This window comes from Heterocephalus glaber, unplaced genomic scaffold, assembly GCF_053883595.1.
Source record: "Heterocephalus glaber isolate CG9 unplaced genomic scaffold, H.glaber_assembly_v1.0 deba00001523, whole genome shotgun sequence".
In the NCBI taxonomy this organism is placed as follows: domain Eukaryota; kingdom Metazoa; phylum Chordata; class Mammalia; order Rodentia; family Bathyergidae; genus Heterocephalus; species Heterocephalus glaber.
In genome coordinates this window covers 1858835-1930923 of record NW_028258327.1, presented here as the reverse complement: position 1 = coordinate 1930923, position 72089 = coordinate 1858835, and the positions used below count along the sequence as shown (strand labels likewise).

Sequence of the window (72089 nt, the reverse complement as noted above, 5' to 3'; positions counted from 1 at the left end):
GTGTGGTGGAACAGAGATGCTAGATCATGGCGGCTGGGACGCAGTGCCAGAGAGAAAGGGATGACGGAGCAGACACAGAGCCCAAACCCACACCTCCAAGACCCAGCAGACACACCTAGAAGTGCACTCCACTAGTTGCCTAGATGGATCCCAAAGCCAAGCAGGTTGAAACTCCTCCCTAACCGCCACAGACAAGATTCAGTGGATTCAGGATCTGCTTCAGTAAGGAAGAAAGAATCCTTTCACTAGTGGCCAACACATTGGCGTCCTTCTTTCCAAGACCCTGCTCGTGTCATTGTAGGTCAGACTTGGGCATCATTCATGCCGTCTAACAAGGACAGGTTCCCTCCATTTGTTGGACTTCTGGCCAGGAATTAGGGCTTCTCATGAGCTTAGTTAGTGTGAGGTGCCCACCTTGTCTCATAGATTCCCCTCTGGGTCCATTGTACTCTTTTAGGCTGTTTGATCCAAACAGATGACTATGGACTATGTTAATCTGGGATGGGAGAAAGAAACCAAGACTCTCTTCTAGTGCTGAAAAAGAAATATTGAATTCCAAAAGTTTGATATCATAGACTTTTGCTCATAGATATTTTTGAAAACAGAACAATGTAATGTTTTCTCTAATGTGAGAAACCCAAAGTGTAAATAATATAAAGAACAAAATACAAGAAGAGAGGAAACAGGAAGTAACCTTTTGCAGATGGGAAGGTAATCCAGGGAGGGAGAGGGGAAGGAGAAGGGGAAAAAGGGAAGTATAAAGGACTAAGATGTGATATGCTGAGTGTTATTAGTAGATTCACCATCATAATAAAAGCTAAAGAAAGCTGAAGTCATTTTCAAAAAATGACTTAACCACTTAACCGTGTCAGTTTAATATAGAAATTCTTTTCCAGTTTAATTTACCCGCTGGATACCTGGGGTTGGTCTTCCTGGGACTGGCACTGTCCTATACCATTTCTTCACCGCTGTTTGGCCTGCTAAGTGACAAAATGCCAGTAAGTGCACCTCATTTTTCCTTTTACGCATTTAGATCAGTGATTTTCCAACTATTTCTCTAAAACACTTAAGGTCCATTGGTTTTCACTGACAAAGACAATTTGATTGAAGGAGAGATTCCAGAGTTTTCCAAACTCAGCCATCACCCTGAGCAAGCTCACCTTTAACTGCTTCTTGGGGGATGAGAAGAGTGCTTTGCTACAACTGTTGAAAATGATTGGTTTAGAGTTTCTAAAGGGAAAGGCTTCCTGATGAAAAATAAAATGGATTGAGCTTAACAACTGGGTGCAGTTGTAGAGGTTATTATGGGACTGTGTCAAGTGAGAGATTTGCTTTAGGAGGAGACAGCTTGTCCTGGGAGAGAGGGAAGACTGGTGAGGTAGATGTGTGTGGAATACTCCATCCCCATCTTATCAGAAAATCCCTTCTCTTCTCTTTCAGTGAGATAAAATCCATTCAGTGTAGCTAACTGATATACAGAACTAGCGATGTTATGAAATCTCAAATTTCTGTGGCTTCTTTTGTAGCTTTTGTGGTTATTTTTGCATTTTTCCCTTTTCTTTAGACAGACTCCCATATGTATCAAGATGCTGCTGTGTATGTGGGATTACTTACTACCTCGAGTGCCAAAATGGTATTGGCTTGAACAACTTTTGAGCTGGGTTTTTAAGACATAGTCTTAAATAACTGAACAGATACTGTAACGCTGTAACTTTTCACCTGAAATAGTTTATAAGGTATAATTTTATCGAATACTATCTCAGGCTGCTCAAACTTCCATAACAAAACATCATAAATAAGAATAGAAAGTTATTTGTTACAACTCTAAAGCATTGGAGGTCCAAGATCAGACACTAGTGATTTGTTTTCTGGTAAAGGCTCATTTCTTGATTGATTTTTTTATTATTATTATTATTAATTATTTTGGGTTTTTTGAGACAGTGTCTCACTATGTAGCCCAGACTGGCCTCGAACTTGCTGCTATCCACCTGCCTCAGCCTCCTGAGTGCTGGGATTAGAGGTGTGTGCCACCATGCCCGGCTGATTTCCTGATTTATAGGAGGTGGCCCTTTCCCTGTAACTCATGGAAGAAGGGGCAAGGAGGCTCCCTGGGGCCCCCATTGGTGAGGGCCCCACCTTCATGACCCAATTGCATTCCACAGCCCCACACCCAGTACCGTCACACCGGGTGTTAGGGTTTAACACATCCATGGCGAGGAGGCGTAGGCATTCAGTACTTTTTCAGAGTATGATTTTTCTAGGTATTGTATCTGCTTTGTAAGTTGTTAGCCATTCGAAATAGTTCATCATGTACAATAATCTGCAGTGTGTTTCCTTTCTAAGGAATCCTGTTCCTTGCTCACTCCCAGCCTGTGGTGGATTGTCCTTGCTTTTGAGTTCATTATCCACTTATTTCCTCTTAAATGTAGAATGTCGTTTTCTTGAACGTGTTTTGATTTTTGGATATCATGACTTCTATGCTTTAATGGTTTTTCATACTGTTGGAACAAGGAGGCTTCTTACCTCTGAGAGTGTCTCAGGTGTTTTCTCTTCTCTAGTACCTGAGGAAGTGGCTTCTGGTTTTTGGCAACTTAATCACAGCAGTGTGCTTCATGCTCTTAGGACCTACCCCAATCGTGCACATTAAAAGGTAATCGTTTCCCTTTTATGCTTTTGGTTAAATAGCAGGAGGAATTAATTTTAAATGTTTTGCTATAATGCCGGCATAGCTTAGTGTTTTAACCATAATAAGTAATTGAATAATTACTTTGATTTAGGCCTATTTTGAATGGTTAGACTATCATTGGCTGAAACAAATAAGAATGCATAAAATCTTCACTGCACAAGGAAAATGCTTGTTGTCTCTTTGTATTTCCATCACATACTTATTTGTACTTATTCTTAAAACAGCATTTGTTGCTACCCATCTTTGATTGATAGTTCTTAGAATAAATTTTTGTTTTTTCTACTGTTCTTTTGAGACAGGAACCAAATCATGTTTGTTTTTTGTCATCTTTAGCATGTAGTAGCTGCTTATGAAAGCTTGCTTGACATACTTTATTTGTTAAAATGAGTTTCCGGGGCCTTTTCACAAAATTCTAGGATGAAACATGATATGGAAAAAGAGGGATTTCAGAGCCTTTCAGTCTTGGGTTTGAACTTTGGCTTTGCCACTACTATTATTGCGAACTTGAGCAAATCCCTTAACTTCCAAGAGCCTCAATTTTCTTATCCATAGCACTGATAGAGCACAAGGACTAAATGAGATCAGATATATGAGTAACTGGCATCGTGCTCACCCTGATACACATGTTAGCTTTGTCTCTGCCTTTCACCTTTCCCTTCTTTGGCTTATTCAGTTAATTGAATTTCAGAGCCCAGTTACTGAATGAACAGTGTTAGTATTGATCTTTCAACCCATCTTGAGAGGCTTCTGTATGGTGAGAAGACAGATTGACTGCTAGCATGTGACTGGTGGGATAGGTGTGATGGGTGATGGTATCTCAGGGATGAGCTGGGTTCTCCCCGCTCCCCACAGATAGAAGGAGCTGAAGGTGATCTTGCCCAGTGGAATGGGCTGGACAAGAATGAGACTGAGGCTGGTCACCTAATCTGTGAAACCAGCTTCGCTGGGACCCTGGCTTCCCCAGTGTGAAGTTTTGTGCCTCTTAAAGGCTAAAGGTTTTTTTCTTTTCCAAAATTGTTTCACAGTCAGATGTGGCTGCTGGTGCTGATATTGGTAGTCAATGGCGTCGCTGCTGGGATGAGCACAATTCCGACCTTCCTGGAGGTCCTCAGCTGTGCATAGTAAGTGATGCCTGCTCCCTGAAGAGCTTCGCTGTGAAGAGCAGTGAGTGTCACGGGCTGTTTGAATCTTTCAGTTTCTTAGGATGTAGAGACTTTCCCCCAAACCATCGTGTGTTTAAAGAATATAAATATTGCAACAGAAATCCTATAAATAATAATATGATCATACAAATGTTAATATACAGGAATATTATTCCACTAATGGTCAAAATAAGTTGAAGATGGATACTTTGCTTGGTTTGTACCTTGGTGTAGAAGCAGTTTGTAAAAGCTGAAGTGGAGTGGAGAACCTTTGAATTTTCCTTCTTGTGTGGAGCAGATGCACTGACAGCGCAGGGTGGCTGGGCTTCTGTCGCCTGCCCAGGGTCCCTCTGTTAAGTGGCAGGTGATGCAAGCCCCCATTGTCCTTTGACATCTTCATCTCAACGTAAGGAGCAGATAATTATATGTTTTATAAGCATTTAATACAAATGATTATGGTGTTACTATATCTAATTGATTTAATAGAAGCGTATTTTAGAAAAATTATTTTACAAGTCATGAAACATCTCTTTGACTTCGATTTGTTTCTTTGTTTTGGGGGTGGTTTGTTTTTAAGTGCAGGGATCCAAGCCCGGACCTTCTGCATGCTAAGCACACGCTCTGCCACTGAGCTACATCCCCAGCCCTAGTGTGCTACGCTGTGTAGAGTGATTTTCTTTGGTTTATCTTAAAATCTCTGTCATAAAATCTTTCCTTTTCATAATGGATACTCTCATGTCTCTCTTTACAGTGAAAATGGGTTTGAAGAGGGATTAAGTACACTGGGACTTGTATCAGGCCTCACTAGTGCAATGTGGTCTGCAGGGTGAGTACTCACTGAGTGTCGTCCCCACCTGCAAGACGGAAAACACTGTTTCCATTTTACACCCAGAATGGGGATGTTAGAATGCCACAGATGGCCAATAAATACATGAAAAATGTTCACCAGCTCTGGCCATTAAAAAATGCAAGTTAAAACCACTCTAAGATGTCATCTTACTCCGGAGAGAATGGCCATGATCAAATCAAATAATAGCACATGCTGGCGTCTTAGGTACTGTCTTGTCGCTGAGACCCAATACCCGATACCCGTCATTCAGAGAAGGAAAGGTTTATTTTTGCTGGCAGTCTGTCCTGGTTCCAGTATATAGTGGGCTGGCTCCAGGGCAGGTGCCTAGTGGAGGGCGTGGCAGAGGGTGTGGTAGGGGCGTGGCAGAGGAGGTTGCTTATGGCGGGGCAGCAGGAAGCAGAGATCAAAGTGGGAGGGGAATAGACCCTTCCAAGCCACGCCCCCAGCGACCCCCTCCTCCAATCAGCCCTCACCTTCCAACATTGCCTTTAGCTATAAACTCATCAAGGACGAATCCACTGCTGACTATCACGCCCCCATGATCCAATCACTTCCGGAAAGCCCCACTTTTGAGTCATCATATTACATGCATACCCATGTTTATAGCAGCACAATTCATGATGGCTAAATCTTGGAAGCAGCCTCTATGTTCATCAGTAGATGAATGGATAAAGAAAATGTGCTACTTGTATATGATAGAGTACTGTTCTGCCAGAAAGAAGGATAGATTTGAGTCATTTGTAGGAGAATGAATGCACCTGGAGACCACAATGTTAAGTGGACTAAATCAGACACATAAACTTAAATATCACATAGTTTCTCTTATATGAGGAACACAAAATATAAATACAGAGCAAAATAAGGATTGATAATAAGAAGTAGGAAGATCCTTCTCATGGGGAAGAGGATTAATAGATGAAGGGAGGGGGAGAGAGAGGGTAAGGGGTTGAAAAACAGAAATAAGATGTTTCATATACACCACCAACACCCCACAAGGAACATAGTCTTTATGTACTGGAACATGGACTAATAAAAAATAAAAACTAGAGAAAAAAGAAAAGCAAAAGAAAAAAGTTACATGAGATTCTTAAAAACAGGGCAGATCAAGAATTCTAATCCACACCTTCTGACTCCAAAATGTAGCTTTAACAGCCAATTTAATACCTAAGCAAGCTGGGCATGGTGGTGCACACCTGTGATCCCAGCACTTGGGAGGCTGAGGCAGGAGAATTGCTGCAAGTTCCAGGTTTAGCTTAGGCTACATAGTAAATTTAAGGCCAGCCTGAGCTACATAGCGGGAACTTGTCTCAAAAACAAAACAAAACATAGTCGTGGATTTAGCTCACTGGTGCCACGGCCTGCCTCGAAAGCGCAAGGTCCTGAGTTCAATCCCCGGTACAAAAAACAAAACAAAAACAAAAACTTAAGCAAAATGGTTTCATATACACTGTCTTATTTATGTTACTTGTAAGATCCTTTAAAAAGTATGTCTTAGATTTAAAATTTATTCATGTATTTATTAGTTTTTACCTTTCATTATACCAGAAGGGTAAATATGTTTGAGCAATGCAATGCTGTGTATAGGGAATTAATATATATTCAATTGAGTTATATTATATGCAAATACTGAGAAAAAAGATACATAGTTTTGAACATTTGTCATCCTTTTATTTCTCTGTAAGCCACCAACTTTTCCAATGAAGTTCTTGTTGAGAACTGTTTAAAATTTTAAAACATCGTCATTATTGAGTAGACTTTTTTTCTTTCTATTCTTTGCTTTCTTATTTTTATTTATTTATTTTTGTAGTGTTAGGGATTGAACCTAGGGCGTCATGCATGGTAGACAAGCACTGTACCACTGAGTTACAGCCTCAGTCCTAGAATTATTGTCTTATAAGTATTGCTAAGCCAGAATTGACCTTTAAAATATTTTTTTATTCATTAAGTTTATTGGTACATTTTAGGTATACATTGTGATCACATTCATCATTGGGAATTTGTACCTGTACATGACACATCTTGGTTCTTATTTTTCCCATTCCCCTTCCCTCCATTCCACTCCTCCACCTGTCTCTATTTGCGTAAGATTTGTTTCCATTTTTTCATTTTTTTCTTTCCCTTCCTTCCTTTCCCTAGCTGCCCCTCCCTAGTTCCCGTTCCCCTTTGAACATTTTCTTCTTATTTCACAATAGCTATTATACATTGTGGTCCTCATTTACACTTTTAGTTTCTCACATTCAGAATTGACTTTTTTGTTTTTGTTTTGTTTTGTTTTCCATACTGGGGATCAAACTCAGGACCTTGTGCTTGTGAGGCAGGTGCAGCACCCCTGAGCTAAATCCCTGGCCCCAAAGTTGACTTTTAAATTCAGTACTTAAAGTAACAATTAAAGAAGACCTGTGACTGTGGGATCATGCAACTTCAATTCAGTAATTATTTTTTCTGCTGTTTAATACTCATTTAGCTTTCTTTCCACTGCTAGTACCTTCATAGGACCAATGCTGGGTGGATTTCTGTATGAGAAAATTGGATTTGAGTGGGCAGCAGCTTGTGGAGGCTTGTGGCCTCTGACTAGTGTGAGTAACGTATCGATTTTTTTTCCACTTTTGTTACATTTTGGAGAAACTGAACTTGAGGATTTACACTAACCAGTGTCTTTCATTGCATCAAAGGGATTAGCGATGGGCTTGTTTTACTTCCTGGAAGACTCTAGAAGAAGGTACGCCCAGCATTTGGACTGTTTTCTGTCTTTCCAGGTTATCTTGTGGAAACTGAAATGAAATACTGTTCCGCATCCATTCTCCCACTTAGCAGAGTTCTGGGCACCTGGAGGCTCGTTACTTGTAGACACTTTTTAAGATGCTAACTTGTTAGAGATGGAGGCACTGGGTGATTTTTAAAGACTAGAAGGAAAGAAGGGGAAAAATAGGAGAAAAGAAGGAAAAAACAGAAACAAAGTTTTTTGTAAATAGGGAGGGGTGGAGGGATGGAAGGGAGGGAAGGGGAATGGGGAAAAAGTACTAAGATATACCATGTACAGGTACAAATTCCCAGTGATGAATGTGATCGTAATGTGTACCTAAAAAGACTAGAGATACTAAGATTCTCCTCTCTCCCCCTCCTTGTAGATCTAAACCCCAGAGCTTTGATGGCACAGAGGAGGAGGAAGCTACTCTCCTGCCCCTCAGAGTTTAGCTGGATGAGCTGAGTGACCTGGGCTGGGGGCAGGAAGCGTGGCCGGAAGTCACTTTTGGGAGATTTCCTGTTTTATCACAGAGCTCCATGGACTCCACACTAACATGCTGGAAGCGTCAACAAAATTTGGGATGATTTCTTTCAGACTGCACTTACTGTTGTCCTGAAAAGCTGGCCTACTGAACCAATCATATTTACAACATTTATTATGAGAAAGATTGTTGAAAAGCAATAAAAGTTTGTGTCTTTTTTTTGTTTTGTTTCTGTTTTTTGAGACAGGGTCTCAGTATGTAGTTGAGGCTGGCCTTGAACTCACTATAGAGCCCAGGCTGGCCTCAAACTCATGCCAACCCTCCTGCCTCAACCTCGCAAGTGCCATCACACCCAGAAAAGTTTGTGTTTTTAAATGGCAAACCTTTTCTTGAAGATATTGTTGACTCTTTTTAGGCTTCTTGTTACCTCTGTTTATTTTTTATTGTTAAATTCACTGATTATATAAATATACCTTTTTATTAAGAAGGAAAAAATAAATTGGTATGTTACATACCAATTACATAAAGATGACTCAAAATATATTAATAAGTAATATATTTAATATTGAGTGTAATTAATACTCAATAAGTAATGACTTAAAATCTGCTTTTAAGAGATGTGCTTTCTTTGGTGTCCTGAGATTTTTGTCCTTGTTCAAAGACAAAATTCCTTCAGTTTTTCTAAAAAAATTTTATGTGTGAAAAGTACAAGAATAAAATACAACTACCATTTGTGTGCTATATTTTCAATTATGATCTGGATTTGTAAACATTCCTAGTACAACATTATTCATTTCCTCCAGTGTCTTCCTGTTTCGTTCCACCAGCTGTGGGTGTGTGTTGTTTCTACTCCAGGCGGTGTGTTCGGTCCCTAGAGCAGGTCCCAGCCCCCTCCTGCCCCTGCCATGAGTGTATGCTTCATATGAGTGAAGTGCTCCCTCCAACTTCATATGAAGTCCGTGCTGGTCTTTGAAGTGAGAGAATGTCAACTCGTACATCTTCTAGTTTTCATGCTGGAGTGACCTATTTACTTTTTTATTTTTTAAGGATGAAAGGTTTAAATCTATTCATTCAAAACTGCCTTTGAATTGTTTTCTGGACTGACACTGTGCTGTGTGCTTGGGACTTGGCTGGGATCACAAGAAGCATCATCTCTACCCTCTCAGTGGAAAGGACAGACAAATCTGTAATCTTGAATTATCTCACCAAAAGGCTCTGGGAAGAAAACTCGGTGTGATAGAGCAGCTGGCTAATGTTGATTAGGTCTCGGGCTTTACTGTGGGCAAGGTCTCTCCATGGCAGGGAGACTCTTGGTCTGAGATCTGCAGAATGAAAATGAGATCGCTAGTCCTTCATTCTAAGGAGAGAAGAGTCCCAGCTTGTGCAGTAGGCTTGATGAGGCCAAAGATGAAACTCTCCCACTGACTGGAGTCTGAGAAACAGGAGGCGGGGAAGTGGGAATTAGCCAGCCCCCCATTTTGGTGTGTGTGGTAGAACCCAGGACCTTCACACTGAGCCCATCCCCAGCCCTTTTGATTTTGTTTTTTATTTGGGGACAGGTTCTCACAGGTCATTAAGTTGCCCAGGCTTGGCTCAAGCTTATGATTTTCCTGCCTGAGCCCCCCAGAATGCTGGAATTGTAGGTGTGCACCATCACATCTAGCCAGTAGCCAGCCTTTAAATGGGATGCCAGAGTTTATTTCACGTCTGTGAATGTTCATTGCATGTGGACAGTGAGTGGGGATATTGTAAGCCAGGATGGTGATGGAGAACTTTGGAAGATGTGAGAGAGATGACGATGGTTTGGACCAGAAAGAGAGAGAGAGGTGGGGCCTGGGAAATTGCTGCTGTGGAGAGAGGAGAGAGCATTCTAGGCTGCCTTGGTTTTGGCCTGGCAGTATGGGTAGATGGTGATGCCACTTAGCGAGATGGGGAAGAATAGAAAAACAAAAAAATAGGTCCTGGCAACTACTGAAGACACAGTACCACCACCACCTGAAATGCAGCTGCTTTGTGCTCACGTGGAAACTCTACGCTTCACTGCTACAGAAATCGTCACATGTGATACATTTACCACTACCTGAGCTTTCTGAGGAGGCAAACCATGTTTACTCTTCCTTAACATACTTCTAATGTATGGCCCCGTTCCTGGAGCAAATGTGCTGAAGGAACTGAGAAAATTACTAAAAATAGGGAGGGGTGTGCCCAGAATGAGCGATGCTTCTGTATTTGGAACACAGTAATGCTGAGGCTCCTACAAGACAAAATAAAAACTGTTCATCACCAAGATCATACTTCCAATATGACCATATATGAATTGCATTCGTACTTAAGGGTTTTAGTGGTGCACAGGGCATTATCAGTGAGTTAGTGAGAGTACCATTGTTTGCAGATGACATGTAAGAAATTGCTTGTAATCACTCCTGCTGGGAGACATCTGATATGAATATATTCCTGACCATATGTAAATGGATGCAGGAAGTGTGTAGTTGGAGAGCAGATGCATGTCTCACTCTCCTAGTTCATGATCATGGTTAGGAACTGGTTCATTGGATAAAGGTGTAACTGATTTGAAAGAAATCTATGTCAAGAGATATGACAAAGTGAGAGCAGCAGCATTTACGTAGAATAAAAAAACTAAGAAGGAATGAAAAAGTACAGGTGGAATAGGTGTCAAAGAGCTCAAATTATTTTCAGAAGTACAAGTTTTTCTGCTTTCACTGAGTCAATTTGTCTGGAAAGAGAAGAACAGAATGACCAAGGGAGTCCAGGATTATCCTAAAAACTTCTATAGCTTCATGTAGTGAATGTCTATGATTCTCTCTGCCAGGCTTCCCTTTTCCCTTCTTTCTTGTCCTGTTTCAAGTCTTGCTAGGTTTTCCAGGCTGGCCTTGACCTAAATTTTCTGCCTCAGCCTCCCTTGTGCTGGGATAACAAGTGTGCGCCACCACACCCTGCCCTTCTCCCTTCTTTCTTACAGGGAACTGATCACTGTATTTGCGTTTGTATCATCGTCCTTGGGTCCAAGGTGTCTGGAATATTGGTCAAGCCCAGCCAATCACAGACCAGACCCACTGGGCTCAGAGATTCATGAAAGGCTAAGTACACATGTGAAGCGAGGCCAGTGAGGATCTTACCTAGGATTTTTGATTTAACAGTTGGAAAAGGAGTCTTCTGTCATCAGAGACAAAAGGAACAATTGAATCTAGAGACCCGGAAGCTATCTTCACTGCAAATTGGGAAAAGCCTATGTCCAGGATGACAACAAAGGGGAACCAAGAGAGAGAGAGCTCTGAAAATGTTTAGCTTCCTGGATCCAGTTATGTGAAACCAGAATCTCACTAGACTTCCAGTTCTGTGAGCCAAGAAGCGTCATTTTTGGTTCTATTCACCTTGTTTGGAGTTGGATGACCATCACTTACCCTACCTCATTTTTGTTACCCTTTCTAATTCTGCATAGTGAATTGTACAAAATGTTAAAATGCAAAGACATTTTGTGCTTTTATAAGCCCTGTTACCACTCTTGGGTCAGTCTTGGGCATAACAACCTCAGAAACAAACAAACAAACAAACAAACACAGAAAGTCCAGCGGAAGCTCCATAAAGGATGGAGCATGGCCCTCGTCATGTGGAGGAAGACAGGACGGGGCCACCCTTAAAGAAAGCTGCTGGGGCATAGACACACCAACGCCCTGTTCGGCTTCCTTATGGAAAGGTGCTTCTTAAAACAAAAGAAGATGCCAAATTATTGTAACTTTTTATGAAAATGCTTCTGAGCCACAGAAACGTATGTATAATTAACTACAATGCATAACAGCTCCCCATGAAGCCCTGGCCAGCTTTTGGCAAGAACAAATTGGGAACAGAGCAGAGGCCGTGTGTGTTCTTCCCTCACAGCATCTTCCTCCTTTGCTTGTCCCGTTCTCTGGAGGAAAACACTGTCTTAAGGTTTTCATGGATCATTCCGACTTCTCGGGAGTTTCTTCTGTATGAGCATATCCCTCTTTAGTGCAATTATTGCATCTTTTTTGACATTCATATATATTGTAAATTATACATATTTTGCATATTTCATTTTACACCCAACATAGTGAACGTAGGCCATGTGACTAAGTATTAAGTTATTTCCTCCACTGTCCCTGTTCTGCAGTGTACAATCACGCAGACAAGCTGATTATTAAGCTGCTGTCTCTCAGCTCCAAACCCACCTTTCTGCATTCTTTGTGGTACATTGGTGCCACCTAGGTGAATGTATTTTTCTCTTGCTGGCTGGATCCCTGAATTCTGCCAATAGGGGGTGCTAGCGGAGGACCAATGTTAGAAGGGGACTAGATCTTGCATGCTCACTGGCCAAGGTCTTCCCATCAGCAGTTGTAATTACACTTGGCAATGACAGCTCCTTGTTTCAGTAGCAGTTTTTCGTTTCCGGTTTTTCCCTACACTCTCAGAACCAGCAGGACCGCCCTTCTCCGAAGCTGCCAGCCCCGGCCAGTGCCCCCTCTGCCAGCCTCAACGAGCTGGTAGCTGACTCCTCAAGGCCAACTCCGAGGCCCTCCTTACAGGGCAGGTCCCCTGGCAATGTTCTGGTTCCTGACACCCTTTTGTCCTGGCTCACTTAAGGAAGTGGCTTCCTGTAATTACTATATCTAAATTACTAAGTGTTCCTCATTTGTCCTTCACTCATCAAATTCTTATTTAGCCAAATTTATATATTAAATTTTCTTAAAATAACTAGTGTGGATTCTGTTTTCCTGGCTGCATCTTGCCTGATACAATGAATACAGCTTTATAGTTGGGACTCAGAGAACAGCGTCCTCCCAATATAGCAATTTGTGGCACACTGAGAAATTTGATCTAAAGGAAATTAAAGGCCTTAAAAGCATGTTCAGAATCATGGCCCTTCTAGGACTGCATCAATTGCTCCCATCCAAGTGCAGGAAGAGGCTCTTCCTGGAATACCTTCATCTGCATTAAGTCTGGATGGCAAAAGGGAGTTCTATTGCCTTCCCCACCCCAAAATCTCATTACTAGCATCTCAGAAAAGAAAACTGAAGGCTATTACCAAGTCTGGATGGATGTCGGCTATAATGTCCCTCCCTTAAACTCATTCAGATTCCGAGAATTGAGCTCCAGGACACACCAATATGAGGAGGTCAGGACAGATGATAAGAAACAGAAAAGATCCTATGGAAATAAAACAAATACAAAAATGCAAAAAGCAAGAAAGAGGAAAACTTGAAGACTGTGGGGGAGAAAACGGCATCAAGAACGGGATAGTGGCAGCTGTGTCAAACACTGCCGAGACATCAAGTGACCTGGGGCTGAGAACTGATTACTGAATTCAGCAATGTGGAAATCAGTGGTGACCTTGACAAGGCAGTGAAGTCATGGGGTAAAACCCTGCTGGGAGGAAAGGAATTGAGACAAGGAGTACATATTACCCTGTGAAGAACTTTTGTTAAAAAGAAGAACTGAGAAATGGGACAGGAACCCATAGAGGGTGTTTCTGTTGCTGTTGTTTTGAGACAGGATCTCATCATGTGGTTCAGACTGGCCTTGAACTCACTATGTAATCCAGACTGGCCTTGAACTTGCAGCGATCCTCCTGCCTCAGCCTTCTGAGTGCTGGGGTTACAGGCATGGGCCGCCACACCCAGCAGTTTTTATTTTAAAGATAGGAGGATTAGCAGAATACTTGTAGGAGATACAACAGCATATTTGTATTTTCTCTATTGCATCTAATAGAGGAAGAAAATTTAAAGGTAAGTAGTAAGAGAGAAATTTGAGAACAGTGTCCTTGGGGTGCAGTATGAAGGAATGGGGATAGACCTCCACAGGTACATGAGCAGCCTTTTATCCTATGAAAATGAGAGGCTGGCAGGTGGATTGAAGCTTCGAGGGAACTGTTGGAAGGTCTCTCTCCAGTTCAAAGGACAGGCCTGGAGTTCAGTATCGAAGCTTGAGCAAAAGATAGAGACAGTAGTTACTAGTTAGTAAAAGGTAGTTGAAGATAGGAAGTGGAATTGGACCTGCTAATGAGGAAGAGTGAGAAGAACAGGACTTAAGAGGCATGACCAACAATGTCACTACTGACTGTAGTGCTTTAAGAGTTGAGAGAAAGGAGTGGCAGCAAGAACTGGAGAGCTAGAAAGGCAGGATTTGGTGAAGAATCATTCTAGCATCAGAGCAGCGCTGTTTCTGTTAGCTTTCTGTTAACAAAGTACCTGAGACAATCAGCTTAAAGGGAGAAAAGGTTCATTTGGATTCATAGTTTTGGTAGTTTCAGTCCATAGTTGGTCCCCTTGCTTTTGGGCCGGCAGTGAGGCAGCACATCATGGTGGGAATACACTGTGCTGCAAGCTTCTCACCTCATGGAAGCTGGGAAGCAAGAGACAAACAGGAGGAGCTGGAACCCCAATACTCCCCTCTCAAAAGCATGGCCCCAGTGACCTACGACTGGCTACCACGCACCATCGCTTCAAGGTTCCACCACCTCCCAAGGCTGCTACTCTGAGGACCAAGTCTTTACACATGGGCTTTTGAAGGACACCCAAGATCCATACTATAGCACAGATCATGTTAAGGTATAGTAAGAAGACCGGTTTTAGTCGACGACAGGGAAGATAAAATGTCACCAAATGAAACAAGGCCCTGATTGTCTGTCTTTATTGGACATCCAAACGGGAAGCATCTTAACTAACGAAAGCAATGGTGAAGGGAACATAGATGGTTTACAGTATTGGTGAGGGGTAAGGCAGAAGGAGTGGGGTCAGAGAAGCCTGTAAAAGTCATTCTTGTTTATGGAGATAGGGTCTTGATAATGGGAATGGAGAGGAGGTAGCACGATGGATGTTAGAAATAAAGATTTGGCGGGGGCCAATATCCTATTAGAGCTTTTGTTATAAAGACTCTCCTCCCCTTTAGAAAATTTCCTTACACACACATGCACACGCACATATGCACACACACGCACACACACACATACATTTTTTGGTGGTGCTGGGTATTGGAGGCAACACTTCATGCCTGAGAAGCAGGCTCTTCACATCTCCATTCCTCCCTTATAAGTGTAAATGAAGAATTATATTTATGTTCATACAGCACTTCAGACTCTCAATTTACTAATCCCCCAAGAATTTGGAACTGTCATTCTGATTATATAGAAAGTCTTGTTGCAAATAACCTGTTTCTGCAATCTGATTAATTATAGGAGCAGGAAGTGAAAGTGTTACTATTCACACTTGTTAACAAAACATTTGTTTCTAGCTCCTATTGATTTCAACATAATAAAAGTTAGTTCATTTCCTGGAACTAGGGACTGGCAGAATGCAGGGAAATTCCCACATTGTTCCTTTTTATGCTATGTAGAAAGTCAGGTGAACCAAGAAAAGGTAGAATGTCAACCTGAAATAGGAGAATAATTTTTTTCTTATCATAAAGCAATGCACATCCCTTATAAAGTTTCTTTCTTCCCAGATACTCTTTTCTGGGATGAATTTATGCCTGATGGTTGCTTTTCAGACACAAGGACACAGGAAACACTGGGGAGACTTTGGGAACACAAAGCAGGACAAATGCAAGTTGGAGTCCAGCCTGAACAACTTAGCGAGGTCCTGTCTCAAAATAGAGAAGAAGCCTGGAGTCAGAGCTCAGTGTGAAGACCCAGGGTTCCTAGTGCAGTAGGTGAAAAACAACAAGCAAGCAAGCACCACAAATCTCCCAAACCTGTAAGGTACCCTAGACCAGATGTGGATTTGAAAGAATCCCAAGAAAAAGAACCAATTCCTTCCACCAAGGGGAGACACAGCAAGTAGATGGCTATCTGTGAGCCAGAATGCAGGCGCTCACCTGAAACTGAGTCTGCCAGCACTTTAACAGTGGACACCTCAGCCTCCAGAATGGTGAGAAGTAAGCTTCTGTGGATTACAACCTTCCCCACCTCTGGTATTTTGTTACAGCAGTCTGAATGGATTAAAACATGCTACTGGGGAATTAGCATTTTAAGTAGCAGAGAACCACTGATTTTTAAGCCAGTGATATTTTGAAGTCCAAGGAACATAAAAGGCAAACTTTGAAAAGAAATTTTTTTGGTGATTATGTGCAGAAATGAGCAGGAAAATTTTTTGGTAATGATGTGCAGAAATAAGTAGTTTTCTCCACTGTGAGAGATAGGGAGATAAACTGAAAAATCATCAGCTGGATTAGAAGATATTTGAAATCTTATAATGAACTGTACATGGGAACAGGAAGAGAAAGGAAAATGGCAAGAAATTCAAGTTAATTAGAGAACATGAAGATGTTACCAATCTAGGTCTAATACTTAAGAATGTTTAGCTTATTTAAAGACAAAAACCCAACCTCCTGAAAATGAAATTTTGGGTAATGTAATAATAAAATATTTAGGGAAAATGGTTTCACTGAAATAAATATGGGCAGATTCTATGAAGATGAAGACACTGCGTGTCTCTGAAGCCATGGCTCTGCAGTACCTGCCAGGTCCCGGGGTCCTAGAGACCCCATCCAGAGGGCCCTTGCCACCAATGACCTCAATATAATGTATGTTTTATGACATTTTCAGCCAAACTTTCCAACATTTCAGACTAGTGGGCAGTCTCTCCAGTATAAACCAGGAAACATTACTTTTGCTGATATCCTCTAATGATGCAAATCTGAGGTCATTCTTAGCATGTGTCTATCTGTTCTCCCTCAGCTATTTTGTGAACTCGGTTAAAACTAGGACTTAGCTTAAACTCTGTGCTTTGGGTCTGTCACAGTCATATAAATAAATTCTCAACAGGGGGCCAGGAATTTAGCTCAGTGGCACAGTGCCTGCCTCACAAGTACAAGGTCCTGAGTTCAACCCCCAGTACTGGGGTGGGGGTGGGGGGGTGGGGAGAGCGAGGAATAAATTGTCAACAAATTGCTGCCATGGAGTCTGAGGGTCCTATTGTGGAAATACTGGTTTACCAGAAAGATATATTACATTGAAAGGTCAGGGCTCACCTGCAGTGTGTTTTGGGCCAATGTGGACCATCTCGTTGGTGGAGTAGTTCCACTTTTAGAGATGGGCGGACTCTCAGCAGCGCCAACACAGCACTGCACATTTGATTTAGTGCAATTGTTACTTCTGCATGTCAGTTTTCTTGCACAACATCCTTTCTCAGAGCCGTATTGCATAATATATTCATGAGAAAATAAAAGCAGCTGGTCATCCCGCAGAGAATTAACTTACATGTTTTTCTACTGATACAGAGTATAAGAATCTGAGCTTGTTTTGGAAACTTTTAGTGATGATTACATTATATTTTCCAAAACAAGTAGTGATTTTTGGCCTCTTCATCCTGAATGTCAGGGCACTGGAAACTTTTATTGCTGCAGTATATGAGCATGCTGTCATATTGCAGAACAGAACAGAAAAGGCTGTTTCTAATGAAGAAGGTTTGCTCCTGATGAACAAGAACATAGATGTTTTGGAAAAAGCTGTCAAGCTAGCAGCCCAGCATGTAGTGCCCTTTCTGTCCTGGCTGGGACATTGTGAAGGAGATTTGCAACTTGGTAAGAGTGTGGGTATTTGGAATTCACAAGAAACTCTTTTGCCCTCACTTGCTTTGAGCAGGGTGCACATATCATTGTGACCCCAGAAGATGGAATCTATGGTTGGGTCTTCACCAGGGAGACCATTTATCCCTATCTGGAAGACATACTAGCCCCGGAAGTGAACTGGATTCCCTGTAGAGGCCGCAAGCGGTAAATCTATGTCATTACCTTTTGATTTTGGGGGGAAAAATTTGCGACCATGGAGAATGTCAACACCAAATTCACTAAGTTTGCCTAATAATTTTTCTGGCAAATAGCCAGTCCATGAGAACAGATTTCTAATGTTTAATAATGTGTACCATCTGGCATGTCTCTTGTTTGGAACTAACTTAAGATAATGATATTTGATTAGTTATTTGTTGGAGTTTTATTTAAAGAACAGTATAAATACATATGCAATTTTTGTAATATGTGTTTAATTGGGTTTCATCAAAATGAAAACGTCATAATATCTAGGATCTATGTTCTCAAGTACAGTGAAGGGTTCATCCGTGAACATCTACTCCATTCATACAAAGGGAAAAAACATGAATGAGTCTATTTTCCAAAGAGTTTTGTATCACGATGATTTTTCACTGTGATCAGTGGGTGAATGAAGATGAAACAGGGAGCACTGTTTTTCAGACTACCTCTTACTGCCCCCTAGCTAAGTGATGTAGGACATGCAACCTAGATGCTTGGCATTTCTGTTCCTTTATCTGTAAAACAGGGTGATAAAGGTTCTTCTCTACCTTCCTATGGAGTAGACAAGAGTGCCAAATGAGGTAATAGATGTGGAACCGGTGTACTGCACTGCTTTTCTCTGCTGTTAGCTGTTACTATTGCTTTTTTTTTTTTTTGGTACCAGGGATCGAACTCAGGACCTTGCGCTTGCGAGGCAGGCAGTGGCACCACTGAGCTAAAATCCCCGGCCCCATTATCACTTATTTTTAACAGAAAGAACTCAGTCTGACTTCTTTGCATTCTTATCCTTAGATTTTAGTAATTATTAATAGCTGTGGCTTAGGCATAACTTTCTTGAAGAAAATATGTACAACAAATTAGACTACAAAATAGGTTTCTTTAGGTCTATTTACTTTGAAAATAATTTGTATCTAATTCCTTTAAATAGCAAACTTTAACAAGTAGTTAATTTACTAATTTTATATTTACTTACACCTGTTCAGAGTTACAACTATTGCACAGGAGAGGAACTTCCTTAATAATTGTGACCACAAGATATCAAGCAATGTCAAGCTCAGTGCTATCATAGTAAGTTCTGGTCTGTGAGTCAAGTCTCTCCCTGAGATTCTCACCTTTGGAAAAATATTCTTTTAATGTTGCATGGTCAATGAATCCATGTTGCTATGACTCAACACTTATGAGGCTGTCCTAGAACAGATAGCAATCATCATTTGCTGTAATTCATGAGGCAAATATTACAATAAGTCACTCTATTTGACTAGACTGATAAAACTGACTCTCCTAAGGAAAAGTTGTTCATAAAATGTAATTAGCCTAGGATGTATCCTGTTAAGTTGAGAAGGTAAATCACAGGTAAAAATTAACATCGTCGAGTCCTGCAGACACTTATCCAAATGGCACACTTTTAGCTCTGTGTTATAAAGAGGAGAAATCTGGTTATTTAATATGATCACAGTTATTGGAAATGAAATCCATAGTTTCTTCCCTACTTACATTTGTCTCTGAAAGGGATCATAGAGAGCCACGTGACCATTCCTGTGTATCTAAACACTACTACTTGGAATGCTGACCTGTCAAACACTCCCTTGAGAATTTCTCCCCCACTGAGAAACTAATACTTAACCAAGAAAAGAAAATTACACAAAATACAAGACTGACTTGTTAAACATCTTCATGAATATTGGTAATACTTCCTCGTTTATCCTGAAGGAAAAAAAGTAAATATCTAAAGGAATGAGCTATTAATTTTTCCTTTTTATTCCAAGATTAGCTCACCACCAGCTGCAGAGTGATTGTGGGGAGATCACAAACAGCTTCCAAAAGCAATTCAGCCATCAGGGCTGGAGGTGCCCGCTTGGCAGCCATTTCTTATTTATTGAGCATTTACACTTACTTGGTCCCAGGGACTGTATCTGTTGTGCATGTTCAGTTTATCACTAGTGATGGCAGCTATCACTATTTGCATTGTAACTATGAGAAGAAATGGAGGCATATGTCCTCCTAATTGGTAATTAGATTAGCTGCAATTAAAACACAGCTGTTTGCATTAGGCCTTGATACCTGAGTGGGGGCCTGGAGGGACTATATTACGTGGACATTTTCAGTAACTAGAGAATCCACTTATTCACTGAGAGGGATCTGGCTGCTAAGCCTTGGATATCCTATTTTCTGCTGAAATCATCCTCCTTCTAGCTACCCTTGGTCTTTCTTCTGCCTTGTGTAACCCATTCGTTCACACAGTCTGCGTCTCTCAAATGACAACCCCTCAAATATTTGAAGCCAGCTGTCACCTCGCCTTCTTGTTTGTAGGGTAAATATCCGCAAATGTAGATGAGGTTTAATATTATTCTGAAAAGCAATTTCACGGTCCATATTTTCCTCAGGATTTCTCATGGGGGCCCTTTAAAATAGAAAGGAATCTGCACGTTACATGTAGGGGAAGAGAAGACTAAGCCAGCAGTGTGAAGTGTCTGTTTACATTTTCACTGCACAGTGCTGCAGTTGTTCATGGAGGATGAACTACATGGGACCCGTCGTGTCCTGCCATCTGCTAATTGTGCTTCCCACAGCACCACATATCTGCAGAAGGGCAGGATTATGGCTTGGATGACAGATTAGGTATTTCTCATAGAAGAATCGGCTAGATTTCAAGCCCTTCATTGACTTTGCAGGGAGCACTTCATAAGAAAAAGTGCTAGGCAGGTGTGCATGCCTATAATCCTAGCACTTAGGGAGGCTGAGGTAGGAGAATTGCAAATTTGAGGCCAGCCTAGAAAATTTAGCAATGCTGCAAGAGCCTATCTCAAAACAAAACAAAATAAAACAAAACAATCAAAGAAGGGCAAAGGATGGAGCTCACTGTGAAGGCCCTAGATTCAGTCCCCAAGACTGCAAAAACCAGAAAAGACAGACAGAAAGAGTAAGTGTTGCTCTTTCTCCTCCTCCTCGCCCTCCCTTTGTATTTCCTGTGCACCACTCCTGCACTGAAGTCTGGCACTTTCCAAGAGGTTCACTTTCATGACAACAAAGACAATAGAGCATGTGATGCTTTCAATCTTTTCTCTTGATTCTCTTCCCCGGGCTCTAGTGTTACAGGAAACGAGCGAATAGCATCACTCTGGCATTTTGGAAAGCACTAAAGTAGAGTCAGTGTTCTGGCGATATCTACTGCGCAGATTTGGCAACACCCCAGTGCAAGAGCGACTGAGCTGCCTGGCTAAGGACAACTCCATCTACATCATGGCAAACATAAGGGACAGGAAGCCGTGCAATACCAGCGAGCCTCAGCGCCCCCGACGGCCGTTACCAGTACAACACCGACGTGGCGTTTGCCGCTGAGGAGGGGAAGCTGGTGGCCGCTACCAACAGGTGAGAGTCACCTCTGCCTCCGTTTCACTTGGCTTCTTTTTTGTGTGATATGTGTGTCTGCTCCTCTGCTGAATGCTGGGGAGGTGACTGCTGCGGACACACCTCGTAGGACGCCTAAGGAGCCGGAGTGGAGCCCCTTTGCCTGTCTTAGTTATGGCGCTGTATGGAAGAGTGTTTGAGAAGGACCTTCCACGCCTAGGGCAGGGACCTGGGAATTTGCAATGACCTCCAGCACCAGAGCCTTTTCGGGTGACCCTGGCAAAGCAGGGGGTGGGGGTGCTGGAGACAGAGAGACAGAGACAGACAGAGGCAGAGAAAGAGGAGGGCCTTTAGTGTTTGCCTGGAAGAGATGCCAGAAACTCACTGTAACAACAACTCAACATCAAATTTAAAAAGCAAGGAGTGTTCAATGGTTTGAATATGATTTATCTTGTCACTTTGCAATGCCCCACACCACCTTGGGACTCTGCCAGGCATTGTCTGATGTGAACCATGGGGCTTGGACTAGAACCATGAGCCCCAAAAGCCCAAATGAACCTTCTTTTTATCTTTATAGTTTACCCAGCCTGTGGTATTATGTTATTAGCACAGATGGAAAAGGATCTGAGGATGGGGTGAGACCAGAGAGCAGAGAGGGGAAGGAGAAATAAAAACGATCAAGGTCCAGTATGTCTATGTACCAGTTCCTTAGGATGGATGTATTTATTATGCATAGCAAACATGTAATGAAGACTTTTTAAAAATTAAAAAATGAAATAAAAAAGACAGGATGTGTGCATATTTGGTGTGGCTCATTTACAGGTGCTGCATTGGCCTCCCATATATGTGTGTAGTGTGTGTAAGTGTGGATATATATAGGGGAATGTATATAGAAATGTGTGGCGAACCTGGAAAGACCCTCTGCAGTAACTGCTCCCACGTATGCAAATGTCACCCCCACCAGGTGATGGTTAATGGTCGTGTTAGTTTGATTGGGCGTGGGTGTCCAGCTAGGTGAGGGTTATTTCTGCGTGTGTCTCTAAGGGCTTTAGAACTGGGGGATGGAATGATGCCTCCCTGTTATGGGCGGGCATCATTTAGTTCCCCCAAAGGCCTGAATAGTGCAAAAAGGCGGAGGAAGGTTGTGTTCATTTCTTGCCTGTTTGAGCTGGGACCTGGGTCTTCTCCTGCCTTTGGATGCTTGGGCCATCAGGTGTGGATGGGAACTGAGCTCATCTGTCAGTTCACCTGTCAGCCCTTCACACTGCACCCTGGCTGTCTTGTGGCTCCAGCTTGCAGGTGCAGTGCAGAGCACAGGACTCATCAGCCTCTCCATAGCTGGAGACTCTGCACCTTATAATAAATGTCTTACAGGGCCGGGGATTTAGCTCAGTGGTTCAGCCTCCTGCCTTTCAAGTGCAGGGTCCCGAATTTGATCCCCGGTACCAAACAAAACAACCCCAAAACAAAATGTGTTACATCAATGTGTGCCCTGTCAGTTCCGTTGCTCTGGTAAATCCTGACTAGTGCACATTGTGTGTGTATACACAGGCTGAACTTTGAATATCCAGAGGGTATTTGACTGCAGTCAAGTGATATAGACATTTGTGAACAGGGGCATCTTTTCAAGTAATTATGAATGATTTGTAGCTAATTTAAATTGTTCCATTAACTTTTTATCGTAATCTACTTAACTTGAAGGGTCAATTACTATGGAAATTAGATGCTCAGAATGGAAATAATAAAGAAATAAATAACTTTCTTGAGATCACATTGTCCCCTTCTGAATTAATTCCATCTTAAATTCTGTCCCGTTCTGGTTAAAGCCCCACGCAGTACGCAGGTGTTGGCTGCAAACTGTGCCTCTTCCTTAGAAAGGGCCCCGTCACTTTCCCCTAGCAACCTCTGGCCCACTTACCCTGGCTCTCAGTCCGCCTGTTGGTGACTGATTAACTCTTGGAAGAGACTTGCAGGAGGACAGGTGAGTTCTCCCGGGTGTCGTGGGGAGGCTGAGGATCACTGAATTCAGAATTCAGCGTGCACTTGTCCCCACAGAAAGTGGTGACTGCATTTGTAGGCCTTTTCTAGGTGTTTATTCCTGGCCGATATAATTTAATCCAGTATTGCAAAGCCACAGACCTTCTGGGTAGCAGAAAATGCCTTTGGTCTCCCCACTCCCATCTCCCTTAGATTCTCTCTTCAGGAACTGCAGCCCGAGGATCCTAGGGAGGTAACAGAGCGTGGTCTGGGTGTTCTGGCCATGCATGCCATGGGCAGCTTCCCTCTTTGTGGCCTGACATCGGCTCCTCTGAGGCTTTTTCCTTGTGCCCTAGACAGCTGACTGGGGGTTGGTGTGCACGTTGGCCTTGGTCTCCTCATCTGCCTTCACTGTGTGCACTCTTAGCCAACCAGACTTCTGGCCTCTCTTCAAAATCAGATCTCACGGTCATTCCTCAGCTGTTATTCTCCAAGGGGGAATGTCTGTCCTAACCGCATTGAAGCTGTTTTACCCCTTATCTTTGTTTGTTTGTCTGTTTGTTTATGTTTTAGAGACAGGGCCTCAGTTATATACTCCAGGCTGGCCTTAAACTCCCAGCAATCCTCCTGCCTGAGCCTCCCGAGTGCTGGGATTACAGGAGTGCACCACCACGACTGCCCTCCTATCTTTTAATACTCACATTTTTAATTTTCTTTACTGCCTGGCCTTTCTCGCTTCTCTCACCTCACTTCTCATTTTGTTGAGAATGAACTTATAAATGAGGAGCTTTGCTAGACTCAGCTCCCACAGCTGTGTCCTCCTCATCTAGACTATTTCTTTGGAGAACTTCAACCAAGTATTTTCTGATATGCAGAGTAGAACTCACAGGTTAGTAAAAATAAAAAAAATGAGAGCCAGTCTAGGCTGCAAAATAAAACAAACACTATAAAGTAGGTGTGGTAGTGCATATTTGTAATCCTGGCACTCTGTGGAAGGCTGAGACAAGAAGATCCAAGTTTGAATCCAGCTGGGGCAACTTAGTGACTTAGGGAGACTCTGTCTCACAATTAAAATTAAAAAAGACTCAATGTGGAGGCCCTGGCTTTAATCCCTAGTACCACAATAAAAATAAACAACTCTAGGAGTTTATTGTTTTGGAATCAGCTCCTGGCCTGGACCCCAACCAACCAAGCTAAACATCCAAATGGAATCACAGTAAACTTGCACATCACCAAGTGGAAACTATGCTGCTTATCTGACCCTCTGAGAAATCAGGACCAGAGAGATGACAATTCAAATTTCAAGTTTCAGTTGGCTTGATAACAGACATCTTTCTAATCTGTATACGTAGGAAGTAAGGATACAATCTGATGTTATCAAATAGTTTTTTATTGTTCTGTCTCCCAGTCTCCACCTTGCAAGAAAAGTCACTTGAAAGTGATCAAGCCAGTTTTTGTTCTTTTGTTTCTGCTTTCATCAGCCTTTCCCTGTCTATAGAAACAATATTTTTCTGCTCAGCCCATTGTAACACTTACTTTGTTTTATGGAATTTTCCTTACCCATTTGTAGAATTAAAAATTAAGCTCTTGAAATTAAATTGTAATTTTTTTCTTGGGAAGAGGTCGTGGGCCAATGTTTAGAGGTTACACTCAAAGAGTAAAAACCCTTTTATTATGTCTTACAGCCAAAATATATACTTTCAATGTGAACAACTTCATCAACTGGATTAAGGTCAAGGAAAGCGTTGGCACTGAGTCCTGGCCACTGAACATTAGTCCTCACCTCATGTGTTTAGCGGTGATACAGAGCTGCTGTCTCACATTTCATCTCACACACAGGTGCACATGCACACTTGGCTCTTCAGAGTCCACCAGGGGATAGACAGGAGACAGTGCGAACCCCACTGAGTCCTGGTTCTTGGCTCCATGTCTCTGGTTTCAGATTCTGTCTGCTTGAATGGGACAAGATTTACTGCTTTGTTTCTTTTGGAGCTTGCTGCCGGGACTGGAGTCATGGCTACTCTGGCAGCAGGGGCACACTGTGGGTCAGGCTAGTGTGGGCCCTGCCCCGTCCCTTCTCTTGGCAGGGAGATGTCCCTTTTCTACTCCAGAGGCACTTCTGTCCTTAGGGCCGGGACAAGGCAGAGGGAGTTAAAGCTGGGGTTTACCTTCCCCTTTGTCAAGTTAGAGGAGTTAGCACTGAAGTTTCCCTAGCTCCTGTCCAATAGGCTCAGGTAAAACGCCTTCCCTCAAGGGCAGGTTCTGCCTTTGGCACAGTTCAAGATGAGCTCACTTCCCCTCTGCCTGCAAGAAACACAAGGGGATTTACAGCCTGATTTGAGTCCATTTGGCCTGAGAACGTGGTGGTACAGCAGGAGGGAAAACTCACAAGAGTGTGAGGGTGCCCTTACCTTAATGGAGTTTTAAGTCTCAAGATTGTTCACCTGAGCTTCCAGCAGTTCATCAAGCGCTGGTCAGGTGGTCCTTACCGGGGTCCTGGTTTCAGTGTGAGGCTCGGCTCCTGTGAGTTTTATCCTCTGTATTTGCCTGTCTTCTACTCAGAGAACAACAGCTTCTGTGATTTCGAATTGATACATGGGAAATATAACTCCCAACCTGTCAGATGTCAAGTGTGCTGAGGCTGTGGTCCCACAACATCAAGGAATGAAATCGGGAACCAAAAGAAGTTAGGAGAGTTTTACTGAACATAGGGAGAGAAGAACAGCTCCTGGATTTCCAGGAGGGATCCCGAATGGGGTGGCCACCAAGGCCCTTTGGCAAGGATAATTTATACAGCAAAGTCACAACGTGGGTACAACATGGGTCAAACTACAGTAAACCTATAGGATGACAAGTATAGCCACTTAGCTAGTATTGGTCCGTTAGGGAAATAAGTTACATAGCAAGGATACATAGAAAAACAAAGACATTTTGGGGAAGGGATGGGACCGGATGCTCTGGTCACTCACCTGGACCACTGATGCCTATCTGGACTTACTGGACCAGGTGGTGCTAATTACAGAATAAATTCAGGTTACTGTTTATCCCTTGGGGAAGCATGTAGACCCGGCCATTGCATCTTTATCTTGAGTCCTGGTGAGGGTCAGTAACAGTTTTGGACGGTATATATGTATCGGGGCATCCAAGATCTTTGGTTACAATTAGAATCCAACTTTCTACTCACACTGTTAGAGCAAGGACACTGGTCTGCTGCCCTAACAATGAGAACAAGGCTAAGAGAAGAACATTCTGGTTAGCACTGAGAAGCAGCAGAACTTTGAGGAACTCGCTGTCAACTCAGCATTGCTGGGAGGGTGGGGACCCATGGGGCAGGGACCCGGCGTTGTTCTTGGAGTTGTAGTGGCCTGGTGTACTCTTGGCCTCCTAAGAGTTTGTAGGTTTTCAGGTAAATTTACAAGTTGGTAACTATTACATCCAAGTTGCAAGTTACTTACTAGTGTGTATTATATACTTCATATTTGTTTCTAATTACAAGATAAAAGTGTATACGTTAATTTATGGTAAGTCCTTGAGTTGAATGATCAAGTTTAAAGCAAATCATACAGTGTAGCTGTGTGGTTTGGACAGCTATTATTTAAATAACAGTTGTAGATCAGGGATGAAACAGGGATGTAGAAGTGTGACAAAACTCATAGGTAGGTATGTGTGTCTGTATACATGTATGTATTTATTTATTTATGGTACTGAGGCTTGCAGGATTGAGCCCAGGAAGCATGGAGCTATATCCTAGCCCTTTTTAAAATTTTACTTTGTGACAAAGTCTCATCTAACTTGCAACCCTCATGCCTCGGCCTCCTTAGTAGCTGGAGTTACAAGTGTGCACAGCCATACACAATGAATATTTAATATATTGTCGTACATATTAAAATTTAAAAGGTTACCAGTAGTTCTGAAGTTCTTTTTCATGTTTTGTCCAACTGTTTGCTTAAAGGCTACAGCAGCTTGTCAAGGTGACTCTTCCAATCCGGAAGTACTTCTAGGTCAGGCAACCCATGAGACGCCCTCCTTGTGAGGAGCAGGAATCATGTTTTCAGGGTACACGGGCAGGGAGACTGGGGTAGAAGAAGAAGCTAATAGAGCACTTGAGTTACAAATCAATTCTGACACAGGCAGGCACAATGACTGGTCAAAGTTCAAGAACAGGACGGGTCTGGGGAAGAGCTGGGCACACAGTTAATGATTGCAATGGCTGCCGGAGCCGTGAGTGTCCTGGAAAACTGTCCATATCTACGAAAGAATGGAAGAGTCATATAGAAACTACAGTGGCAGGATTAGACACTTAAAGTGTTTGGGAAAGGACAGGAAGTTGTAAAAATACAGAAAACAAATGGTTAGAATTGTCGGCACCCCACTTCTTCCTGTAGCACCCACCTCCTTTGAATTTTGTGTATTTGAGAAAAGTTTTCATTAGCTATGTTTTTGACAGGGTGCATATATTATTGTGACTCCAGAAGATGGTATTTATGGCATCAATTTTACCAGGGAAGTGTTCTATCCATACTTGGAGGACATCCCAGACCCTCAAGTGAATTGGATCCCCTGTGAAAATCCTAATAGGTAAAGAAATGAAACACGAAAATTTCTATCATCATCATCATCGTCTTATTTTATCTGGGAAAATGTTGTTGATGGCCATTGTGCAGGTCCTGTGTTAGCTTTCTATCACTGAAATTTAAAGATAAGGAGGGGCTTCCTTGTGTCATTTTACCATTTGCTTTCTATGTGCCTTGTACCTTTTTGTCTCTCATTCTCTGCATTACTGTTTGCTTTTGTATTTAGTTGATTTGTTTTGTAGTGAGGTATTTCGATTTCCCTTCTCATTGCATTTCTGTATATTTTTTACTTTATGAATGCAATAACTTTATTTACTTTTTCTATGTACATTAATTAGATTTTGAAATTTTATTTTTTTCAGAATTCTAAATATATTTTAAATTTAACGGCGCATTCTAGATATGCATAATGATCACATTTATCTAGGGAATTTGTACCTGTGTGTGAAATATCTTGCTGCTTCTTTTTCCTCATTCCCTTCCCCTCCTTTCACCCCTTTTCCCTCCTTCTTTACAGAAGCTTTGTTTCCATTTTTCTTTCTATTCTCTTTTTTTCTCGTCCCTTGCCTATCTTTTTTTCCTTGTCATCCTCCTCCCCTCCCCCTCCTTTGTTCCCCTTTCTATTTGAACATATTCTTCCCATTTCCCAATATCTATTATACATTTTGGTCTTCATTTACACTTTTGGTTTCTTGCGCCAGAGAAACAATGTATATTTAAACATATGAGTACGATGTATTCCACTTAGGAGTATGGTCTCAAGGTGCATCCATTTCACTAGAAATGTCTCAAGCTTATTCTTCTTTATGGCAGAGTAGTACTTCATTGTATTAAAAAACTGCATCTTCTTTATGCATTTATCATCCGTTGATGGGCATTTGGGCTGTTTCCAAGATTTAGCTATTACAAACTGTGCTGCTATAAACATGGGTGTGCATATATCGCTGTGGTATGATGCTTTTAATTCTTTTGGGAAGATAATAGAAAGGAAACAGCTGGGTCAAATCAAACCTCTAGTTTTAGGACTTTCTAGTTTGAGGGCTTTCCACATTGATTTTCACAGTGATTGCACCAGGCTGCTACCAACAGTGAAGTAGGGTTCCTTTTCTCCCCATAGCTCCTCTGGCATTTGTTATTTGTTGATTTCTTTCTTTCTTTTTTTTTTAAATTGGTGCTGGGGATCAAACTCGGGTCCTTGCACTTGCGAGGCAAGCAGCAGAACCACTGAGCTAAATCCCCGGCCCCATTTGTTGATTTCTTGATAGCAGCTATTCTTTCTGGAGAGAGGTGGAATCTCAGCATTGTTTTCATTTGCATCTCTAAAACGACTAGTGATGTTGAACATTTTTTCATATGTTTATTTGTCATTTCTACTTCTTCATCTGAGAAATGTCTATTCATTTCAGATGCCCATTTTTGGATTGGGTCTTTAAATTTGGGGGTTCTGATTTTTTTGAATTGTATATACTTTATATATTAGTCCTTTGTCTGAGGAACAGCTGGCAAACATTTCTTCCACAATGTGGGTTGTTTCTTCACTTGGTGCTTTCTTTTGCTGTGCAGAAGCTTTTTAATAAGATGAGGTCCTACTTGTTGATTCTTTGTAATAGTTCCTGTGCAATCGAGGTTTTATTCATAAAGCCTCTGCTTACACCAATGTCTTTAAGAGTTCTACCTATTCTATCTTTCTGCAGATTTAGTGTTTCTGTTTTAATATTTAGCTCTTTGATCCATTTTGATTTTAGTTTAGTGCATGGTGAAAGATATGGGTCTAGTTTTAGTCTTCAGCATGTGGAAAGCCAGTTTTTCCAGCACCATTTATTAAAGAGGCTATCTTTCCTCCAGTGAAGGTGTTTGGCTCCTTTGTCAAAGATAAAGTGGCTGAGTGTGTCTGGCGTTGTTTCTGCATCCTCTAGTCTGTTCCATTGATCCTTGGGTCTGTTTTGTTTTGTTGCTGTTTTTTTAATCACAGTAGCTTTGTAGTATAATTTCAAGTCAGGGATTGTGATGTCCCCTACCTTGCCTTTGTTGCCCAGAATTGTCTTTGCTATTCTAGGTCCCTTCTGATTCCAAGTGAATTTTAGGATTGTTTTCTCTAATTCTGTGATATATGCTATTGGTATTTTGATTGGGATTGCATTAAGTCTGTATAACAATTTTGGAAGTATGGCCATTTTCACTATTTTGGTTCTTCCTACCCAAGAACAAGTGATATCTTTCCATTTTCTGTTATCTTCTTAGATGCCCCTTTTCAGAATACTATAGTTTTCAATGTAGAGATCTTTTACTTTCTTTGTTAGATTGATTCCTAAGCATTTCATTTTGGGGGATGGTATTGTGAAAGGTGTTGTTTGTCTAATTTCTCTCTCAGTTTGTTATTTGTGTACAGTAATGCTACTGATTTTTTTTATGTGGGTTATTTACTATACTAGAACTTGAAAATGAGTTGGCAAATGTCTGTAATCCCAGCATCCTGGGAGCCTGAGGCAGGAGGATTGAAAGTTGGGGCCCAGCCTGGACAACTTAAGGAGAACCTGCCTCAAAAACTAAAAAGGGCGGATGGCCTAGCTCGGTGTGCAGCCCTGTAGTTCCTGCACCCAGGAAGCTAACCTGGGCTACCTGGTGAGACTCTGTCTTGAAAAATCGAAAGGAGAAATTTACAACACGAAAAATGCACACAATGCACTCCTTAGGAGCGCCTTGGTGTCAGTTTCCAGTGTATCTTCAGGAAAACTCCACCGGGGTTCTTAAGAGAATTACAATCACAAAGGCAAATCCTACCTTGTTAGAAAAGCCTGGATCTCAAGTCCTCCCTGGCACGGTCTTGGGGCAGATACCAGGCTTGGAGAACCGCTCTAGGCCGGGATCCAAGCTTGCCCGGCCTGGTCCCTGGTGCTGGACCCTGCCTACCTCTCCAGCCCGGCCGCCGACCGGGCCGTGTCCTTCCTCTCCCGTGCCTCGCCCTCCCCGAGCCGCAGAAGGAGCGGGCCTCGCCTCTCCCGTGTCTGCCACGCGTCCTCCTGCGCTCACCATAGTCTCATTTAAGGGATCCTGTGCCATGCAGTCAAATGCTCCTCTCCCCTCCCGCCCGCGCTCTGAGCGGAACGTTCCGCTCCAGGTCAAGGCAGCGCCCGCCGGAGGGCGCCATTTACTCGCGGGGCGCAGCCGGAAGCAGCTGGTCGTGAGGGAATAAAGTTGTGGTCCAGTGCTTCCAAGCGGGTCTCTCTCTCATTCTGTCTCTTCCTAAGCACAACGAATCTCCGGTCGTCTCTGCTCCCTTCCCGTTACCCGTCTCCCACAGGCCTCAGGGACATCGAGTCCCGTCGGAGCATCCCGCAGAGAGAGAGACCAATGCTATTGATTTTTGAGTGCTGTCTTTGTATCCAGCTTCGCCACTGAATTTGGTTATCAAATCTAGCAGACTTTTGCTGGAGTTTTGGGGGTCTTCTATGTAGAGTATCATGTCATCTGCAAATAATGACAATTTAACTTCTTCCTTTTCTGTCCTTGTTTTTTTTTATTTCTTTCCTTCTCTTATCTAATTGCTCTGCCTAATGTTTGCAGAACTATATTGAATAAGAGTGGTGATAGTGGGCATCCTTGTCTTGGTCCAGATTTTAGAGTGAAAGCCTTCAGTTTTTGTCTGTTTAGTATGATATTGGCGGTTGGTTTGTCACAGATGGCTTTTATCGGATTGAGATAAAGACCACCTATTCCAATTTTCTATAAGTTTTTTTTTTTTATCATGAATGGGTGTTGGACTTTTTCAATGCTTTTTCTGCATCTATGAGATGATCACATGGTTTTTGTCTTTGGCTCTGTTAATATAGTGTATTACATTTATTGATTTGCATATGCTGAACCGTCCCTGCATCCCTGGGATGAATTCTACTTGGTCATGCTATATAATCTTGATGATTTGGTGCGTTCTTTTTACCAGTATCTTATGGAGGATTTTCGCATCTATGTTCATTAGGGAGATTGGCCTGGTAGTTCTCTTCTTTGGCTGAATCCTTCTCTGGTTTTGTTATTAGGGTAATGCTTGCTTTCAGGAATGAATTTGGGAGCATTGCTTCCCTTTCAATTTCATTAAGAGTTTGAGGAGTAGTGGTAACAAGTCTCTAAATTTCTTGTAGAATTCAGCAGTGAGTTCGTCAGGACCTGGGCTTTTCTTTGTTGGAAGGTTAATTACATCTTCTATTTCATTAACTGACATTAATTTATTTAGAATTTTTATATCTTCTTGATTTAGCTTTGATAATTCATATGTATCTAGAAACTGTCCATTTCTTCTGTGTTTTCCATCTTATTGGAATACAGGTTCTCACAGTAGGTATTGATGATCCTCTGGATTTCTGCAGGATCTGTTTTGATTTCACCTTTTTCATTCCTAATTGCATGGATTTGAGTCTTTTCTTCCCTCTTTGTGATAATGTTGGCTAAGGGTTTGTCAATTTTATTTAGTCTTTCAAAGAACCAACTCTTTGATTCATTGATTCTTTGTATTGTTTTCTTAGTCTCCATTGCATTAATTTCTGTTCTGATTTTTATAATTTCCTCCCTGGTATGAACTTTGGGCTTGACTTGCTCTTCTTTTTCTAGAAAATTGAGGTTCAACATTAGGTTGTTTATTTGAGCTTGCTCTGTTTTTCCAATATGGAAATTTGCTGCTATATATTTCCCTCATAAGGCTGCTTTCATTTTATCCCATAAATTCCAGTATGTCGTATTGGCATTATCATTTAATTGTAGAAACTGTCTAGTTTCTTCTTTACTTTCATCTGTGACCCACTGGTCGTTCAGGAGGGTGTTATTTAATTTCCATGTGTTTATGAAGTTTTTGTGGTTTCTTTTGCCATTGATTTTGAATTTCATTGCACTATAGTCTGATAATAGGCATGGGATAATTTCAATTCCTTGCTTTTCTGTACATTCTATATCTATTTTCACCACAGTTCTTTTGACCATCTAAGTGGGTTAAAGGATTAGTAAAACAGTTCTGGGTGTGTCTAGGTAAATCATTGAAGTGTGACCATGGGTTAGGGCTAGGATCAGGTTTAGGTTTTAACTTTAATAACATAAATTGTTTATATATGTCTCCTTTCAGTTATTAATTTCAGTTATTAGTTTACATCTTCATTCATTATATGCCCAAAAATATATTAATAATTTTTAATGAACTGATCTCTTAAATTATATAGGAAACAAATTGTGGGGTACAATATTAGTTGTAAGCTAATCATTTTTTTCTGAAGATAGTATACTCTGTAAAAAACAAAAGTTAGAGTTACAATTGGAAGTTACAAATGTACTTGCCTGTGTATTTGCTTATGTATACACCTTTATTTAGATTGTTATTTCCTTAAACAGCTTTACTATCTAATCTCCTTTCATTTTACCCCGAAGAATTCCATTGCCCATTTCTTATAGAACAGGTTTAGTGGTAACAAATTCCCTCAGTTTTTCTTTATCTGGAAATGTCTTAATGCCTCCCTCACTTTTTTTTTTTTTTTGGTACCAGGTATCGAACTCAGGACCTTGCGCTTGTGCAGCAGGCGGCGAAACCACTGAGCTAAATCCCCGACCCTCCCTCACTTTTAAAAGACAGATTTTCTGGATATAGGATTCTTGGTTGGCAGTTATTTTTTTCCTTCAGCACACTATGTATAACTTTACATATAAGTTTGCTGCTTTCTCCAAAAGTTTCCAAAGTTTCTGATGAGAAATTTCCAGTAATCTTATTGGAGATTATGAGCATGTTAGGAGTCACTTTTTTCTTGCTGCTTTTGATATTCTCATTGTGTCTTTGGCTTTCAGTTGAGTATGGTACATTTCAGTGTGGATCCTTTGCGCTCATCCTGCTTGGAGTGTTGTAAGCTTGTTGGACTGTTCATGTCCTCTTCAAATTGGGGAAGTTTTTGAGCATTATCTTTTCAAAGAATTCCTTTTGTTTCTAGAACTCCCACCATGGATATTTTTGGTTCACTTGGTGTTCTGCAGGTCACTAAGGCTCCATTTACATTTCTTCAATTTTTTTTGTTGTAGTTATTTCTTAGACTTAATAACTGTACTTATATTGTCTTCATGACCATTGATTCTTCTGTCTGCGAAATCTTTGAATTCCTCTTATTTTTGAATTCAGTGGTAGTGATTTTTCAGCTCCAAAATTTCCTTTCAGTTTTCTTAGGCTTTTCTTTTTGTTTTTTTTTTTAATATATATATTTATTGGTACATTTTAGGTATAAAATACATTTACATTTATCACTGGGTGTTTGTACCAGAACATGATACATCTTAGTTTTTATTTTTTCTCCCATTACCTGTGCACCCTTCACCCCCTCCACCCTTCCCTATCTACACAGAGTTTGATTCCATTTTTTTTCTCATAATTTTTTTCTTTCCCTTCTTCCCTTTCCCCTTTCCCTTCCACCATCCCCAAACCCTTGGACCTTTTCTTATTTCAAATTATCAGTTATTCATTTTAATCACTTTCATCCTTATTTACACTTTCAATTTCTCACGCTAGAGAAACTATTCAGTATTTACACATGTGTGTCCTATTTATTTCACTTAAGAGTATGCCCTCAATATGCATCCATTTAGCTATAAATGTCTCTAGTTTCTCATTCTTTATGGCTAAGTGGTACTCCATTTTATAAAAAAACCACATCTTCTTTATCCAGTTTCCAGTCAATGGACATTTGGGCTGTTTCCAAGCTTTAGCTATTACAAATTGTCCTGCTATAAACACAGGTGCACATATATCGCTGTGGTATGATTCTTTTAATTCTTTGGGGAAGATTCCCAGTAGGGGAATAGCTGGGTCAAATAGGACCTGTAGTCCTAGTTCTTTGAGTTATTACCATACTGATTTCCCCAGTGGTTGCACCAATCTACATTCCCACCAACAATGGAGAAGGGTTCTTTTCTCTTCACACCCCTGCCAGCATTTGTTATTGGTTGATTTCTTGATAGCAGCCATTCTTTGTGGGATGAGGTAGAATCTCAGTGTTGTTTTCATCTGCATCTCTCGAATGACCAGTGATGTTGAACATTTTTTCATATAATTACTTGCTGTTTTTACTTCTTTGTCTGAGAAATGTCTGTTCATTTTGGTTGCCCATTTTTGAATTGGGTCTTTGAATTTGAGAGGTCTGATTTTTTTCAGTTCTTTATATATTCTTGATAGTAGACCTTCGTCTGAGTTACAGCTGCTAAATATTTCTTCCCACATTGTAGGTTATCTCTTAGCTCTGTTGGTAGTTTCTCTTGCAGTGCAGAAGCTTTTTAATATGATGAGATCCCAGTTGTTGATTTTTTGTGCTAGCTCCTGTGCTACTGAAGATTTGTTCATAAAGTTGTTTCCTATGGCAATGTCATCAAGAGTTCTACCTAACTTATCTTCCAGCAAGTTTAGTGTTTCTTACTTAATATTTAGATTTATCCACTTCCATCTTAGTTTAGTGCGTGGTGATAGGTATGGGTCAAGTTTTAATTTCTGACAGGTTGAAATCCAGTTTTTCCAACACCATTTATTAAATACGCTATCTTTCCTCCAATGAGGATGGTTGGCTCCTTTGTCAAAGATGAGGTGACTGAGTATGTCTGGAGTTGTTTCTGCATCTTCTAATCTATTCCACTGATCTTCGGGTCTGTTTCTTTGCCAGTACCATGCTGTTTTTATCACAATAGCTTTGTAGTATAGTTTCAAGTTGGGGATTGTGATGCCCCCAGCCATGTCTCTGTTGCCTAGAATTGCTTTTGCTATTCTAGGTGTCTTCTGTTTCCAAATGAATTTTTGGATTGTTTTCTCTAGTTCTGTGAAGTATAGTGTTGGAATTTCAATTGGCATTGCACTGAATCTATATAGTAGTTTTGGAAGTATGGTCATTTTCACTATATTGGTTCTTCCTACCCAGGAACAAGGGATATCTTTCCATTTTCTTATATCCTCTTCAATCTCCTTCTTCAGAGTGCTGTAGTTTTCAGTGTAGAGGTCTTTTGCTTCCTTTGTTAGGTTGATTCCTAGCTATTTCATTTTTTTAGATGCTATTATAAAAGGAATTATTTCCTGAATTTCTCTCTCAAAGGGTCTGCTATTTGCATATAAAAAGGCTATTGTTTTTTGAGTGTTAACCTTGTATCCAGCTACTTTACTGAGTCTGTCAATTAGGTCTAGAAGACTTTTGACTGAGTTTTTTGGGTCTTCTATGTAAAGTATCATATCATCAGCAAATAATGACAGTTTCACTTCTTCCTTTCCTATCTTTATTCCTTTTATTTCTTTCTCTTGTCTAATTGCTATGGTTAATGTTTCCAGAACAATACTGAACAGGAGTGGTGATAGTGGGCATCCTTGTCTTGTTCCTGATTTTAGTGTGAAAGTTTTAAGTTTTTGATTATTTAGTATGATGTTGGCTGTTGGCTTTTCTTAGATAGCCTTAATCAGGTTGAGATAAAGACCTCCTATTTCAATTTTCTGTAGCGTTTTTATCATGAATGGGTGTTGGATTTTGTCAAATGCTTTTTCTATATCTATTAAGATGATCATGTGGTTTTTGTCCTTGACTCTGTTAATATAGTGTATTACATTTATTGATTTACAAATGTTGAACCATTCTTGCATCCCTGGGATAAATCCGACTTGGTTGGGTGTATGATCTTCTTGATGACACTCTGTACTCTGTTTGTCAGTATCTTGTTGAGGATTTTTGCATCTATGTTCATTAGGGAGATTGATCTGTAGTTCTCTTTTTGGGTTGGGTCTTTCCCTGGTTTTGGAATCAAAGTAACACTTGCTTCCAGGAATGAATTTGGAAGCCTTGCTTCCCTTTCAATTTTCTTGATGAGTTTAAATAGTAGTGGCAATAGTTCTTCTTTAAATGTCTTGTAGAATTCAGCAGTGAAGCCATCAGGACCTTTTTTTTGTTGGTAAGTTTTTAATTACATTTTCAATTTCACTCATTGTACTTGGGGTGTTTAGAATTTCTATATCTTCTTCATTTAATTTTGGCAATTCATATGTATTTAGGAATCTGTCCATTTCTTCTGTGTTTTCCATTTTATTAGAGTATAGGTCCTCAAAGTAGGTATTGATGATTCTCTGGATTTCTGCTGGATTTGTTATGGCTTCGCCTTTTTCATTCTTAATTGCATGTATTTGAGCCTTTTCTTTCCTTTTTTTGATAAGGTTGGCTAAAGGTTTATCAATTTTATTTATTCTTTCAAAAAACCAACTCTTTGATTCATTGATTTTTTTGTATCATTCTCTTAGTCTCCATTGCATTGATTTCTGCTTGGATCTTTATCATTTCCTTTCTTGTACAAGCTTTTGGTTTCTTATGCTCTTCTTTTTCTAGGAGCTTGAGGTTCTGCATTAAGTTATTTAACTGAGTTCTCTCTGTTGTCCTAATATGGGCATTCACTGCTATGAATTTCCCGTGTAGAACTGCTTTCATTGTGTCCCACAGATTCCTGTATGTTGTACTGGCATTTTCATTTACTTGTAGAAACTGTCTAATTTCTTCTTTAATTTCCTCTGTGACCCATTGGTTGTTCAGGAGGGCGTTGTTCAATTTCCATGTGTTTGTGGGTGTTTTGCAGTTTCTTATGTTATTGATCTCCAATTGTATTGCACTATGGTCTGATAATATACAGGGGATAACTTCGATTCTTTTACATTTACTTAGATATGTCCCATGAGCTAGCATGTTATCTATTTTGGAGAATGACCCATGTGCAGCTGAAAAGAATGTGTATTCTGATTTTGTGGGGTGGAATACTCTGTAAACATCTATTAAGTCCATTTGTTCAATAGCTTGGTTCAGTTCTAGAATTTCATTGTTAATTTCTTTTCTAGATGATCTGTCTATTTGTGATAGAGGGGTGTTGAGGTCCCCCGCTACAATTATGTTATTGTTTATTTGGTTTTTCATGTCCATTAATATTTGTTTTGTATAGTTGGGAGCATTTGTATTTGGTGCATATATATTTAGGATTGTCATCTCTTCTTCTTGGATTGTTTCTTTCACAAGGATGTAGTGACCATCTTTGTCTCTCTTAATTAGTTTTGGTTTGAAATCTACTTTGTCTGCAAATGAGATTGCTATGCCTGCTTTTTTCTGGGTTCCTGTTGTGTGAAGAACTGTTTTCCATCCTTTTACTTTCAGTCTATGGATTTCCTTTTGAGTTAGGTGTGTTTCTTGTATACAGCATATTGCTGGGTTTTGCTTCTTTTTTTGTTTTGTTTTGTTTTGTTTTTGGTGCTGGGGATCAAACTTGGGTCCTTGTGCTTGAGCAGCAGGCGGTGAAACCACTGAGCTAAATCCCCGGCCCTGGGTTTTGCTTGCTAATCCATTCTGCCAGTCTATTTATTTTGATTGGTGAATTGAGGCCATTAACATTGATAGTTATAATTGACAGATATTGACTCATCCTTGTCATGATGTTTTACTGTTGTTGGCTCTTTTCTTATTTTCCCCCCTTTTGCTTTAGTGTCTTACCTTGCATGGTGCCTTGTCTCTGCTGGGCCTCATGGAGTTGTGACCTTCATTGTCTTTTTCTAGGATATTGCTTAAAATTGTTTGGAGTGCTGGTTTGGTGTTCATGAAATTTCTCAGGTGTTCTTTGTTATGGAAGTATCTGACTTCTGCATCGATTTTGAAAGATAATTTTGCTGGATACAGCAGTCTAGGTTGGAAGTTATTTTCTTTTAGGGCTTGGAATACTTCACTCCAGGTTCTCCTTGATTTGAGGGTTTGTGTTAAGAAATCTGCCATGATTCTGTTGGGCTTTCCTTTGTAGGTGATTTGTTTCTTTTCTCTAACTGCCTGTAGAATTTTGTTCTTCTGTTGAGTTTCTGGGATCTTGACTATTATATGTCTAGGGGTAGCTTTTTTTTTTTTATCGTGGCTGGGTGGAGTTCTATACACCTCACTTATCTGTGTGTCCAGTTTTTCACCTCTGTCTGGGAAGTTTTCTACTATTACTTCTGTGAACAGTTTTTTTATGTCAATTGTACTTTCTCCTGTTTTTTCATGGACACCTATCAGTCTTATATTATTCTTCTTTGCATCATCTAGCAGCTGTTGGATTGATTTCTCATGGTCCCCTACTATCTTTAAGAAATCTCTATTTTCCTGTCCTTAACCGTGATCCTGTCTTCTATATCTGATATTCTGTCTTCAGATTCTCTTAGTCTGCTCTGCATGCTTTCAATGGAGTTTTTAATCGCCTGAATATCTGTTTGAATCTGTTTCATGGATTCCATTTCTTTCTTATGCTGGGCATTCATGGCTTCCAGCATGTTTCTGATCTCATCTATTTTCTTATCTGTTTCTGCTCTAGAGCCTCTAATCATGTCTTTTACTCTGCTCACCATCTCTGTATTTATCTGGGAGATTATTTCTGCTTTGAATTTTTCTAGAGCCTCATACATCTGCTTTGTTACTTCCTGTGCTATCAGTTCAGGGTGTCCAGGTGGTTAATTATCAGACTTTTCCACTTCATTTCCCCCAGAATTTCCTTTTTGTGGCATGGAAGCCTGCATTTGTGCCTTGCTTAAATGTCTTCTCATTTTTGTTTTTGGTATTGTCCTTGGTTTAATTACTGGGTTGATATTTCAAAATTGCTTAATGCAGGTATCTTTGTTGCTTGTGTTTGAAATCCTTGTGGAATGATTGATTTTCAGAGATGTTTTCCAGATATGGCTTGTGTTTAGGTTTTGAGGCTCTAATCACTTTGAGGCTATTTTATTTTGCTTATACCAGGAAGGAAAACTGATTAGATCAATCACAACATGTTAGACCAAATGATACAATCAGCAATGCCATAGCATCAAGCTCAGCTTAGAAAATGACAATTTGTGGTAGTTATTAATCTATCACATTTAACTATGTGAAGTATAATCCCCTGTGCCTCTGCAGTGTGAGACCAGGTAGCAGAAGAGCAGGAGGGCGGGGCGGGGGGTGGGGTGGTGGAACTGGGCCTTGCAGGCGCCCACGCAGCTAAGCAGAGCGCCAGATGGGGGCAGGACTCTGAGCCACTCCTGGGACCTCCCCATGGCGTGGGCAGGAACCAGGATGCAGCCGAGGAGCTTCATGCTGCTTGGCTGACCCGCAGAGTATACATGTCTGTATCTACTATGTAATTTTAAAAGATGCAGTTCTTTCCCCTTTTCTTTTTGCTATGCACAGTATATCTCAAAATATACTAACATTTGTATCCTAAAAGTACTATGCCAAAGAACTTTCTGGGATTACATTATATAATTAAATTCGATAATTAATGATCTGTACTTTTGACCCATAGTAAAATTTAAATTCCAGAATCAATTCCTAAAATGTTATCACTGGAGAAAAGGGCCTTCAAAACCTTATCATATTTACTGAATTAGCTGAGGTTTTTTTTAAAGTAAGATTTTTTTCAGTAACAATCAATAAAATAAATGTTTTTTAAAATGAAAAAATGACTCAATTGATTGCAGTGTTCTGAATATCAGAAAGAGTCCTGAAAAAAGTCAATTAAAAACTCATATCAATGCCAAAAGCTGCCCTAAAATACTTCTCTTGGTGCTTATATGAAGACTCACAGCTCATCCTTCACATTTCATCTGCTTCTGTAATCTGTGGATGTTCTGGGCATGTTCCTTATTCTCTGCCTCACTTTCATTTGTGTTTCTGGAAAGACTGTAAAATTCTTAGATGAGGAATATATCCTGCATCTATTACTAATTCTGAGGCAGCATGCACTAGTGTACAATAGGATTATTGCTTGGAGTACTGAGAGTGCAAAAATAAATCTGTGTCTAATATTCATACCTGTATGTAATTGGTATAATTAAATTGAAATCAAGAAAAATAGTAAGTGTAGGACATGGTAAATCTAAAGAGCATTTATATATGGTGACAAATATCACTGGAACTTAAAATACGAGGAAGGCAACCTATAAATTAATAGCAGTGAAATGCAATTATTACATACACCATTTTTATCATGGTAATTTATAGATTAAAACTAACCCAAACCTTATAATCTGGAAAATTGAGACTATTTATACAAAATCTTATAAGCTTTAAAAGCAAGATCTACTATTTTACTGCAGTTTTTGGTGAATCTAAGGAGAGGAACATAGGAAAGCAAATGAGGCTTAACAGGAATCAATGCTGAAAAGTAAAGTGTAAAGAAAAAATGCAGGGGAAGAAGCCTATGAGTACACTCTTTAATCCAGTAAAACATGGCGTCTGTTTAAAGGCTAAGAGACAAAGTTTCTTAAAATGGTAATGCACAAGATGTGTGCTTCCTGACACACATGCACACACATGCACGTTTATACCCTGGTGACCACACGCACAGGCCAAAGCACAAGTGGGGAGACACACTTGGACACAGATACAGGTGAAAACAGCTGTGCTTATACTTTTAGAAGTGTTTGTGATAGAAAGTTTGCTTGGGTGTGGTTCTGTGGGACAGGAAACAAACCATAGATCATTTCAAAAGGCCCCTCAGAAAGACCTCTGATGGGGAAATGGGCCTGTCTGGTATGTGAAGGTCAGGCAGGGTTCTCCTGAGCAACAGGGAGCCAGCAGTACCTCACTCTCCTCCAGCCTCCTGCATCTTGGGAGCAGTTGGCCATGGTGTTCTTTCTAAGGTCGCTCGGTATGGTCAGATTTCAATGGCTGGTTATGAAGACTGGGAGAGATTTCCTAATCTCTTACTCTGGTTTCCGTTTAACCTTAGACGGTGTGGCTTTACCAGAGTTGAACACTTCCTGAGCTTGGGATTCTGGACAGCAAGGTCTCTCTGGTCTGCTTCCTACCCCACAGTGACTGGAGTGCTGTCAGGATCATGGGGCTTGTGTCTGGACTTGACAGCCAGCCCATCAGCGCCTAGCTCAGTGCACCCTGCTATATGTGTATGGCCCTACAAGGATTATTCTGTCTATTTTAAGCTATTTCAAATGCATTTTGTTACTTCTGAGTTATAATAAGCACTTCAGGAACCTATGGCAGCCAGGCACTTTCTCAAACAAAGCTCTTTCTCAAGTAAGTACTGTTTATTGTATTTTAAAAGGATAATGCTAAGGCTTAGAGAGGTTAAGTAATGTATTCCAGGTCAACCACTTCCTAATGGTTGACCTGGAATAAAATCCTCAGCTCCTTCTCCCTCAGTTGCATATATTCTTTCATTATGCCATACTTTATAATGTGTATTTGTTAGCATAGGATAGGTTATGATGCAATAACAAGTAATACCAAATATCTTGTGGTTTCCTACAACAAACATGTTTTTGCTTATGCAGAGTCCTCCTCAGGATAGCTAGGTCCTATGCCATAGTTGAGGATCATAGGCTTTTTTTGTTGTCTGACCCTTTCATCCTGTAGTTCCAGGACTGGGGGTGTATGTAGCTCAGTGGAAGAGTGCATGCTTAGCCCAAGGCCCTGGGCTTAATTCTCAGTACCACAAAAACAAAAACATCCTGTGCTTCCATAGTTTCTAGAGCATGAGAAAAGAATATAGAGCAATTGTACATGGCCTCTTAAATATTTTCATATGGAATGACACATTTCACTTCCACTCATATTTTATTGGCCAAAGCAAATCAGAGCCAGGACAAATTTAAATGGGGTAGAAGATATAATTCCCTCATGAGTTTTGGGAGGGAAAGACATTCATACATATTGGCAAGCACTAGTGGTATCTATCACTGGATGTAAGTTCTTCAAAGCTATGTGTCTTGCATTCTTCCTCAATTTTATCATACAGAAATCATTCAATAAACAATTAATGTCTGCCGTGAGTCATGAGGCTATTGTTTTTCATCCATTTATTCTCCAGCCTGTAATTACATTGCACTCCTTACCTTCTGCTGCATTACTTTGTCGCCAGCCCCACTACATGCCAATTGTAAGCCAATACCACCTTTTCTCCAGGGATGAGGCTAGCATCAGGTCTGTACATTTCCTGCCCTTTCCATGGATCTGAAGGCAGTTTTAGCCATATGTTCTTGTTCATGGAGTGCAAAGGCATCATTGATGTTTTGTGTAAAAGCTTTATAGTTTATAACATATTTTTGCATGTTTTTTCTTATATTTCACAAAGTAGTACATTTTTCTCCATTTTGCATTTAAAACCAAATCTTCTAACGTGTATCAAAATTTGAAACCAGAATCTTTTAACTTCACATCCAATACTTTCTCTACAACTCTAGGTTGCTACTATTTTCTTCTATAGTCATGAACTGTGGCTTCTTGAAGGGTTCAGTATTAATCCTGTTTGATTCAAGTGTTCAAAACTGGTGGGTTTTCAGGCTGAGCCTTGCTTCCACCACTTGGAGCTATGCAATGCACGCTCACTCTGGTGACCAGTGCCAGCTCTTCCAAGAGCTGAATTTGGATGCTTTCCTTGGAATGAAGAATCCTCCCAAGCTGGAGGCCGATGCCTTGGAAGGCTCAGCTGGTATCACTCATAAATTTCCCGTCCACAGCCTCTGTGATGCGGACAATGTCCTGAAACAGAAGATTACCAAAAGAAAACTATCCAAGTGGAAAATGGGTTGCAGATTCCCAAGCCTCAGGCTTACGATGCACAGGTACTAAGGATTGCCGGAAGGAAGAAAAGACGTTGCTGATGAAGAGAACCAAAACATTCCACATAGTTTTTCCATTTCTTTCAAAGTAGAAACCAGAAAACCACTTTAAACTCTGAAGAGAACACTGGAGCAATTTTTTGTGATCACTGAATTTCAAAACCACCAATTACTCTTGCCTATTTTCACTTGAAAAGGCTGGTTGTATTGGAGATGTTACTGTTCCTCGCCTCTGATTTTGTTAACACCTAGGAAGACCAAGGCCTAAATCTACAGATACAATGGAGAGAGCTTACTTCTGGTCCTCTTAATTCCCACCCTGCCTGAGAACCAGGGCAGGCGCAGCAGGAAGAGGACAGCAAGCTGACATGGGCCCTGCCTCCCTTTGGGACGCACTCAGAGCAGACAGTAAGAGCAATGTGGTGTTTTCCTGAGGTGTTCAACCAGAGTCTAACCCAAGGAAATTGTCAGACAAATGCACAGTGTAGACCTATGAATAGAACTGATGGGTTTTCTTTAGTCAGTGTCACCACAAAATAGATGACAAAATGAAGAGGAAACATTTGTGTTTGAAAAGTATTCATAACACATGCATGTACAGTGGTACCTGGGTTCAGAAACTTAATTCTTTCCATGATTCTGGTCTCAAACTGAATTGGATGAGAAGGGAATCAAAGTCAGTGTTTAGGTTCAGTGTTGATCCTGGGGAAATTTTATTCGGTTCTCATCCAACTTGGTGTGTGACCAAGAATCATGGAAAGGATTGAGTTTGTGAACCAAAAGTACCCGTGTATATCTTCTTTCCCTGAAAGTAAAACCTAGCCAGAGGATGGTTAGCCTTAAAAGCTAGAGATCCCAAAGCAGCTCCAATCCACCTGTCCTTGCCTCACCCGCCATCTCTGTTCTCTTGCTCTATGGCTACTAAGGGAAGGAGTAGCTGATTGGACTGGCAGTTGTGGTCTCTAGTTTTCAATGCTGATTATTTTCTGAGTAGGTCTTACTTTTGGGGAACAAAGGTATGTTAGTGCTTCTAAAACCTAATGTGTAGGAGACATTGACTTGTTTGTAGAGCACAGCTCAGTCAGCTGTTATCTGGCCCCTGGCCTACATTTTGTTGCTGTGTGACTATTTCTTTGGGATTAAACTCAGTCTAGTTGCATAGTCAAGAACACCACATAGTTAGAACCATGTGCTCCATGCCATTTCTGCCTGCAGGCAGTGTCTGCTTCGTACATTGCTCATTCCTTCCTGTTGGCTCTGGTCAACTTGTAGAGGAGGCGTCCTCTGGAACTGTCCATGAGGCAGACACATTGAGGCCTTTATAATTTTAAAGTAGATTCTAGGCAGCTACTTTGAGAAGATGTAAACATCTTATTCTCCAGTGTTTTTTCTGTAAAAATTTTACCAGCTTGTGCCATCAGTACTGCGTAAAATTATTAAACCGAGACACATCCTGGCCATTCTTTAATTCAACATTTTCTATTTATCTGTTTTCTGGTATTCTAATGAACAAAAAGCACTATCTCCTTGAGTTTATTTTTTTAGTTTAATTTCAGTCCAAAGCTAATATTGACCTCAATGATTAAAACATTTTTGTTTCTCAATAAAAAAAACCCCAAAAAACAAAAGAAACAAAACTGGTGGGTTTTTTCCCCCAATGAGTTTAATGCCAGATTTCAATTGTGTCCTTATCTTTGTTTTGTTTTTGTTTTTGTTTTTGGTATTAGGGATTGAACTCAGGACCTTTAGCTTGCAAGGCAGGAGCAGTGCCACTGAGCTAAATCCCCGGCCCTGCATCCTTATCTTTATAAGAGATATATGTCACATTCCTCAGTCAGTTTTGTAACTTTAATAGTCACAGACTTCAGAAGAATAGAGGGCGAGGCCTGAGGTGAAAATACATGATTAATATTAAAACACATATGTGTCCTGCAAGAAAGATCAAAGTTAGTCAATCATTTCTGTTGACATGGTACAGAAGAGAAAATGTCTCGGGAGACACTGGGAGAATACTGTTAGCATAAAGAATGACATCAGATTTGGGAGTAAGTTTAAAATCAATGAACAGAAGAGCAAGCTCTTTTAATTTTCTGTTTTGTAATCATTCCCAGTGGTGATCCAGCCACAGAAATTCAGCAAAAGCTTTTTGTCAGTGTGAACAGCTGTATAGCTATCAACAGTTTCTAGAAACTTTGGCATGATGTCAAAGGAAATAGGACCTGCCTGTCACTCTGGTGGTAAATTACCTGATACATAGTTATTGTTTGGGCAACATGCTTTGTAGAGGTGTTAACTGGAAAAATTTTGAATTGAGTTATAGAAATATTATTATCACAAAATACTATTTTAACAGTTTATGATGTTGACTTTTGCCAATTAATTATGGACCAGATGACTTTTTTCTTCCTGCCTATGGTAATATTCCATCTTACTCTATCAAACACAATAAAGATTTGTTTGCTGTCACAATGTGTCACAATATGTCACAATATAAAACTAATTGAAAAGCCTGATGTCAGTTGTACCTAGAGGTAGGAAATTAGTTGGTATAGAGATTGCTCATAAAAGCACTGTAGCAAGAAGATAAAATCTGATAGCCTGAAAATAGCTCAGTACACACATGACTTAACATTAACAGGTGAAAATTATCTTCAGAGTCTACTGATAATATAAAATACTTTTAGTGAATAAGATTATTACAAATATTATTTTGAAAATTACAATCAGTAACATTATTTCAATCTGCCTAGCATGTCATTAATGAGATTCTTCTGCCCGCTTGCCTATAAATGGGTGCTATGTAAAGTTCTCATTAATGCAGTCACCTCCGTTTTCCCTGCCTAGATATTTGGAGAATCTATGGGAGAAATCAACTGTAGATAAGTGAATTCCTTCGTTTGATTTTTCCCAAATCTTTGGTGTCTTGAATTCAGACAAATAAGGGATCAAACTCCAATGCCATCCCTTAGTTTATTTAATTTTCAGTTCCTTCTTCTGTAAAACAATAGTAAAAACAAAGGAACTATTATTTAGGATTTTTGTGGGAACAAGCTTGGGATTTCATAGAAGGCACTTAGCCGTGAGTGGTACAGGGTGAGTAAACGTTCTCCATGGCCTGCTTTCCCCCTTCTTCTCTTTCTCCTCCTCCTTCTGTTTCCTCTTCCTCCTCCCCCTCTACTTTATTCCTTCTTATCTTCCTGCTCCTGCTCTTCTTGCCTTTTATTTCTCTCTATTGTTACTGGCAGTAGTCATACACAGGCTTTATATCTAGTTCTGCTTTCAAGAGCTCCTATGACACAAGAGAAAGACCTGAAGGACATGCTGTGGGAAATCTGATAGCACCAATTTTGGCCCTGGTTTCTCTCAACCTTTTCTGTCCCACAGGGTGGTGTTGGGGAATGTGAGAGGGATAAATCCTGGGGCTTTTGCAGGAGAAAGGGTGAATCCAGTAGAAAAACTCATCGGATGAAAATGTGTAGCAGGCTGCCCTCTATAGGTCTGTGGAAATACAATATCTGGGTTGGAGATTATGTCCAAGTAGTAGTTCTTCAGGGATGGCTCAGAAAGCTAAAACACACTTCCTGAAATGCATAAACAGAGCATCTTATGAGCATGCCATCTCTATTTTAATGACTGAAGAATCAAAATACAGACAATCCAGTGCTGGAGATTTAGCTCAGTGGTTTCGCCACCTGCTGCGCAAGCTCAAGGACCCAAGTTCGATCCCCAGTACAAAAAAGAAAAAGAAAAAAAAATACAGACAATTCTCTAAAGCTGCACCCTGGATTGTTCATGAAAAGGTTCAGAGTTGGTAGCATCAGGATGATTTTCATCAGTGAACCTGTTTTCTGAAAGGAGTTTAAGGAGAATTATGAGAATGGCTAATATTTGGTCTGCTATCAGGGCTCTGAACTGAACAGACTCGTTGGTGTATCACTTTGCTTTTCAGCCTCTATATTATTACAAATTTCCATAACTATTATTTACTGAGTTTCTACTAAGTTCTAGGGGCAGTGCTAGGTCCTATAAACATAAAGATTCCAAATACAGTTTAAGATATTTAAATACAAATGCTCTAGAAATGCTAAGGCATTTAGATATAAGTGCCCATGATATAATATCAAGGATTGACATGAAGTTTACCACACAGTGAACCAGGCCTGGAGCTGAAGCAGCCCAGTCCCATGCATAGCTTCATGTCTTTTACAGGTCTAGAACAGGCATGGTTTCATGGTCCACACTTCCTCACTCTCCAGTAATCACAATGGTTATTTGTGCTAAACTGCATTGTAGCATAATCCTTAAGGAAGTAGATAACCTATTATCCTTTGTATTAAAAAAAGTACATAGATCACACAAAATTGGCTTATATCGAGGATCTAGTCCCTTTCTTGTTTTCTATATTGCTCTCAATTCCATTAGAAGTAATCATACCTTTTGAAATTGAGCCACTGTAACTCAATTCAGTAAAGATGATGTATAAGCTAGAATGGGACTAGTCACATTTACAAATGGGGGAAATAAAATGGCAGCACAAAGGGTACAAAGTTTGGTAGGAAGTTAGGCCTGCCTTAAATTCCTGGATTTCCAACTTGTGATGAGACCAAATTCTTTAACAGCTTTAGCACCAGACTCTTTAATGAAACTGAGCACACTCTTTCCATACTCTCAGGGGTGGTGTAAAGACTAAATGTAACAATAAAATGTATGGCATCCAACACACTATATGTACTCCAAAAGTTTTGGACAATGCAATATCAGAGGCCTGAAAGCCACATCCTTTATATCAAGACCTTTCTTGAACCAGCCCAAAAATGTGCCCATGGAAACATCTTTTTGTGTATTGAAGACCTTATGGTTTGTTTACGTGCTTTAATGGCAAATATCTCTGGGCATGATTATATTAATTTTGCTGTCAAAAACTTGGGCTCTTTGCCCATCCTTCATCTTGTGTCCTGAAAAGAAGGGCTCTCAAATGAAAAGAAGTGGAAGAGTATCTGAAGAAAAGGAGAGGTGGAAAGATGTCAGACAAAAGGCTTGCTAGCTCTACTGCAAGAAATTTAGGGGTGGGTAGTAAAGGGGAAGGGCCCTCATTTCAGGGAATTCTCCTGAATCCTCTGAGGCATTACTGGAACAGAACCAAGAAATAACCAACCATATACATGACTAGTTTACAAAGATGTTTATATATAGTTCATTGCTGAGCAAAAAGTTGTTTTTAAGTCAGCAGGAAAAAAGCTAAGCCCAAATGATTCAGGCAAACAGAACTTATGTTCACAAAAATAATGACATTTTCAATGAACTGTTAACAGAATTGAACTTGGGTATTATTTCTTGAACCAATCTATAGCATCTAACACTTTCTTTAGAAGTTACATTCACTTAGTAAAATTTAATTTCACTTGTGCTTTTTGTTTGTTTGGTTGTTTTTGCTATGATTGCTTTTAATAGTGGCTATTTAGGTCACAAATGGCCCCTTGTGGAGTATCAGTGTTTCTTTGGTGATTCCAATCCAGGAGAATGGGACAAAAGATTGCAGTGGTTTCTTGCCAGAATACAACTGACCTAGTTAGTTATGGCCATGGTGATGCTGTGTAACAAATCACCCCAAAACTCGGTAGCTCAACATGATGGCAACTTGTGCCCATGCACCTGTGCAGTGGGCCAGAATGGCACTGCCACATTCCACACATCTTCATGTCCAGTCCCTTCCAGGTGTGTGTCATCCTCCTTGGACAGGTGAGCTGGTAGAGATGTGTTCTTTTCATGGTGATGGCACAGAAGATATTCATAGACACAGGAGTCCTGCAAAGACTAGATTTGGAAATGACACTTTTTTTTCTTTTGAGATAGGGTCTTGGTATGTAGTTCAGGCTGGCCTTGAGCTCACTGTTTAGCTCAGGCTGGCCTCTAACTCATGACAGACCTCCTCCCTCAGCCTCCTGAGTGCTGGGATTACAAGCATGTACCACCATGCCCAGTTCAACATATTTTTATTCTTGTTTGCATTCTTTTGGCCAAAACAAGTAAAACAGCAAAATTTAAATTCCATAGACAGAGACTGTGTTCCATCACCAATGAAACAAGACAAATGTGTGGACATTAGGAGGGTGAAGAATTGTGATTTCTTGTTGCAGAAAAACAGATACAAATAAATAAGAAAGTGCACTTCCAGCTATTCTTTGTGTTGTATCAAAGGCACTGGCTCCAATATATAAAGGGTCATTTTTGGTAGTTTTACAAGTAGGAATTTTAAAACTAATGGAATACTATGGGAATACTAATGGGATCATACGACCTCTATGGCAAGGTTTTCTAATAGTGATTAGTAACATTATTGATGTATAAATCCCGCTAGAGAAAATATAAGATAAAATAAATTAAAAAATAGCAGTGACTTGGAGTAGGGATTTTTTTTTTACTATTTTTGCTATTGTTGCAGATGCACACCTATATATGTACTGAGATAGGATACAACATGTTTTTCTCTATATATGCTATGGTTTAAAAGAAGTTTGAAATCTATTGCTTTAAAGCAGTTTTTAAAAACATTTTTTTCTTCGCAGTATTGGAGATTAAACCTAGACCCTCAAGCATAGTAGGCAATTACTCTACTAAAATTTTTCATTTTTATTGATACGTGGTAATTGCACATATTTGTAGTAAAATATTATCTAATTTATAAAATGTTATTAGGTTTAGGTGCATTCTGATTTTTTAAAACATTCATTTTGCCGGGCGTGGTGGCACATACATATAATCCCAGCACGTGGGAGGCTGGGCCAGGAGGATTGCAGCAAACTTGAGACCAGCCTGGATGACGTAGTGAGTTCCAAGGCCAGCCTGAACTACATAGACCTTGTCTCAAAAAATAAAAATGTTCATTTGGTGGGTGCATGCCATCTCCTTTGAAAGTGAATTGCTTTTTAAGTGCTCCTTATTTCCTTTGTATGGATGTGTAGTAGAGGAGCATTTTCTTTAAAATCAATCAATGATAACATCAGGTTTAATGGACATGTGTTTTCATTTATACACCAGTAACACTCATGGCTGTAATGATGGGTGAACCACGCTTGGATTTATTTTGACAATAACGGTAATATTTACTTTCTCTATTTAGTTTGCTCATGGCTAGTTTCCAGATGATGGTTTAGAATAAAAGCACCTCCTGGTTATATTTTTTGAAAACGTACTGTTAGATTACTTCAGAAACATTTATTATCAGGTTATCTTTTTCAGATTTTAATGCTTGTGTTACTCTGTTTACGTTAACCATGGCCCGTTGGAGCTGCGGTGGGCCCTCGCCAGGAGCAGATGTGCAGGAGACAGATGCAGACGGCCTGGGCCACAGGCGGTGTCTCGGATGTGGCTCTCCCCCGCGGCTGTGCCTGCTGTCTCTCCGGGAAGGTAGGTCTGTGCGCGTCACTGCCAAGCAGCCTGCAGACAAACCCAAAGGCCTGGGTAGCTTCTCTTTACGGAAGGACGCTAAAAACCGTGAAACGTAGTGGTCTGGTGCTCACCGGTGAATTAGAATTTAGGATTATTTAGTGCAAAGATAAGCAAGGCTTCTGTAATTTACCTGCTTTAGTAAGAGAAACTTTAAAAAAGTAATTTTTTAAATAACTTGCTTCACATATAATTTTTTAAAAGGGGAAACATTTATGCGATCTGAAGAGAAACCAGAGTATGATATAAATATATTTTTTAAATGTTTCTCATTAAAAATTCATCTATTCAAAAACCAGGATATTTTTAAAATTTGAAATATATTTTTCCTTATCCCCTTTTTTTGGTAAGCAAAGAAGAAAATTCCGTCTACGTTTGTTGGCTAGTTTTAACTTTAATTAGGTGGCTTCATAAATATTTGTAGAAGTTTTGAAATTAAAATATATTTTATTGTTACTATATCCTAATCCACAGAACTAAAGTCTTATTTGTATAAATATTGTCTGGTGAAAAAAGCGCTGGTATATTTTCAAAAGACATCATGTTTGTGTCTGTGTGTGAGCATGCTATATATAGCATCAGTTAACTTGAGACACTTTTAATTACCTAAATAATTAATTACATCTGATTCATATTACCTCATACATTTAAAAATAGCAGAAACTCTTTTATGGATAGTCTATTTGCCATAATTTACTGGAGATTATTTTTCATTTTTACCTGTTGGCCTATGTTGATTGTAAGCAAACAAACGGATTTTTCCCCATTTCCTGTTTCTTTGGAATAAGAATTGTTTGTTTCTAATAATGTTTTACCTCAAGAAACATGATTTAAACATTTGGAAATCCTGTTCTCTTGTCTTTTGTCTCTTTTCCTCTTTAAAAATAAGTAGTAGAGGAGCAGCAAAAATATTTCTGGGATAAAATTGTTACGAAGTCTGTTTCCAATTGTTTCCAAGTTGGTGTAGTAGAACAAAAACAGGAAATGGGTGGGTGCAGTTCAGAAATTTAGCAAACTGGCTTTACGATGAGAGTAAAATTGATAAATCAGTCATGCAAAGAATTATATAAGCAAAATAAACACAAATAAAATAAATGTATTAATAATTGGTCACCAGTGGTTTTGTAAGAAATAAAACTTTATTCATGGAAAAGACATTTAATTTATTAAATAATTATTTTTCTGGTTTTGAGAAACGTGAAATAGGTAGAAAAGAATAAAGTAAAACTGACCTAATATTACACTACCCAGGAAAAGCTGTTGTAAAAATTTAGTTTAGTTTCCTTTTTTTTGTCATTCTTCTGTAAATATTTTTGTTTCAATCTCACCATCTCTTAGTGAACAATATCAAGAACTTAGAGTACATCACAGAATCACTGTTAGTGTTGCATATAGGGTTGGTGAATTGCCATCCTATTTCCTTCTGAATTTCTAAACTCGATCTCTGGCCTCTGGCTTCCAGAATGACAGATGAGTAGTTCTGTAGATTCTCTTTTTCTCTGCTGAGGAGCTATTGATCACAGATCAAATTTAGGGCCTTGCACAATCTAGGCAAGCTCTCCCTGGAGCCGCCCCCGAAGCACACTTCTTTTTAACCAGTGTTTTTCTGTTAGTACCGGTAATCGAACCCAGGGCCTTGCGCTTGCCAGGCAGGCACTGTGCCGCTGAGCTACAACCCCAGCCTTTTCAATCAGTTCGTTCTATCTATCTGGATACTTATGAGAATATGTCCTTTATCTTTGGAATTCAGAACCAGGCTAGATGTATGTGCATTTGCTTTTATTGGCCCCAGGGTACACAGCCAAGAATAAACTCCTTAGTTTGGCCTCACCTTGCACAGGTCCTTGCCTTTGTGATAATGGAAATCAAAATGAAGACAAGAGCAACAATGGGGAAGGAAAGCTGAAGTGAGCACAGCTCTGATGGACATGACCAGGCTGGCCTGTTAACAAGGAAAGTGGCCAGTTTTATGGTGTCGAGAGGTGAGACAGGGCGGGCTTGGTCATGGTCTCAGTGCTGGTCTTGAAATCTCTGGAAAGTCCTTGTAGCTTGAGGGACAGTTCAGTTTCCATGAAATGATCGCTCTTGCTGAGAGGGGCGGTCTCAGTTCCTAGGAGGCTCTGCTGGAATCCAAGGTGACTGCAGGATCAGGACAGTGCCTGGTGTCTGCTAGGTGCCCATGTCTGGGGTGAGAGCAGACATTGAATGTCCTGCGAATCTCTTATCTGGTGTCCTCAGTCTTGAGGGAGAATGAGATGAGTTAGGTGAATTTAGTGCTGAAAAACCTCATATTACCACTTTTCAGACGGACATTCCCTACACAATTAACCTGCATCCCTGTAGAGCTAAGCAGGGATCTGATCCAGAGTTTTGAGGGAATAAACAAGATGGATACAAAATGAAGGCAGAGACCCCAGGCTTTGCCCTGTTTTTATTAGCTACTGGCTATCTGTTGGTCCGAGTAAAGAGTCACTGTTTTTTAAGCAAAAACAGTTTGTTAGTCCCTGACTGTTTCAGAAGAAAACATAAATCATGCTTTTAATGAGAAACAACTTAAGTGTTTGGGAGTTTGTTGATTGTCTTTTTGTGTTGCTTCTAACAATTTTATTTTTCATTTAGTTTATTCTTTGGATGTTATGGTGAATGTGTTCTGGATTTAATATATATTTTTTTGAGACAGAATCTCACTATGTTGTTCAGGCTGTCTTGGACTCACTATGTAGCCTAGCCTGGCCTTGAACTCATGGTGATCCTCCTGCCTCAGCTTCCCAAGTGCTGAGATTCTAGGCGTCCACCACCACAACCAGCTATTAATGTACCTGGTTTTTGAGGTCACTAAAGTCACTGAGGATGGTAGCAAAGAAAAATACTCTGCTTTCAAAAACTAGCAGGTCCCGAGTTAAGTGCCCAGGAGTGTGCCTGCCTCTTGTCCACATGGTGGTCTGCAGGCCAGATTAATTTGTTTCTTCCTTTAATCTTTTACTCCTGTCTCCTGCTCAGTACATGTTCTAGGTACTTTCCAGATCGTTTATTCATCCCTCCCCTCTCCTCCTTCCCCTTCCTCTCTCCTTCTTTCCTCTCTTCTGTCTCGTTTCCTCTCTCCTCTCCCCTTCACATCACTCCCTTTCCTCCTCCTCCTTCCCCCCTTGCCCCATATACTACTGTAGTAATAGGCCCAGAATGACAGCATCATACAGAAACAACAGGGGCATTTTCAAACTAATGGTTTCTCATGGAGCTTTGGGCTTTTTCTGTGAGGCATGAGAAAGGGAGGTTTAGTAGAAGGTGACATCTCTGTTTGTTTTTTTTTAACAAACATTTGATTTTTAATTTTTTATTATATTTTTAATCCTTTTATTGGTACATTTTAGGTTACAATATAATGACATTCATCATTGGAAATTTGCACCTTCACATAATCTCTCTTGGTTCTTATTTTTTTCCCCCTTCCCCTGCCCTCCCTTCAACTCCTCCATTCCTCCCTATTTACAAAGACTGTTTCCTTTTTTTCATTTTCTCATATTAATTCCATTCCCTTCCTTCATTTCCCCTACCTCTCACACTTCCCCTTCCCCTTTGCCCCTTTTCTTCCTATTTCACATTATCTGTTATACCTTTTAGTCCTTATTTACACTTTCAGTTTCTCATGCTAGAGAAGCTATTCGGTATTTATACATATGTGTCCTGTTTATTTCACTTAAAGAGTATCACCTCAATGTGCATCCATTTAGCAATAAATGTCTCTAATTTCTCGTTTTTGATGGCTGAGTAGTACTCCATTTCATAATAAACCACATTTTCTTGATCCAGTCTCCAGTTGATGGGCATTTGGGATGTTTCCAAGTTTTAGCTATCGCAAACTGTGTTGCTATGAACATGGGTGCACATATATCACTGTGGTATGATTCTTTTAATTCTTTGGGAACATACCCAGCAGTGGAATAGCGGGGTCAAATGGGACTTCCAGTCCTAGTTCTTTGAGGTATCTCCATAGTGATTTCCACAGTGCTTGCACCAGTCTACACTCCCACCAGCAGTGGAGCAGGGTTCCTCTTTCCCCACAGCCCCGAAAGCATTTGTTGTTGGTTATTTCATGATAGCAGCCATTCTTTCTGGGGGGAGGTGGAATCTCAGCATTGTTTTCATTTGCATCTCTCGAATGACCAGTGATGTTGAACATTTTTTCATATGTTTATTTTCCATGTCTACTTCTTTGTATGAGAAATGTCTGTTCATTTCAGATGCCCATTTTCAGATTGGGTCTTTAAATTTGGGAGGTCTGATTTTTTAAAGTTCTTTATAGATTCGAGATAGTAGACCTTTGTCTGAGGGACCACTGGTGAAAATTTTTTCCCACATTGTGGGTTGTCTCTTCACACTGCTGGTGGTTTCTCTTGCTGTGCAGAAGCCTTTTAATAAGAAGAGATCCCACTTGTTGATTGTGCTAGTTCACGGGCAACTGAGGTTTTGTTCACAAAGTCTTTTCCTACCCCAATGTCTTTAAGAGTTCTACCTAACCCCCGTTCCAGCCAGTTCAGCGTTTCTGTTATTATATTTAGATCTTTAATCCATTTCGATTTTAGTTTAGTGCATGGTGAGAGATATAGGTCTACTTTTAATCTTTGGCAAGTTGAAACCAAATTTCTCCAGCACCGTTTATTAAAGAGGCTATCTTTCAGGGCCCGGAATTTAGCTCAGTGGTTCCGCCGCCTGCTTCTCAAGCGCAACTTCCTGAGTTCGATCCCTGGCACCAAAAGAAAAAAGAAAAAGAGGCTATCTTTCCTTCAGTGAGGGTGTTTGGCTCCTTTGTCAAAGATAAGGTGGCTGAGTATGTCTGGAGTTGTTTCTGGATCTTCTAATCTGTTCCACTGCTCTTCAGGTCTGCTTCTTTGCCAGTACCATGCTGTTTTATCACAGTAGCTTGGTAGCATAGTTTCAAGTTGGGGGTTGTCATACCCCTTCCCATGTCTCTCTTACCTAGAATTGCTTTTGCTATTCTGGGTCTCTTCTTGTTCCAAATGAATTTTTGGGTTGTTTTCTCAAGGTCTATGAAGTATGGTGCTGGGATTGCAATTGGGATTGCATTGAATCTATATAGCAATTTTGGAAGTATAACCATTTTTACTATGTTGATCCTTCCTACCAAGGAGCAAGGGATGTCTTTCCATTTTCTGATATCCCCTTCCATATCTTTTTTCAAAGTGCTATAGTTTTCAGAGAAGAGGTCTTTGATTTTGTTTGTTAGGTTGATTCCTAGGAATTTCAGTTTTTTGGATGCTATTTTGAAAGGAATTGATTTATTTCTCTCTTTGTGAGTCTGTTGTTCATGTAAAGGAAAGCTATTCATTTTTGTGTGTTGACCTTGTATCCAGCTACTTTACTGAATTTGGTTATTAAGTCTAGGAGACTTTTGGTGGAGTTCTTTGGGTCTTCTATGTAGAGTATTATGTCATTTGCAAAGAATGATAATTTGGCTTCTTCGTTTCCTATCTTTATTCCTTTTATTTCTTTCTCTTGTCTAATTGCTGTGGCTAATGTTTTCAAAACTATATTGAACAGGAGTGGTGATAATGGACATCCTTTTCTTGTTGCTGATTTCAGTGTGAAGGATTTCAGTTTTTGACCATTTAGTATGATATTGGCTGTTGGTTTTTCACAGATGGCTTCTATCAGATTGAGGTAGAGACTGTTCCGATTTTTTGTAGGGTTTTTATCATAAATGCATGTTGGATTTTGTCAAATGCTTTTTCTGCATCTATTGAGATGATCATACGGTTTTTGTCCCTGGCTCTATTGATATAGTGTATTACATTGATTGATTTGCGGATGTTGAACCATCCCTGCAGCCCTGGGATGAATCCCACTTGGTCAGGGACTATGATCTTCTTGATGATCTTCTGCATTCTATTTGCCAGTATCTTATTAAGGATTTTTGCATGTATGTTCATTAGTGAGATTGGCCTATAGTTCTCTTTTTCGGTTGGGTCTTTCTCTGCTTTGGGGATCAAGGTATTGTTTGCTTCCAGGAATGATTTTGGGAGAATTGCTTCCCTTTCAATTTCATTGAAGAGTTTAAACAGTAGTGGCAGTAGTTCCTCTCTAAATGTCTTATAGAATTCAGTGGTGATGCCATCAGGACCCAGGCTTTTCTTGGTTGGTAAGTTTTTAATTATGTTTTCAATTTCATTGGTTGATACTGGGTTGTTTAGAATTTTTAGATCTTCTTCATTCAACTTTGGTAATTCATACGTGTCTAGGAATCTGTCCATTTCTTCTGTGTTTTCCATCTTAGTGGCATATAGGTTCTCAAAGTAGATATTGATCCTCTGGATTTCTGCTGGATCTGTTGTAATTTCACTCTTTTCATTCCTAATTGCATGAATTTGGGCCTTTTCTTTCCTTTTTCTGATAAGGTTGCCTAAGGGTTTGTCAATTTTGTTTATTCTTTCAAAGAACCAACTCTTGACTTCATTGATTTTTTTGTATTGTTTTCTTAGTCTCCACTGAATTGATTTCTGCCCTGATCTTTATAATTTCCTCCCTTGTATGAGCTTTGGGTTTGTCCTGCTCTTCTCATTCTAGAAGCTTGAGGTTCAGCATCAGGTTAATTGGGCTCACTTTGTTTTCCTAATATGATTATTTACTGCTATGAATTTCCCTCATAAGACTGCTTTCGTTGTGTCCCATAGATTCCGATATGTTGTATTGTCATTGTCACTTATTTGAAGGAACTGTCTGATTTCTTCTTTAATTTCCTCTGTGACCCATTGGTTGTTCAGAAGTGTGTTGTTCAATTTCAATGTGTTTATGAAGTTTTTGCAGTTTCTTTTCCTGTTGATCTCCAATTTCATCGCACTATGGTCTGATAATATACAGGAGATAACTTTGGTTCCTTTGCACTTACTTAAACATGTTCTGTGTGTGAGTATGTGGTCTATTTTGGAGAATGACCCATGTGCAGCCGAAAAGAATGTGTATTCTGATTTTGTGGGGTGGAACACTCTGTAAACATCTGTTAGGTTCATATGTTCAAGAGTTTGACTGAGTTCTAGTATTTCATTGCTTGTTTTTTTCCAGTTGATCTATCTATTTGTGACAATAAAAATCCCCCACTACTATTGTATTAGTGCTTGTATGGTTTTTCATGTCCATTAATACTTGTTTTATATAGTTCAGTGCACTAGTGTTTGGTGCATAGATATTTGATTGTCATCTCTTCCTCTTGGATTGTTCCCTTTACAAGGATATAGTGTCCTTTTTTGTCTCTCTTAATCAGTGTGGGTTTGAAATCCACTTGGTCTGCAAAGTGGGTAGCTACTCCTGCTTTTTTTTCAGGTTCCCATCACATGGAGTATTGTTTTCCACCCTTTAACTTTCAGTCTATGAGTTTCTTTTTGAATTAAGTGTGTTTCCTGTATGCAGCATATTGTTGGATCTTGCTTCTTGACCAATTCTGCCAGTCTGTGTCTTTTGATTGGTGAGTTGAGACCATTAACATTGATGGTTATAACTGATATATATGGAGTTATCATTTTCATGACTTTTTCTTTTTGTTTGATCCTCCCCCTTTGCTTTTAATTTCTTGTTGTGCCCAGTGGATTCTTCCTACTGGGCTTCCTGGGGTTGTTATCCTCGTTGTCTTTTCCTAGGACTTTGTCTAAAATGTTTTGGAGTGCCTGTTTGTATTCATGTCGTTCCTAAGATGGTCTTTGTCATGAAAGTATCTTATTTCACCATCAATTTTGAAAGATAGTTTTGCAGGGTACATCCATCTGGGTTGGAGGTTGTTTTCCTTTAGGGCTTGAAACACATCGCTCCAAGCTCTTCTTGCCTTGAGGGTTTGCACTGAGAAGAAGTCTGCTGTGATTCTGATGGGCTTTCCTTTGTATGTGATTTGTTCCTTTTCTCTAACTACTTGGAGAATTTTGTTCTTCTGTTGGGTTTCTGGAATCTTAACAATTATATGCCTATGTGTAGAATTTTTTTTGATCAAGACTATTTGGAGTCCTATATGCCTCACTTATCTGTATGTCAAGTTCCTTTCCCCTGCTTGGGAAGTGTTCTGCCATCACTTCTGTAAACAGTTTTTTATGTCATCTGCACTCTCTCCTGTTTCTTCATTGACTCCAATCAGTCTTATGTTATTCTACTTTGCATCGTCTAGCAGGTGCTGGATTGATTTCTCGTGGTCCCTTAAAATTTTAAAGAATTTTTTCTTTTTCTGTTCACTAATTGCAATCCTATCTTCTATATCTGAAATTATGTTTTCACATTGGCTCATTCTGTTGCATAGACTTTCAATGGAGTTTTTAATCTCTTGGAAATCTGTTTGCATCTGTTTTATGGATTCAGTTTATTTCCTATGTTGGCATTTAATCATGTTCCTCAGCTCCTCTATTTTTTTTATCTGTATCCTCTCTAGATTTATTAATCATGTCTTGCACTATGGGCACAATCTTTGCTGTCATGTGAGAAATTATTTCTGATTTCATTTGTTCCAGATCCTCTTTCATTGCAAGTGCAGGGAGTCCAGGTGGTTGAGTGTCAGAGTGTTCCATCTCATTTCCCTTTGGGCTTGCTGTATGTAATCTGGAAGTCTGGTTCTGTGGCTTATTTTCCTGACTTTTCATTTTGACCCGGGGGTGGGGGGTTGTTCTTGGCACCTGCATTGCTCACCTCCTCTTTGCTGGGGCCTCATGCCTACCCGGTAGCCTCCTCCTACCTGGAAGGCTCCTCCTGCCTTGGAGCTGTGGCACGCCTACCCTGAAGCATCCTCCTGTCTGGGAGTCCTGGCAGGCCCATCATCTCTGTTTTTAAGAAAGTTTCCTCTCATCTGTTTTATAAATTGGAATTTTATAAGAAAAAAATTGTAATAGGTTTTGAGCCTAAAGCAAACAGACAGGCAGACAGACAGACAGACTGATTGACTGAGTAGCAAAAGAGGCCTTGTGCCCTGCCTACGTCCCACACCCCATGTCCTACCTCAGCTTCCCTGGTTCTCTTCCCTGAGCTCTTTGTCCCTGTTGCAGCACTTCTTACCATGGATAATCTGCTCATTAAAAATCCTGAGACAGGTGGGACCCCAGCATCATACTTACTAAAGGTGTCGGTATTTAAGACATTATAAATATGTTTTTGTTTACTTTTTTTGGAGACAGGCTCACTATGTAGCCCATGCTGGCCTTGAACTCACACTTGCCATCCTCCTGCCTCAGCCTTCTGAGTTCTGGGATTACAGATTTGTGCCCCCAGGCCTGGCTAAGATGTCATAGTCTCACATGGAAATTCAAAGCTTAATGTTCCTTAGTTTATCTTGAATTGATTCTTTCTGCTGTATAACAAATAACTAGCCTGATTAAAAAATTGAAGTTGTATTTGGGATCTCAGATCACATTCCAGCTTTAATGGTTCAATGAACTAAACCTTCAATTTCTTTCCTAGAAAATGAGGCTAACAAAATATGCAGTGTCTTCCTTACAAGGAATGATGTTGATATTAAATAATGCATGGAAGATGTGTAGAAGTGCTTTGCACTAGAAATAAATGTTCATAAGCTTCTTTCACTACAATCGATTATAAGAGTTATGTTAGCCAGTTGTGGTGGCACATGTCTTTAATCCCAACTACTCAGAAGGCTGAGACAGGAGAATGGTAAATTGGAGACCAGCTTGAGGAACTTAGCAAGATATTGTCTAAGCATAAAATTTTTTAAAATGTTGGGAATGTTACTCAGTAGAGCATTTGTCTTGCATGTGTGAGACCCTGAATTCAATCCCCAGTACTGTAATAAAAACATAAAACACACTTGCCATTAGTGAGCTGGAGAGTATTTATTCTGTATAAGGGTCAAATTTAAGCTGTTTCTTTTTTTCACTGTTATATTTTAGTTTTAAACTTTATTTTATTTTTGCTCTCTAGAATGTAAACCTCTCTGCTAGATTTTGGCTTCCTATGGACAAAGACTATTTCCAGAGATTAAAAACTATGATAATAATCACTTGACCTCTGACCTATAAATGCGGCAATATTCTATGTAGTTCATCTGATAATTAGGCTTTATATTTTAGCACTATATCCAGCTCCAGCTAGGTGTTTAAAAATTTGTTGACTTGTACTACAAAACTAACCTTGGAATTAAAGCTCCTCCCAAAATAATTATTCTTCCAAAAGCAATTGGTATTTTTAGAAGTGTGTTGAAAGAATTGCTTATGATTTATTCTTTTTTTCTCTTTTTCCTCCCAGGTTTCTGGGATAGGTATATGCAAACAAAAAAATAAAAGAAGAAGGAACTCAAAGCTGATGATGGACTTGACAGAGAGATTACTCAACACACAAGGGGGAAAATAAGCTGGTGGATAGTTCTTAGGAATGATGCTTGTGTGCCACAGTGTAACGAACATTTCCTGTGTGGAAAGCAGCTGGTCACATGATGTCCGTGTATCCCTGTACAGTTTAATGGTGATCATAATCCTGACCACTCTGGTGGGTAATCTGATAGTTATCATTTCCATATCACACTTCAAGCAACTGCACACCCCCATTAACTGGCTCATTCATTCCATGGCTCTTGTGGACTTCCTCCTGGGGTACCTGGTCATGCCTTACAGCATGGTGAGATCTGTGGAGCACTGTTGGTATTTTGGGGAAATCTTCTGCAAAATTCACACCAGCACTGATATTATTCTGAGCTCAGCATCCATTTTCCACTTGTCCTTCATTTCCATTGACCATTACTATGCTGTGTGCGACCCACTGAGATACAAAGCCAGGATGAACATCTGGGTTACTTTTGTGATGATCTTCATTAGTTGGAGTGTCCCTGCTCTTCTTGCATTTGGAATGATTTTTATGGAGCTAAACATCAAAGGAGCTGAAGAGATGTATTGCAAACACATTTACTGCAAAGGGGGCTGCGCTGTGTTCTTTAGCAAAATAACAGGCGTACTGGCCTTTATGATTTCTTTCTATATACCTGGATCTATTATGTTGTGTGTCTATTGCAGAATATATTTCATAGCTAAAGGCCAGGCAAGATCAATCAAAGGAACAAGTCAGAAACTTCAAACTGGATTGGAAGAGAGAAATGGAATTTCACAAAGCAAAGAAAGGAAAGCTGCAACAACGTTAGGGATTGTGCTGGGGGTTTTCCTAATATGCTGGTGCCCTTTCTTTGTCTGCACCATCATGGACCCTTTCCTGAACTACGCTATTCCACTTTCTTTGAATGAAGCACTGATTTGGTTTGGCTACTTGAACTCTACTTTTAATCCAATGGTTTATGCATTTTTCTATCCCTGGTTCAGAAGAGCACTGAAGATCATTTTATTTGGTAAAATTTTCCAAAAAGATTCATCCAGATGTAAAGTATTTTTAGACTCAAATCCATGAAATTATTGTATTTTACTGGTGTGCAAAACATTTGATGATCCTATTTATGAACACAGCATAACAAACCACATGCGCCAAACACATCAGTCTTACATCAGCTACTGAGTCAAAGTACCTAGGGGGAACTAAATTGTGATGCTGGTCTCTCATCTCCTGTTGGGACAAGGTAGATGTGATCTTTCCCATTCTTCATGTCCACACTGCAGCTTTGCAAATTCATCATTTAAGGTCCTACATGTTAAAGAACATTTTCTGTTTTTGGATGGAGTGCTATGAACTGACTTATGTGTTCAATGAGGCTGTATTTGGGTATGTAAATTAGAATGAATTTGTTACGTATGTATTTATGATTATCACATCTGTATAGTTGTCCCTCTATATGTATAGGTTCTGCTTCTGTGGATTCAGCAATCTCAGATAAAAAATTGTAAATTAAAATTTGCATTTGTACGGAACTTGTACAGTAAAGACCTTTTTCCCATGTCACCATTCTCTAAACAATTCAATATAATAACTACTTACACATGATATTGGGTGTTACATGTACTCTAGGGCCAGGGATTTAGATCAGTGGCACAGTGCCTGCCTTGAAATTGCAAAGTCCCGAGTTCAATCCCCAGTACCAAAACAAAACGAAACAAAACAAAACAAAACAAAACCATGTAATCTAGAGATGACTTAAAGTATATGAGAGCATGAGCACAGGTACTATGCAGATACTGTGCCATGTTATATAAGGGACTTCGGCATGGATGGACCTGGGTGTTTGTTGGGGATCCTGAACCAATCCCCCTAAGATCCTGAAGGGCAACTGTATGTTTACCTGTTCACAAAGTCAACTAAAAGTACACATTAGTATTACTAATTATGTAGACATTTGTTATTTATATTCTTATAAATACATATTCCAATCCTTAAACATCTTGCTCTTCATCTCTATAAAATAGGGTTTTTTTCTGGTTCTCATGCTTGTAAATAATTTTGAAAATAGAACATACTGCAAAAATAAGGTATATAACAAAATGTAAATAAAAATAACACTCAATTCACTTCTTGGAAAGAAGTAAATCATTTAAAATTCTTTAAAATATTATTTTTGGCAGCATAAGTATCCTGTTACTTTGTATGAATAAACAAAAATCTTCCTAACCATTCTCTATCATCTACCATTTCAGTTTTTTCTGATTTCTTTTTTAAAAAACAACAGAAATGAAATTTCTGTCTGTTATCTGTTCCGGAAGCCACATTTTAAGGTTAGACACTGTGTGATGAAATTAAAATGCAGACTATTTGGAATAAAACAGGTTCCCTTTGCTGGCCTCTATGGTTCACAAACAAAGAGGCAGTCACCCATCAAAGCAGCCCAGTGTGAGAGCCAGCAAGTGGAATCGTCAGAGTGGACACACCGTGCCTATTAAGATGGCAGGCACGGAGTGCAAAAAGAGGAGCACATAGTAGTTTCCCTAATAGGAAGTGTGCAAACATTCTGCTGCAATTGAGATTTTCGTGTAGACTCCCTGTAGTTTGTCTCAGGGTAAATATCTATAGGGATGTGAATTTATTCAGTAATACTAGTGATTTATGCTCATGAGTAAATTAGGGTAAGGCAGCCAATTTGGAATGAAACTAAAGTGCACATTTGCTTGTCCATGTTTCCTCATAAGGCTGATGATTTCCTGATGATATAGTAAATCCTTCCTTCTATTACAGTCTGTTTCACAACTATATTTTGTCTGATTGATGTGGCTAGGTTTTTGGTTTAGCATATGAAACAATACTATTGGTGACCTTTTAATTTTGTATATAGTGGGACTAGCTGCCCTTAATCACGTAGTTTAAAATGATACCTTGAAATTTTTTCACCTGCAAGTTCAGTTTGTTAAATTTTTAAAAGAAAATGAAAACCCAAAACATTTAAGTCTTCTATACTTTACAACAACTTTATAGCAAGCTTCTGTGGTTTTCTTTTTTGCAGTATTGGTGGTTAAATCCAGAGCCTTTGTACTGAGCTACAATCCCAGGCCTTTATATATGTTTATTTTTAAGACAGGATCTCAATAAGTTGCTCAGGATAGACTTAAATGTGCCATCCTCCTACCTCAGCCTCTCAGAGTGCTGGGATTACAGCATGTACTACCATGCCTGGCTGTGATTTTCCTCTAAAATTATTTCTAGACATTGAATACATTGTAAACCATTATATTGTAATTATTATTGTTGCTATATCATAAAGATTATATTAGCTTTTCAGCTGACTTGTTTTGGATTTTCATTATAGATAATCATGCTATTCTCAATGTCCTTTTACGTTCTTTTCAATAATGCTGATTATTATGTACATACTTTACTGTACCTCAGAATTTCTAGAACAAGATTGATAATGATGAAAACAGTCATCCTTGTCTTACATCTATTTTAAATTCTTACAAGGGCTTTAACAAAGATTTCACATTTTTCTTGGAATAGGTTCATGACTCAGATAATTCTGTTTTTTTACTAAATATCCTATCTTTACTTGTAGGGTCTGTTTTTAATATGCATAACAAAAATAACCAAACCTTTCAGCAAAACAGGAAGAAGAGCTTGTTTGGTCTTTCCACAATGCGTGCTTTACTGTAATTGCCATTTCTCATGCAAAACTATTTTTGTCTTTTGGTTGTGCAGAGTCTGTTTCCCAACTGGAATTCAATTTGCTTTTGAGGGGTTTCCCATTCCTACTCAAAAGTCTGTTGGAACTGTAAGAAAGACACTGGTCTCTGGATTTGCCCTTTAACTAAACAGAGTAAACTAAACGGGCAGCCCACGCTAAAATTTTCAGTGGGTCTTGCTCCAGAATTTGAATGTTTAGAAGAGAAAAAAAGACAGCCATCTTTTGCAAGATCATTAGATGAAAATACACAGATTTCCTTCCATCCCAGTGATAAGATTGTGGCCACAGTGTTCTTGGTATTGTTAGAGTTTTTGCTTCTCAGCTTTATAGCTAAGTTCTGTCTGTCCATTTCCGAAGTGAGTTAGCCAACCTCACCTGGATTCCATTAGTTCCAGATATCTTTTCTATGATTAGTTTATGTGAAGGACCTTAACTTAATATACAGGAATATAATAAATTCCAAGAAAGTAGGGCCAGGGATTTAGCTCAGTGTTTTCGCTGCCTAGTGCCCAACCACAAGGACCCGAGTTCATTCCCTGGTATCAAAAAAAAAGAGAAAACATTCCAAGAAAGTATTTGCATGACGTAACTTTCTCCAAGTCATGGCAAGTTCCAATCAAATCAGCCTCATTATTCACTCTTCTCTCAAAAAGAAATATTTGTTTAAATTTCTACTATAGATCTGATAAAATGTGTCAGCAAGGAAGTTCATTGAAAATTATTTATTATTAATAATTACAATCTTAAGAGATCACTGATGTGGAAGTTCCATTATCATTTAAAACTTGACTCTTAAAGTCAATTATCCAGTCTCCGGGAAGTCATAAAGATTTGTCAAAAAAAGTAGGGCAAACTGGGTGAATGCCAATCCCGTATGGATTCTTTGGTAAGCACAGCTTCTGTTAATCTGTACACTGTCACCAAGAGCTTGCATATTAAATATGTAAAGATACTCGAAGAATGACTTGTGTTTTTAAATTTAACAAACAATAAAATGTAGCAACAAAACATTTCTTTAATAGTTATCAGAGATACTCAGTCTACAACCTGTAAGGGTCAGAGTGGGCTTATTTTTTGTCTTTTGCTTTTATATTTTTGTTTTTTAAACTTTATTAATTTATTGTTTTGATGCTGGGGATTGAACCAGGACTCTGCACATGCTAGACAAGTGCTCTAACCCTGAGCTACAACCCCAGCCCTGCTGTTTTTTTGTTTTTTGGTACCGGGGATCGAACTTGGGTCCTTGCGCTTATGCAGCAGGTGGCAAAACCAGTGAGCTAAATCTCCCTGGCATATTTTTTGGTGTTTTTGAAAAAATAAGGTACATATGCATTTTCCAAAGTTCTTCAACGTAACTCCTTGGTCAGTGCTTCCACAATATGATATGGTAAAGCATGTTTTTCAACTCTGGATACTCCTGGGGAACTTTAAGTAATAAGAATATTCAGGCCTCATATAGGAGCATAATCTATGGGGAAGAGGATAAACTTGGGTGGCAGATGCCATGGGTTTACATTTAGCCTCAATAGTTGTCTGTTATTATGCAGTTGCTTAAGAATGCTAAACCTTAGTTTACTCATGTGTAAAATCAGGACAGTAATGTCACTTACTTCAGTAAGTGTTGATTATGAGGTAGAGGATATTGCTTAGCATGGGGCCTTGCACATAAAACACTCAACAAATATACATAATTAGTATCGCTCCCTGTCATTTTATTGGTATGTGCTATCATGGTGCTCAGGCACTTCACACAAAGAGATCGATGAAAGCAAATATTACATATCTTTTTATATTTAAAAAAGCTAATGCAGGGCCGGGGAATTTAGCTCAGTGGTTCCACTGCCTGCCTCGCAAGCGCAAGGTCCTGAGTTCGATCCCCAGTACCAAAAAAAAAAAAAGCTAATGCAAAATGGTAGCCTTCTCTTCTATAATAAATGATACAATTACAATTATGCAAAAGGATAGCAGAAGATTTATTTCAAAGTTTTCTTGGAAAGAAGTAAACAGGTGATATATTTATGCATCATTAGTCCATGACGCTATCATATATTGGAGAGACTTTGGGAGTTTTTCTCTTTACAAAATAATTTAGAACTTGGAGAAGGAGCAAGCCTGTAGTCCCAGCACTGAGAAAGGCTGAGGTAGGAGGACTGCAAATTCAAGTCTCACCTTGGCAACTTAGCAAGACTCTGTCTCATGTAAAAAATGAAAAGGGATAAGGATGCAGCTCAGTGTTAAGTCCTTGGGTTCAATCCCAAAAGAGTTAAAAAATATTATTATATATTCTAATGGATTTTATATAAACTAATATCAATTACATATGCTTTATATTTTATATACATAAAATAATTTATATGAATAATTATAAATGATGAATTTATATTATATGAATTATAAAATTATATACTTATAAAATAACATATATATTGATATCTGTGTACAAAACAACTGTTCCTGACCTACCTTATGAGCTCGAGTGAAAACCTTGTAACCACTAAAGAACACTGGTGCAGCACAGTGTCCTGGACAACATGGCATAGAGAAGCATCCTCAGGCTCTGGAACCACAGAAGCATGGGGTCAAATCCCCACTGTGCCTGCAGGTCCCATGTTTTCTTCCATTTGTCCCTTTGCTTCTGCTACTCCATAAGTCAGAAATGCCTCCTCCCGCACCCACAATGCAACTGGTGACATTACTCCTTTCAAAGGCTCATTTTAGAGATCACCTGCCTGGGCAGCCATCTATAATCCCTCAGATCATGCAGTCTTTCTCAGAATTCCTAACACATCCCACACAGTCCTTGGCAGTGGACTCACTGCTTATGTCACGATGCTCTCTGTCCCCAGATTGCTGTGAATTCAGAAGGTAGAGGCTGTTCTTTGCTCATCTTTGTACTCTTATTCTTACCACTCATTCTTTAGGTAATAAATGAATGAAGGATGAAAATATATCTTAGGGAAAGCAGCTAATAAATGTTAGAGACAGGCGTTGACTCTGTTTTTATCAAATTACAAATTTTGCTCTCTTTCCATTCCAAAAAGCGGGGCCAATTGTGGAAAAACTGTGCAGAATTCACAGTTTTATCCCCAGCCACATGTGCCAGTATAGGTATAATTTTGGCAATAAATATGTAGTTTCTATATTTTCAGAAAAAGTTTTTAACGTTAAGTTCTAAAAACATATACTCTGAAACTACTAACTAGAGTTAGTTTATTACCTTCTCCTGAGTTGGGAGTCCTAACCACACTGAAAATATTTGGGGTGATGAGACTGAAGCTTGGAGAACTGCAATTTCAACTAGTGACTCAGTTTTTTCGAAAGGAATACATTTCTTCTAAGAATTAGACATTTAGATCTCTAAGAAAAAGGAATTCTAAATTTTTCAGTGTAGAGAGTAGGGTGAATATTTAGATGAACAATGAAGACTACAGCATACCTGAGAATGAGCTCCTAAGCCCTGGCTGTGAGCCCTCACACACAACCTACTAGGGTAGCGTCCCAGGAACAAGGAAGGCAGACAGGAATGGAAACTGACTAGAAACGCAACTTGGTTAACCCAGTAAAGACAAATTATTCCCACAGTTATTTCTTGAAACTCAGATATTTTAATATTTTCTGAAACTATTGCTACCGTGAGAATCTAACTCAGAATTCCCACTTCCTCCTGGATTGAGGACTAATCTTGACTGTGACCAGCATTTTGCAGGTTGCTGTACAGTGTGAAGATAAACATAAGGCAGAGAGTTTTCAGACTGCAGAACTCATTCAATGGGCTATCCTGCCTTTTTTTTTCTAAGATGATGTCTTTGCTAAATTTCCTAGACTAGGATGTTCTTTTCTTTTATGAAAATATGGTAATAATAGACAGAAGATTTTGAAAATGATTTTACTTGACAAACTATGACCACCTCAGTCTCTCTCAATTTCAAAGAAGTTTTATTTGTGAAATCCCCAGGTCCACTCTTTCAGCCTGTGAGTATTGTTAATAGCAAGAAAAGTAGCTTCGGCAACAGGGTCTTATGGTAAGTCTGGAAAGTACCAGGGAGGCACCTGCTCAGCTCCAGTCATTGAAATGAGTAGAGATAAGGATTGTTAAAAACTCGTAGTTACCATAAAGACAACAGCCATACAACAGCAAAACAACTCTTGCTATCAAAAACAGTGGGCCTGTACTTATTATTCTCCCCCTTAATACAGAGGCTTGATTTATTTGGAATATATTTGATTTATATATATATATATATATATATATATATATATATATACTTTTTTTTTTTTTTTTTTTTTGTACCAGAGATGGAACTCTGGACCTTGCACTTTTAAGGCAGGTGGTGGCACCACTGAGCTAAACCCCAGCCCTTTACTTATAATTTTTCAATTTAAAACTACTCATTAAAGGACAAAGTAAAATGAGGCTGGTTGTGGTGGTGTAATCTCAGTGCTTGGGAGACTGAGGAAGGAGGATCATGTGGCCTGGGCCACATGGCCAGTCCAAGGCCAGCCTGGACTGAGTAGTGAGATTCTGTCTCTAGAAAAAAAAAGTGAATATTTCATTAAAGGTGTTTTTGTATCAACCAACTGGGGATATCAGTTGAATGTTTTCCTTGAGATTTCTGTTTTTGTGTTATGATGCCAATTCTAAATATGTTTATGTGAAGTGAGAAGGTAGACTAAGGCGTAAGTCCCCAGGTTCCTCCTCTTGCATCAGCTAAAGTTTTCTTTCTCAGATTTGCCATGACTTTTGCTTAATAGTTTGGGAATTCTCCCAAGCATGCGCCTCCTCAAATAAGTTCTGCAGTAAATGTTTTCCTATCTCCACAAGTGCAAACTGCTTCCCCAGTGACGTATAATGTGAAATCATTTTCCATCATTTCTAACACCAAGCAGCAGACGTGTTAATGAAGCCCTCTGATCTCTATTTACTAAAGAGTTGAGCAAATGAGAAGAAAATCAAAGAGATGCTGCATATGCTTCTCTCTGGGGACTAAAGGCTCCAATCAACCAAACTGCAGCTCAAAGTCTCAAACTGTACACAAAGAGCATTGGGTTGTTAAAGAGCCAATCAACACATTTAATTACTGTCATTAGCAATTCTCTCAAGACTACTTTGCACAGAGAGGTTTGCAAACAGTGATGTCATATTCTTGAAATGTGCTGATAACTTTATTTTTGAATTGTTTGATGTCATCCTCTTGTCTGTGTATTCTCTTAAGTAGAGAAAATTATGAAAAGTTTGGAGAATAAGGAAAAACACATAGATCATAAATTGGTTTTTTTCTGATTTGTATTACTAGGAACAATGAAATAAAGTCCAAAACAACAGAACATCAGAATAATGTCTATTTTAGTACCATCCACTCAGAGGTGGAACTATTGCAATGCTGTGTTAGATAATTCACAATATATCACAGGTTAGATCTAAGTAAAAAGTGGTAGTCATTGCCCCGGTAATCCAATCATCTGAATTCTCCATCCTGTTACCGTCATCAGATAAGGCTACAAACAAGAGAAGACAAAATCTCTGCTCATGAGGTATCCTGGAAACTGTGTATTCATCTGAGTCTATGTTCAAAGAACAATGATTATCAATTGTTTAGCAATCTTCAAAAGTAGAAAAGAGTTTACCATACCTCTTTAAATTTCAGTGTTCTCATCAGTAAAAGAGATAGTATCCAGTTTTCAGGGCTGTTGTGAAGATTTACTTATCATTTATTCATTCACATAACAGGTATTTATTGGACATTTATGCTGTGTCAGTCATTGTGTTAGTGAGGTCCTAAAGGTACATATGTGAGCAAGACCAGTATGTTCGCCAACCCTTTGGAATTTTCATGGAAATGAAATGAGGTTTCCTGGAGATGAAGTGACACCATATTTGTCAATAATGTACATACATCACATACTTCACAGCATATCGTCAATAAATCCGATTTATTATTATTTACAGTTCACTTTGTTAATGTCAACCTGGTTCACAGATGCAGAGATATGATTTTAAAATTTTGCCTCAGGCCACATTGCCTGTCACTTTTTCTGCTTAGTTGATGCACCAGCTCTAAAGGTCATTGCTGTAATCATACTCTACTGGCTTCTCTTAGTATTCCTTTTCACCTGTACAGCTCACGTAAATTCAGCAAAGGTTTTGCTGCGCTCTCGGGCTCATCCTTTTCAGTGGTCTCCAAAATCCTATAAAAGCCAAACGGAATTAAATTTTCTGATTACCCAGTCTTCTCCTATGTTTACTATTGAGTGACATCACTATCCTTGCAGTTATTGTTCAAGCTGGAAAACTGGAAGTCAGCCTTAACTCTCGTTTTCCTTACTCTATACAGCCAGTCATTAATCCAGTCCTCACCTTCCCTGGCATAGACTCCACACAAGCTGTGCAACGGGCTTTCATTCTTCAAGTCTTGATTCCACTATCCCATTCTCCACTGGGCAGCCACAGATCCATCTGAGACCCAAGTTTGACCATGGCTTTCTGATGTTGGACATCCTTAAATGACTATGGGTTACTTTTTGTGATATACCAGGATGTCCAAAATTCTTGTTTGGCATGAAATTCCTACAATCTGTTTGACCTATTTTTTTTTTTTTTGGTACCGGGGATCGAATTCGGATCCTTGCTCTTGCGCAGCAGGCAGCAAAACCACTGAGCTAATTGACCTATTTTTCCTATCCATTATCTCCTGCCCCTTTTCTTTCAAGCATATTACATTTTTTAGCATGCCAAGTTGCCTAAATTGCTTAAAAACTTCATGCTTTCTCAAAACTCTTCATCTTTGAGCAAACCATTTCTACTTCTTAGGATACTTTTCACCAAGTTTACTTGCTTATTCTTGTCATCTTGCCTCAGGCATGACTCTTGACTGAACTTATTTGACGGCATCCTGTTCAGGCCTCCTCTCATCTCCAGAAGCAAGTCAGACATGGCTCTATGATTGCACCAAATGCATGCATTGTGTTGATTTGCCTTTATTTAAAAAGTCATTGAAATATTGAGTAGAATATATAACAGAATGCATGTGAAGTATGAAGAAAGCCACTGTGAACATCCTTGCAGCCTACACTCAGTTCAAGGAAAATAACATTGTTTTTGTTTTTTGATCAATTTTAAATATTGATTTGCAATTTTGTGCATATTCCTGATGCTAACTCTTTGCCAATTAAATTTGTGACAAATCATCTTCCCCTAACTAGTAACTCGTTTTCATTCTTTTATAAGGAATTTTGCTAAATATAAATTTTTCAGTCTAATATAGTCAAATGTATTGAATTTCTTCTTTATATTTTATACTTTTTGTGGTTTAAATAATCTCTTCTACTATGAGATCATTGCCTTTTAAGAATTCGATAGTTTGTGATTTACATTTAAGTTTTTAATTCATCCTAATTTGGGATTTGATTGTTTCATATGTTGTGAGATAGGTATGAT

The 72089-nt window shown here is 39.5% G+C and overlaps 2 protein-coding genes across 5 annotated transcripts in view; both read left to right on the top strand.

Annotated features, from left to right (window-relative positions):
* Window positions 1–8127, top strand: part of Slc18b1 (solute carrier family 18 member B1) — an 8586-nt gene extending 459 nt beyond the window's left edge. Inside the window, exons 2-8 of the mRNA XM_021252382.2 lie at window positions 897–998; window positions 2559–2650; window positions 3712–3807; window positions 4580–4654; window positions 7161–7254; window positions 7351–7397; window positions 7807–8127. Of these exons, the coding sequence (XP_021108041.2) occupies window positions 897–998; window positions 2559–2650; window positions 3712–3807; window positions 4580–4654; window positions 7161–7254; window positions 7351–7397; window positions 7807–7873 (573 nt within the window). The 3' untranslated portion in view covers window positions 7874–8127. The remainder of the gene's footprint in view (window positions 1–896; window positions 999–2558; window positions 2651–3711; window positions 3808–4579; window positions 4655–7160; window positions 7255–7350; window positions 7398–7806) is intronic.
* Window positions 8128–17139: 9012 nt separating this feature from the next.
* Taar1 (trace amine associated receptor 1) lies at window positions 17140–65880 on the top strand. 4 transcript variants are annotated; one of them, XM_087187921.1, is made up of 5 exons: window positions 17140–17652; window positions 20774–21054; window positions 50410–50577; window positions 52409–52598; window positions 60859–65880. In XM_087187921.1, the coding sequence occupies exon 5, from the start codon at window positions 60985–60987 to the stop codon at window positions 62002–62004; it is 1020 nt and encodes a 339-aa protein (XP_087044047.1). In that variant the 5' UTR covers window positions 17140–17652; window positions 20774–21054; window positions 50410–50577; window positions 52409–52598; window positions 60859–60984; the 3' UTR covers window positions 62005–65880. The 4 variants fall into 4 exon arrangements, with proteins under 4 accessions (XP_087044047.1, XP_087044045.1, XP_087044044.1 ...); XM_087187919.1 differs by lacking the exon at window positions 52409–52598 and having other exon boundaries at window positions 17141–17460; window positions 60859–65879; XM_087187918.1 differs by lacking the exon at window positions 52409–52598 and having other exon boundaries at window positions 17141–17652; window positions 60859–65879.
* Window positions 65881–72089: the final 6209 nt, after the last annotated feature.

Excerpts from the sequence above, each read along its gene's own strand:
- Taar1 (XM_087187921.1), top strand. The coding sequence starts at position 60,985 with ATGATGCTTGTGTGCCACAGTGTAACGAACATTTCCTGTGTGGAAAGC.